Consider the following 69,767-nt stretch of genomic DNA (forward strand, 5'->3'; position numbering starts at 1 on the left):
CCAGAGCAGGAGTTCGAAGGCCCAGAGCACTCAGGGAGAAGGCACAGGCTGCCTGGGTCTTTGGGGCCTCAGCTCTCCTCTCAGGCTCCCAGGACGGGGGTCGCCACTGCTCAGCCCTCAGTACCTTCCACTTAACTCATTTCTTTCCCCAGACTCCGGTCCTGCCTCAGCCCTGCCCCACATTCCAGCTTAAAACAGTCTCCCAAACAGGACACACAGGAGTTTCTAGCCTACTTGGGGGCCTACAGCCAGAGCGGCCTAAGTTCTTGCTCCCCTGCTTCAGCATTGGGAGGGACCACCTCCACACACGGGACTGAATTCCAGGCCCGGAAAGGTACGGGGTAGGGGACCTCTTGCATGGCTCTGCCCCTACTCGGCTCACACACATTCCAGGTATCCGGGTGCAAACACCTCAGCCCCCTGGGCCTTGAGGGAAGGTGGGGCAACTTGTGGAATTTTCCCAAGTCATAAATGGAAAACATTTTAATGTCCCGAGCTCAGCAGCCAGGTTCCCATGCAGGCTGTGGGGCACTTAGGGAAGTGCCCACTCTCTCCTCGGCCTCTCCATCTGCAGAAAGGACAGAGCAAAGTTGACCCTTCGCTGATTTCCTGCAAAAGGAGATGGTATAATCTACTACCCTCTTTTAGCTCCTGAGAAAAGAGGATTGATCACACAGGCCCTTTAATGACAGGGGAGAGAGAGCCCCTGCTGTCTTTCTGTAAGTCAGTGTCAGGGAGGCTAGTGGTGGCCAGACCACGTCCTAGGTGAACTAAGGGAGCCACGTCGACTCATACCTAGGACGGGAGAGGACAGACGACCCAGCTCTCAAACTACCCACCCCATCACCAGCGGCCCATCTGGGATACTCTGGCATCCCTGGCTTAGTTTGTTTCCTTCCATTTCTTCTTTGGCAGAGGAAACTAGACACAAGGTGGTACATTCAGACCACAGACCATTCTGGAGATTTTCCTTCTCTTCTCTTTTCCTCCTTTCTTTTCCTCTCTCTCTCTCTCTCTCTCTCTCTCTCTCTCTCCCTCTCATGTAATAGATTTCTTACAATATTCCAGGCACAGTATTACATTCTAGAAACAAAGCACTGATCAGAACAAGTGGATCCCTGTCTTCCCGTAGTATGTATTTTTTAAATTTTTGTTGAAATATACCCCCCCCCCCCCCCCCCCCCGCCTTCTCATAAGCCTATGGCATCATCACAACAACCATTTTCAAGGAGGGCTGATTCTGTTTGCTAAACATTTTGATCCTATCATGAAGCATTAACCTGAAAGTGACTCACAGGGGGTTCTGCAGAAGTAATTTCTCTGTGTGTTCATCATCTGTCACCCGTCTCTTGGTTTCCCACATCCTTGAGAGCATTAGTAGGCCCATCTCAGGGTGCCTCTCCCTGTCTGCTGCCAGTTCTGTCCTTGGACCGGAAACAGTCCTAGTCATGAGATGGTAGTCCGGGTAGTGGCAGGCGACCATGCTAAGCGCTGGCTGCGTCCCCGCCAGGAAGTGCCCGAGTCTGTGCCTGAGGACTGTGGCTGAACCACGGGGTATGTTGCTCTGCTCCGTGCTCTGTCCTATTTTCCTAGTGTCAGTTTCCAAACAGAGCTACCTCATGTTCAAGGAAGACAAACAAGGCAGCTAAGACACACGGGAATCCTGCCAGCTTGATTGTTTTGTATTTACTCATGCTGTGGTTTAGGCTAGAATGAGCCACACGCATGACCCTTCTCAGATGGGGCACAATCAGAGAATGAGTTGGCGCACAGACATGGTAAAAAAAAAACATCGTTCATTGGGTTCCTACTCTGTTCCAAACTTCTGTCAGGCATTTTATAGGCATTACTTCTAATCCTCACAAAGACCCATAGTGGGAGGCATTGTTACCCTTGATGTGTAGGTGAGGAAACTGAGGCTCAAAAGGGTTAGATATTTGCCCAAAGCCGCCCAACAGCAAGTGGCGGAGCCAGGATCAGACCCAAGGTCCCCAAAGCCCGAACTGGGCATTCAGTATACTTTGTCCCCTCCTGGCTGGTCAGGATGGGGTGGGAGAGAAAGCGCGTATCCCATTTGCTTCAGCTTCTATGGGGGCAGTCAGTTTGAGCTGATCTGGGGAGAGCAGTTAAGTATAAGGGAGATTAGGGAGGTCTATTCCTTGCGGTACAGTTCTTGGAAAGGGGGTGAACATGAAGACCCACAGACTGGTTTCCCCCAGAACCCCTCCCCAGTGATGGACAACAAGCATGCTGTTATCTTTTTGGACTTGGTCCTGTTTCTGCCTCTAAAGCCCAGGCTTATGGTCTAGGTTTTCTTAGTGATAGAAAGATCAACTTTATCCCTGTATGTGACAACTTCTCCTGACACCCATCCTTGGCCTCTGTATCATTAGAGATTGGCTCGTGGATATGAAAAGAATAAAGTCATCGGCCGCTAGGAGCACTGCTGAGCTCGTGAAGCAACTGGGAGTCGGCGGCTGTGCTTCCATCAGTCGGGAGCACCTCACCCCACCCCACCCGCCAGATTAAAGCAAGGCAGAGAACAAGCAGGCACTACCCAAGATATGGGGGTACAGCCTTGTCCGTGAGTGTCTCACCTGCTGGTTCTCACGCCAGCCTCGTTGCAAACCCACAGGACTCTTTCTCTCTGTCTAGCTGGCCTTGACCTCTTGCTGACCCAGACTTGAAGTACCGGCCAGGCCCTCCCATTTTGCAGCTTCTGGTCCTGGCTTCTGCCCAGCATGATGCGCTCTATTCGGTGGGTGGGGAGGATCATGGAATCCTGGGTCAGAAGGTGCCAGAGCTTGAACCTCTCATTCCAGTGATTTGACAAAGATCTAATTAGTAACAGAGCCAGGACTGGAGCCTGGATCTCCCGGTTCCTATTCAAGGCTCTTCAGAGGAGGTGAGATGATGCTTACAAGAATCTAGAAGGCTCTCCTCTGACCATCAGGGCCGCTTCACCGCCATCATTAGTGGCATCATTTCTTCTTTCCTTCCAGAGCTGGGAGTGCCAGGGAGGCCTCATTCCAGCTGTCACTCAGATGTGCTGGTGCTGGGCCTGGAAATACCCTGCAGCATCTTCTAGATGGTGAGTCTTAAAAATGTCCATAGGATAAGAGTGCAAACTCTGCAGGACAAGCCACGGTGGAGAGGAGCGTGACCGGGTGACAAGAGTTCACACCTGCGTGCAGTGTCCTGGGCTTCTTAAACAAACCAGCAAGCCGGGCCTGTAATCAGGCCCACCCTCAATGTTTGAGAGGTCCAAAGCCAACACATAAATGGAGGCCCACGCGCCATGTGTCCAAATATTTGAGAGTTGTAAACCAAGCTAACGAACTGTTAGACGATGTTTGTTCTTTCCTCTTGCCTGGACAAACATATCTTTATAACAACCTCAAAGGCAGGTTTCAATTCCAAATCCTTGGACTCCTGGAACGCCAGGGGCAGGGAGGTGAGGTCTCAGCCCCACCCGTGGCCTTCGCTCTTTCCTTTCTGACCTGAGGGCCCTTGCACTTATGCAGGAGAAGCCCCATCCTGAGGGTCCAACCTTCACCCACACTCCGGAGACCAGGAAACGGGCCTGCACAGGCCCAGATGCTGGCCATTTGGGCAGGAAATTCCTGGATCCTGGATGCCTAGAACACAGAATAAGGAAGGAATGGATTTGGAGTGGGCACGTTCTCTGGCCTCATGGCCCCCTTACCTGGAGGAGACCCAGAGCAGGGCTCTCTAAAGCGTGGGGTCCAAGGCAGGCCCTCTTGCCTATGTATAAGGCTAGTACTACTAAAATGAGTTCCATTGTACAGATGAAGTAACTATAACTAAAACTTGAGTGCCGCCATACAGGCACACGCCAGTCACAGAAGAGCCAGGACTTCAGCCTGAGCCTGCCGGCCTACAGATCCCCTGCTGTGCCCCTTCCCCCAACACCCCGCGGTCCAGCATCCCCTGGGAAACGCAGTGAGCCACTCCCTGCCAGACTCTCCACACTTCTTGCCGCTAGTAAGATGGAAACAATCTCCTTATTGGTCTCCTTTCCTCCTGTCTTGTCCCGTCATCCATCCAGGTTTTCTAAGACACAAAAGCCGTGATACTCATCCTTCTTAACCCCCTGCCTTCAGGGTCATGTTCAAAGACCTCACCTTGGCCCATCATGCCCTCTTGCACCCTTCCTCTCAGCCACGGTCAAGCCCCTTTTGGCCTGAACACACTCTTGCAAATGCTGTTCCTCTCCTGCCATGCTCCTTGTCAGGCCTCCCCGCTGCCTCTCCTAGCCAGCTCCCTCATCTTCCTCAGCTGGGCTTAGACGGCATCTGACACCTGCCCAACTCCAGTTCTAAGGTGGATGCTCTTTGTTAATTACTTCCTACACCAATAAACGGCAGGCACTGCACCCGATACTTAGCACCGGCTGGTACAGAGCGAGCCGCCCATAAATGCTCATTGACCCCCCCTGGGCTCCCTACGGGATGGCAAGCTGGTCCCCCACCTCCCTTCAGTGCTTCTGCCTGAGTCAACCTCTTCTGAGAGATAAGGGCAGCAAAGAGCCATTATCCTTGCCAACATCAATGCCTCCAAATGACAAACACTTCCTGGATCCTCTTAAAATGCTGGACCCATGATGGAAATGTCCCTCCCAAAGGCAGATGGTAGAAACTAGAGGACTCTGGCCGGGGACTGCGAGTTCTAATTGGGGACGGTGTCATCACCCTCCTTGTCTTCCGGAAATAGAGCCAAACAGAAATTTCTTCTTTCCTTCCTTCTCTCGTCCAATGAATGGGGACCAAATTTTCATCACCAGGAGGGATACACAGGAGACTTAGACAAAGGAGTTTGTCCGTGAGTAGCTTAAAAAGGCTGGTGGGAACAGGTAAGACTAGTTTAGATTTTGGGCTGTGAGAGCTGAAGACAGCAGAGACCCATCCCAGGTGTGCATTCTTTGCATTCCCTGGGGGAAAGGCGAGTCCTTACAATGGTCTGCCAGGTCCATGGGATCTGCCAGCACCCCTGCCCTGTCACCTCCCTGGCATCATCTCCCACAACTCTCGTCACCCACCCCTCACCCCTGCACTGCACTCCCGCGTGAGGCACCCCTGCGCAGGCACGTGTGCCCACAAGGTGCCTTTGCATTGGCTGTTCCCTCTGCCTGGAACACCCTTCCTCCCCTCACCTCCTGACCAACTCCCTCATCTCCTTCAAATCTCTGCTCACAAGTCACCTTATACACGAGTTCACCCCTGGCCATTGCCCGTGGATCAAGGGCATTGTGGTTGCTGAGGCTGCCTTGTCCATTGCTTGGAGGGACTACGGGGTCAGTGCAGTGCAGAACAAAGTGCCCTAGATTCGGGGTCAGACCAGCTGGGTGACTTTGGGTAAGCCCCCTAACCTCTCCAAGTTTGGTGTCCTCACAGGTAAGGTAGGGAGAATAGTTGTTGAGTGCCCTGTTTCACAGGACTTCTGTAGGATCAAAAGATGCCTCACTCATCTTGCCTCTTGAAAACTAAATTGGATCCATAGGACGGATCCAAAAGGCAACTTTAGAATCAGTGTGCTGTCACCAAGTCCAGACTTACTCTCCCAGGCTCGGCCCATAGTTCCCTGATCCAAAGGGCCACTGGAGGGGGAGGGGAAGAGCTCCCAGGTGGCCCGGCTGCTCTGGGCTCCAGCCCAGCCTCACAGCACCTCCTATAAAAGACAGCTCCACTCAGAGCAGGAGACATCAGGTATGTACCCCAAACACGGGGCCATCTTCTCTTTGTCATAGTGTCTCTTGACATTGCTAATTACAAAAACTATTCGCTGCAGAAAATGTAAAAAATTAATACAAGTCTGTAGAAGAAATGTAAAATCCTCTGTTAATCGCACCATCCAGAGAAAAACCACAGCTAATATTTGCATATACCCTCCCAATCTTTTTTCTACACGTATAAGAGAATTAGATATTATTAGAATTAAAGCTTTCATCATGTCTTATTTACTTTGACATTGGATGTTCCAGTCTTATTTATTTAGCATGAGATCATTAGCATTCTCCCATGTCATCAAAATTTTTTTGAGAATGTTATTTGGATGGCTACATGCTATCCTGTGCTAGAGCGCGAACTATAGCTCAGTTGACCCCGTCATATGGTTAGGCGGTAGACTCGAGACTGTTCCAGCCGAGATCGGGCTCTTCCTCCTCGTCTTGCTCCTCTCTGCCTTGCTGACTCTCCTGGATGAGGATCCAGGCCTGTATGTACCAGGCAGAATGGGAAGCAGGGGGCAGAGACCCTGCCTGCCCTGGACAGGCTGCCTGTCTGTGTGAAGACAGAAGACAATGTACTCACAAGAAGCAGGAGCTCCATGCCGAATGAGGGGCTGGGAGGGTGAAGATGGGAGAGAACATTTCCAGATGGGGTGGGACGGCTCCACTAAGGAGACACCGGAGCATTTGCCACATGCTGGGGCTGGAATACACTGGTGAGCAGTGGTGCAAACACTGAGTATTCAGCCAGGGTCCTGTGGCCAAGGACAGCCAGCCCAGGAGGATGCCGAGTTCCTGAGCGGGACCACGCCTTCTGCCTGCAGACATGATTCCTGCCCCTCAAAGCCTACAGCCTCGGAGGGAGACAGATACTAATCAAATAGCCTCACAAATAAAGATAAAATGACAACTGGCCCAGGAAGGAGAGGATCACCTAGGTTCCCTCAGGAGGCAAATGTGTGGCCCGCCCCCTGCCGGAGGAGCAGGTGTAAAGAGCATCGGTCTGGAGAGCAGAGCGTCAAGCTAGGCCAGGCCCAAGAGGTAGGCAGAGCCAGACCACACAGGCCCAGTGGCCATGCTGGGTTTTGATCCTGGAAGGGATGGGAGCTGTTGGGGGTCTGTAAGCAGAGAGAAGCCAGGGTCGGCTTTCCATTCTGCGTTTGCTCTGGCTGTGGAGGAAGAGCTGGCTCAGGGGAAGAGGTCGGGGGCCAAGAGTGGGTGCAGGGCCGTGAGCAAGGGGCTGGTGCTGGAGCTGCGGCGAGCTGACGTGAGCCAGGGCAGTGGCACAGGGGACGGGAGGAAGTGGAAGAATTGGATCCATATTTAGGAGCTAGAGTCAAGAGGTTGGGTCAATGCTGTGACTCTCCAGAGAACCCCTGTTCGAGCACACTTGCTGCTTTAGCACCGCCAGCCCGTTCGCGTGACGAGGTGCTCCCGTTAGTGGGATGTCTCCTTAGACAAAGTCCTTAGCGGATGTCCTAGAGAAGAGGGAAGGTAGGAAGTGGGACAGGGCCCAGATGGGGAGTTGCAGTGAAGGACCCAGGCACCAGGGGACAGCACAAGTGTCTCAGGCACGGTGGGGGCCGAGTCCCACAGAAAACGAGGCCAGCCACCTTGGGTCGAGTCACTTTGCAGTGTGTACCCTGGAATTAACGATGCCTGCCCTGCACTCCCAGTGCTGTTGTGAGCATGGCAGATGAGATAACTTTGAAGGACCCTGCAAACCCCAAGAGTCTGGGAAAAGCACTTGGCCGTGTCTAGGCTGCCGCAAGAGTAAGGCAAACTTCCAGTAGTCAGCCCTGGGGGACAGAGGTCCCAGGAGGAAGCAGAACACCCCCTCACCCCCTCCCTCCCTTACCCCCATCTGAACTGGAGTCCCCTGTCTGCCGTCAGAACTGATCCTAAAGGCCAAGCTGTGGTTAGTGGGGAAAACACACGGTCTGGGGCAGGCCCCCCGGGCTACGTCCATCTGGTCTGGGAGACAGATCTGGAAGAACGTCTGTTTCTACTTCTCTCTGAGCCTCAGTTTCCTCATCTGTAAGCTGGGGATGCCCACATCTGCCCCACCGAGTGGATGTGACGGTGTTGTGACACGTGCTAGGCACTCAGTATGGGCCTTGCTGCTGGCAGCTGGAACTCAAGCCGCTGGTGGGTGGAGTGTAGGCTCTCAGCCTGCCGATACCGCTGGAAGGGGGTTCTCCTGCCCCTCCACTCAGGCAAACTGCTGACAGTGGCGAAGCCACGTGGCCACGCTTGGAGGAAAACTGCCTTGGTTCCGGTTTTCTGTGTTTTCGTTTTGTTTTGTTTTTTGTTTTTTTAAAGTCTACTTGGGTTTGGTTTCGTCTAGGGTTTGGCCGTCGCGTGTGCTTTGCTTCTACGTGCGGCAGGGCAGCTGCGCGGTTCGGGTCCTGGCCGGGAACGCGCCTCTGGAAGGGCTTTAGGACCCGGCGCGCGCCTTCTGGCCTGGCGCCTCCCCGTCCCCGGAGCCGCGGGCGGAGAGGCTTGAAAGGGAGGCTGGAGGGGATCGCGACTGAACGGCTCGCGGTGGAATAGCTCCGCCGTCGCCAGGCAACCGCCCTGACGCAGCGCAAAAAAAAAAAAAAAAGAAAAGAAAAAATCCCTTAAAAAGAGAATAGTGCTGAGAATTCCCAGGAGCAAGAGAGAAAGGGTGGCAGAAGCCGGCTCAGCCTCGAAGCGGGGGCCTTGGGCTGCGGACGAGCGGGGAGCCCGCGTCGAAAGGAGGAGGCGGGGACCTCGGTGACACCCCTGGAATGGGCCTCGGAGCGCCCGGGAAGGTGGGTTTGTGGCAGGGCGGGGACGCTCCCAGGTCTGGGGGCCGGACTGGGGGTGATGTGTCTGTGTTCGGTGGCACTGCCAGGGGAGTGCACTTGCCCAGTCGGGGCGCCTCAGGTCCTCAGAGCTGGCAGTGGCGGGGAGCAGCCCAGTCCGGGGCTGGGGGAGCCCGGAACCCAGTGCGCCCTGGAGCGGGCACCGCCCCCCCAACACCAGCCCGCAGGAGATGAGGTCCTGCCTCACCCGCTTCCGGGGGCTCGCTCCCCTCAGGGGGAGCGGGACAGCTCGGCTGGGCTCCATCTCCCATATCCTGGCTGGCCCCTTCCAGGGATAAGATCTGTGTGGAGATGTGAGGTTTGAGGTCTGAAAGGGAGGAGCCCCACTCAGTCTCTCCGGGTCTACTCCCAGACGGCTGGTCACCTCCAAGCCCACCTGGTCCCCTCTGCCTACTTCAGGCTCAGCGATGTGGTTATTCCTGCCCCAAGGATGCAATCCCTAAATCAGGAGAAGTGACCCAGGGCACTTGGGCCCGAGGGTGCTCTGAAAGGCTGAGGCCAGTGCGATCAGAGGGAACTGTACAGCCAGCAGGGCCCCTGGGAATGAGAGGGTCATTCCCTGCGGCTGGGCACGCAGGTCACTGGGAGAAGGTGGGAAGGTGAATCCCAGGTGGAATGAGCCCAGGTCCCACCAATAGGGCAATCCCCAAAGTGCCCGAGGGAGGCGTGGCTCTAAAGCAGCTTCCTTTCTGATGCCCCAGAGACAGTCCTGCCGCCCACCAGGCGGGATGGAGAGTGGAGAGCTGGGCAATGTCCAGGGAGAGCAGAGGTGGCCTGACCACATCTGCTGGGTGGGAGCTTCTGCTAGCGGATTTTTAAGGGGCCTGGCAAAGCAGCCACAAGCTGTACTCAGAGTGCATAAGGATGACGGCTTCTTTCCTGAGTGCACTTGCCAGCCAGGCACTGCTTGAGAACCCTTCACACCCACTGGTTGTTTGACCCTCACAATCACCCTTCTAGGGAACATTATACCCCCATTTTGCCAATGGGTCTCCGAGAGATTCAGTAACTTGGTGCGGCTCATAGGGCTGGTGAAAAGAGCAGAGAGATTCAGCCAACGTGCTGACTCCTAAGACAGTGCTCTCAAAGGAAGGCTGCTTTTGGACATCTGATCAGAGAGGCCAGAGAGGGGGAAGAAACCAGTCAGACCCAGACCAAAAGAGAGCTGTGGGGCGGGGCTTGTCCTGTGACCTGGGAAATCCCTGGCACCTCGAGGGCCCTGTGGAGCCAGGAAAGCAGCCAGGCTCTGCATTCGACCTGGCTGGCTTCAACCTGCTCCCCTGAAGCCGGGAGACAGAAGGGTCCTCCCTCACCCCCCTTTTCCTCCTTGCCCCCTTGAAGACCCCCAACTTCTCATGCACTCGCTCCTGTCTTGTCCTCCCAATTACATGCATGGATTTCCACTAAATTAACAGTCCCACCTCCATGTCTACCCGCTTGGTCTCCTTCCAATATGGACCCTGGCAGGGAAGTAAATTAAGGCAGTGCCTAACTATTGCTGAGAGACATCCACCAAGCCCCAGGCCAATGAGGAAGAAACTGCTTGTCAGGCTGTTCACTCACACACGCAGGCTGCTTTCTTTAGGTAAATTTTGCCCATGGACAGCTCCCTCAGCCCTACAGGAGCGTCTGGAATTCCCAGCACCCTCTGGGAGCTGCGCTCTCCCCAGCAATCGCTCTTTGCCTGCCTGGGGCATAGAGCTATTTGTAAAGGTGGAAGATGAATGATAATCGGAGCAGCTTGCTCCCTGGTTTGTAGTCTAGGCGGGACAGAGTTCTCACTCACGAATCAATCGGAGACCCTCTGGGATTCACCAGGATGGCTCTTAATATGCGCGTGTGCCCTGGGATTTGGACTGGGGCGAGGAGAAAGGAAGGAAAGGCAAATCCTGGAGAAGGCCTCGAAGCAGCGAGCACGGGCTAAATGGAGGGCAGCGGGCATGCGGACCCGGAAGGATCTGGAGGTGGGCAAGGGAGCTTTGCCATCAGCCTGTAGAGTCTGAGCCGCCACAGGGGGTCAAGTTGCCAACAAGAGTTAGGAAGACTGCAAATGTCAGCTTCTACGCGGCCAGGACAGCTGCCCTGGCGCATGAAAGCCCGGTGCTTCCACACTCTGCCCCCCAGCCCCTCCACGCTTGTCTCTGGAGAGGTGTGGGAGCGGAAGGAGACGCGAGGACAGAGAAATGGGGAGGAGCAGTTATGAGTGTGTGCTGCCTCGCCCCCGGCTCCTTTCCTCCTGAATGCTACCTGACGGTCCCCCCCGGCCCCCCAGCTATGCTCGCCCATGAAAAACTCCTTAAGACCAGAGCACAGCAGCTGGTCTCCCTGTGGGCACACCCATCCAGGAAGGTAGGGGGGCAGTGAGCTGCCCAGCATCAGGGGCCGCTTCATTCCTGGCCCCTGCCCAGCAGCCTTTGCAGAGCCCTGGGGAGGGCTGGGGTTCAGCCTCTCCCGGGGCACAGACTGAGCTCCCACTTCTTCAAGGCCGTCTCTCCAGGATGGCCAGAAATTCCCCTCAGGTATCCTGATCCAGATGTGGGAGCTGCTCATGGGTTCCCAGAGACTTTGTCACAGGGCTCGTCCCTTTGGACCTGGAAGGCCCAGCCCAGAGCCGATTTCCAGGTACATAACGGGCCCAGATGGTGACCTCCACGGAGGCCACAGCTCAGGGCCCACTGAAGGCTGAGCTGTGTTTCCTCATTCCAGGAAGCCAGCAGGGCCTGAGTGTGAGGCAGGCACTTCAGCCCCAGAAGGCCAGCTGAGGTGGTCCAGGGGGATGAGTATGCAGGAAGTTTCTAAATCTGGATCCTTGAGCGGGAGGCCACTTGGGGCCCTGCTCGCCCCTGTCCATCATCAAGTTAAAGTGACACGACCTCCCTCGTCCTGTGAGCATTTCCATGTGCCTCACCCTGGGGACACCGCCTTACTGTACACTGTCCTACTAGTTTGGTCCAAATTCTCAGGTTCTGTTGTGTTGTTGTTTGTTTACTTGTTTGATGGCAGACACTGACAACTTTGAGGAAGGCGAGAGCAAACCTCCCTATCAGGCCGGATGGAAATAAGCCTCAGACTGAATTCTGCCACACACCTAGACATTTTTTGAACACTGGTTATTTGCCAGCGGGTCCAGCAGAGTTCAGACGGCCTGCTCTGCGGGCTCAGTGAGGTCACAGCCATCTGTCTCTCTAGGAGCCCCGACCATACCTCCCCCTGAGGTCTCACCAGATGCTTTCACTCTGCTCCTTCAAGAGTCAAGAGTGTCTCAAAATTCGTTTGGCCCGCATGTCTTGAATACCTCTGTTTTCACCTAGGAGAATGCGCTTCTGTTTACCCCACGAGTTCTCACATGTCTGGTGCTGAGCGGTAAGAAAGACAGCCAAGCGCTTGCCAGAGCCCCCTCTGCAGAGGGGACCCTACACCAGGCTGCCAATGCCAGCCGGGGTTGGGGTGTCCCTCGTTGAATGCGGCTGGTTGCAGCTGGCCTGGTGATACCACACAGAACATCTCATGTCTGTGAAGGGTTTTAAGATCAATCATTGACATCCCACCAAGGAAGCAGGACAATGGCCCTGTCCTCAAGGAGGTGCAGTGTCTGATCAGAGCTGCCGACGAGAAAAGACCACTCGTGCAGCCCAGAGTCCTGGGCAGACAACAGAGTGATGTCCTGCGCGTTCTGGAGTGCACAGAAACGTGTGGGCTAACTTTAGTGGTTCTGCAGCCAAGGAGAGGTCCAGCCAAGTGCTGATCGTGGGCGGGAGGTGACCGTCCCGTTAGAGGCATAACTAAGAATTCACATACACTCTATCTCATCGGATCCTTCCAAGTCTTTGCAGTTGAATCCACTATGATCCCAAGGTCATAGAATTAGTAAGTGTCCAGGCTGGGCTATCAACCCACGTCCACCAACACGCTGCCCTGTCCCATCCCTATAACCTGCTGCATCTCTTTGTCCAGCTCCCGATTCCTGCCCTCTGTGAAGTGTGAACTCAGGCAGCTCAGCAGCCCAGCTACGTTCAGCTCAACTGACCTGAGAAGGGAGCAGGGGCACACACCCTACTTTCTGTTCTCCGTGGGCCCCGGAGGGGGCGCAGGGCTGCACTTTGGATGAGCTGCCGACAGAGCTGAAATGGCCCCTCACTCCCACATCCTTACGACAGGCCCTGCCCAAACACAGGGCAACTCTGAGGGCCCTCCAACTCCCGAGAGGTCAGCACGCCCAAACAGACTATGCAGGTGAGGTGCCCTACATAAGCGAGTGAAACTTCTTAGGAAGGCCCTGCCAAACCACTGGGCTCTGGAACTTTCGATGCAGAGTAAAACAGAAAGCCAATCGTCCCAACACTCTCCCATTTGAGCCGGAGCTGGTTGCTTCTGCACTTTTGAAGCTGGAGCCCGTTATTCTGTGGACTCGGACAGTCCTAACTCTGCCTTGGATGGGGGCCGGGACAAATGCCAATTAGGAGATACTTTGGTGGGGCGGACGTACCCCACGGGGGAGGATGTATAGCCCCAGCGTCTTTAGCTGTGAAATGGTGCCTGAGTTTCGCTCAGCTGTGAAATATTCCCTGTTCTTAGAGCCAGAGCACCCGCCCGAACTGTCTTCTACTGTGATCTCTGCAAATTGCTTTAAAGGCCACTCGGTGTCTGCTTTCTCCCCGCTAATCCCCGTTGCCATGGCCTTTGGCCAGAAGAGTCCTGCAGTCACATGCAGCAGTTGGCCGGGCGGCGACAGGCTGCCTCACCCCTCCTGAGCATCTCTGCCTCGTCAGGGTTCTCACAGAGGAGAATCTCCGCTTCGGACTCTGCATTTCCCACGGCTAATCCCCCCACTCCCCCCGTGGGACACTCCGATTCTCAGGCACCTTTCTCCCGGCCTGTTGGGGTGGAGCAGCCCTTTCCCAGGGCCTTGCGGCCTTGGAAGGGACATGGCGGCGACGCCGGGTGACCCGGCAGGCCCCCCGCTCCTTTCAGCGAGGCAGTAAATTAGATCTGTGGCTCCTGGGAGCCAGGGCCTCTTCCCGACCCACAGGGATGCACAACTCTTTCTTGGCAGTTTTCTCAGCCACCTCTTTCACTGGGCAAAAACGATAGGGAAGTTCCGCCTATCCCCAGCCTTGCGGCAGGAGGCCTGTGCGCTGTTCTCTGCGGCAGGGGGCAGGGCCCATCAATTATTCAGCGTGGACCGAGCACTTTGTACAGAGGCCTTAACAAGTATTTTTATAGACTCTTGTCTCACGAGGTCCCAGAGAGACAGAGCAAGGTTTCTAGACAATGGAAGGTGCACTTGGAGTCCGAAGACGCGGGTCTAAGCCCAGCCAGCTCCCCGAACAGAGCTGTGTGACCCCAGGCAAGTCCTGAAACGTCTCTGGTTTGTGATTTCTCTGGGGTCTAACTCTCAGGAAGGCCGCTCCAGCCCAGGCCATCGAAAGTGGGGAAAACGTTTGTAAACTGCAGTGTGATTTCCTAATGTTTGTGATTGCTCCTGTGATTCCAGGTGTGGACGCGGGAGCTCTGAGTGATAAGCTGAGCCGTGGCCATTAGCACAGGACGTTGCAAACCGAACTTCACTGGGCGGAACGCCTGAGAGAACACTGGTGAGTGGGTCCCTGTGCCCGCTGCGGGTGCGATTTCATGACGTGGTGACAACCCCACTGGGTGCCATGGTCTGGGCTCTGTGCTTGTTGGTGAGGAAGCCGTTCCACCCAAACCATGCATTTGGCAGGGGAGAAGCTGAGCCCTGAGGGGAAGTGAGTGGCCGCAGTCACTCGGGCTGGGGGTGGGCATAGGGTCCCTGGAGCTGACACCCCGGGGGACTCCTGTTTCCCACCCGGGTTGGGCCTGTCCAAAACGGTGGCCCCATTCCCCTTCCCTAGCAGCAGTGCTGGGACTCCTGGAGCAGGCAGTGAGGGAGTGAGGATTGCAGCCCACCGGGCCTCTCACCCCCGGTATAGAGGACTGTAGAATAAGGTGGTGTTTGAACTAGGCTCAGAGACTCATCAAATTCCAACCTGAGCCTATGGGGAAAGGCCAAAACGTCAAGTTGAGACCAGTCTCCCAAACCCACCCCGGCCCCCCCAACTCAGACGCTCTAGAAACATTCTGACCTTGAAGCTGCAGGAGGTCTTCTACTGGGCAGGAAACCATCTGGAGGTGTGAATTTGTTCACTAGCTCACAGCACTGCCGTCCTCAGCATTTATTGAACGTCTGCTGTTTGCAGAGCCCTGTGCTCAGGACACAGAAGAGAAAGGAATGCCCTTCCCATCGAGGAGCTAGACAGTGGTCAGGGAGCCAGACACTCCCACGGTTCAAGGTCATACAGGCCAGGGCGCCGTGCGCGTGACAGAGGCCAATGCTGGAAGCAGTCAGAGAATGGCCTGGAAGGTGGGGTATCCTGGAGGGTTTTGGCCAGCCCTCAGATGAGCTTCAAAGCAGAGCTGTAGACCCAGTGAGAAGGGAGTTCCCTGAAGGGCCTGTGATGGACAAAGGGATAAAACCGACTGCCCAGAAAGTCCTCCTTCTTTCATTCATCCAATCACTCATTCACTCATCCAACAAGTTTATTGAGCACCTACTATGTGCCAGGCACTGTTCTGAGTGCTAGGATCACAGCAGTGAACAAGAGAAAGTCACTGCCCTCAGGGGACTTATATTCAATGTGTAACATCCTAGTTCTGTGAGTGAGGAGAGCTATGAAGAAAAAGGAAGCAGGGACATCTCAGTGGGCTGGTCAGAGCTGGTCTCTGTGGAGGTGATGTGTGAACGGTGCGTGAGATCAGGGGAAAGTCAGTTGATGGCTCAAGGCATAAGGGCAGGAGCACAGCCTCAGGCTCTTAGAGGAAATGGCTGGAGTCTCACAATGGTTTGTGGCAGGAGGAGTGATCCAGGCAGCAAACTGGTGGCTTCCAGGAAGTGGAAAGTGGAGGGCTCTCCTGGTGGCAGCTCGCAGCCCCTGTGGGCGTGCCCTCCCCTGAGGGGTACATCACCGGTGCATGGGAGGAACCCAGGTACCACTCCACTTCCCTCACTAGCATCCCAGAGCACACATGCAACAATAAAGCCCCCCCTCACACCCCCCACACACACACTCCGTCCCAGCTCAGTTTGCCCCCGCCATGCACACACAGTTTGTACCCAGGGTCCTGTCTCTGCACCATGTCTTCCCCCCCATCTCTGGCACTCCCAACACCAGCTCTGACCAAGACCTGGAATAAAGATGAGCTGGGAAAGATGATCTGTAAAGGGCCAGACCAGCGGGTGTCCCCTCCTGCTTCGGTCACCATGGCAACCTCAGAGGAGGCAAGAAAACCCGTTCTCTGGCAGCTCCTGGAAGCGCCCTGGTGACCGCGGGCCGCGGGGCTGTGTCCCCCAGCCTCTCAACCCTGGTCGTTAGGGCTCCCTGAGTCTACAGAACACAGACGGGATTTCACAGCCTCCATCGGCCACCGGAGGTCAGTCCTGAGGCCCCAGCCCTGCGCGTTCAGTTTAAGATAAACATCGGGGTTTTATGATTAAACCTAAAAAAGCCTGCCTCGTCCCAGCTGCACTTCCTTGTCCCAGACCTACCGACCTGTCACCCACCTGGAACGAAAAGGGACTCGCTGCTTTAGAAAAGGAAAGAAAAAGGTTCAGGTGTGAGCCATGGCCTGAGCCACACTGAAAGCTTATAAAACGCAGTGCAGACGCTGGAGCCCTTTCCCCCCACCCTGTCCTCAGCCAGGCGGTGGCTGCAGGGTGGATGCTGCAACACCTCATTTCAAAAGAGGGGCCGGCTGAGACCCAGACAGGCAAGGCGAGGTGACTCCCCAAGTCTCAGAGCTCCTGCTGGAGAAGGGCTCCGGTCCCAGAGGACAGACCCGCAGCCCGGGAAGCAGGGGTCCCCTTTGTCCTCAGCCCTGGCAGCCCCTGACCCACTCTCAGGTCACGGCCTGTGGGTAGAAGGTGGGGATGTGTGGCCCTGCCGAGAGCTGGCAGGCAGGCCTGGCCCGGCTAAAGCCAGAGTGGGTGCCGTCCCTCCCTTCCTGCAGCCCCTGCTCCCAAGACGCTGGGCGGCCCCTGAGCCCTGGGCCCGAGTCCCTCCAATGAGCGTTTTAGGCCTGGTGACACATGTAACACACCCACAGGGTGGCTCTCTTTGGGGGACTGATGGGTCGGGCTCATCAGTCAGGGGCCTGAGGCCCACAGAGGTAGAAGGTGGATGAGCGGAGGCAGCACCAAGCACGGCAGTGGACACAGAGCCAGCGGCCCTGCCCTCACACCCCCACCCCGGTGAGCGGGCCCCGCTGCTGGGTCTGTGTCCTGCGGGGCCACTTCTGCAGTGAAGAATCGGCGACGCTGTGGCTGAGGCCCTCACAGGATCTGAATTTCCTCAGCAAGGCAGGTCTGGCAGAGATGGGGTGTCTTAAGGGTCCGTTCCTGCCTTTACCAACCCCGCCCACAAGCCCTGTGTGTTACCCACCGCTCTGCTGCTGGGGCCCAGGGCCGGCCTGCACGCGTGTGCAAGAGAGTCTGCGCTGCGTGTGTCACCAAGCCTAAACCCAGAGTGTGTCAGCTTATGCACGAGGACCCACGGGTGGCACTTCTGCTGGAAGGAGCAGCATACGTGTCAGTTTATCCCTGTGGAAAACTGTTATTACATCCTCATCAAGTGCTGCCTGTAGTAGATGGTAAATTAAGAAACATATCAGGGACTTCCCCGGTGGTCCAGTGGTAAAGAATCTGCCTTCCAATGCAGGGGACGTGGGTTCCATCCCTGGTCGGGGAACTAAGATCCCACCTGCCGTGGGGCAACTAAGCCCACACGCCACAACTACTGAGCCCACGCACCACAACTAGAGAGAGAAAACCCCCATGCCACAACTAGAGAGAAGCCCACGCGCCGCAACAAAGATCACGCGTGCTGCAATTAAGACCCAATTCAGCCAAAAATAAATAAATAATTTTTTTTAAAAAAAAAAACGACAAGAAACATATCAACTATGAATGCGGAGGGACTCTTGGTAAAAGCTTCTTTGAGTCCACAATGGTCATCCGCTCTCTGGTTCTCAGCTGGAGGTGGCACCCTCTAAGGGACATGTGGAAATGGGGGGAGGGAGCCTCTCTTGGTATTCAGGTTGTTTTATGACACTGCTTAGCTGTCAGTCATGTGCTTTGCCTCCCCAAATGAACTATATGTTCCCCCTCATTTCAGTCAGTGCTCTAGGTTATAAGCAACAGAAAGCAGTGTTATCGTAAGGTGTACACAGAACTGGCAGGAGGTAGAGACCCAAGAGAAAAAACAGGCAGAATAGGGGCAGCTCAGAAAACCGAGAGGCGAGAGGGCCCGTAGTGATCTGTCTGAGACCCACTCATCGGGGCACTAGGTTTTTTTTCACACAAACACCCCCGCCCGGAACACTTCTGACACCAGATGTGTGAGTTTCCCACCCCAAACAACCCTCCAGTTCTCTGCAGACACCAACTGGGTGTTCTACGATTTAACTCAATTTTGACACTATCCACCTAAGGGTAGTGTCAGATCCCACAAGTTAAGGGCTCAGTCCCACAAGCCTGTCCCCCACTTCACACACCAATTGCAAGTCCCAGGTTGTCACCTGAACTTCTGACCAACTGGCTGTAAACCAGGAATTGCCCACAACCCCTTCCTCAGATTCAGTCATCTGCTTAAATAGCTCACAAAACTCAGGGAAGCATTTAGTACTTGTATTTACCATCCAAGTGAAGAGGTCCATGGGGGGGGGGGCGGTGCAGAGCTCCCATGCCCCCTCCAGGTGTGCCATCCCCCCAGCACCTCGGCGTGCTCACCAACATGGGAGCTCTCAGAACCCCTTCAGTTGGGTTTTATGGAGGCCTCATTGTATAGGCATGATTGAGTAAATCATTGGTGGTTGGTGATTAGGTCAACCTCCAACCTCTCTCTCCTCCCCAGAGGTCAGGGATGGGGCTGAAAGTTCCAACCCTCTCATCTCAGGGTTGGTTCCCCTGGCAACCAGCCCCCATCCTGAGTGGTTTCCAACAGTCACCTCATTAACATAAACTCAGGTGTGGTAGAATGGGGCTTCTTATTAATAACAGATGACCCTCTTTGCACCTGAATGCCCTGGAGCTGTTTCAAGAAGTGGGAACAAAACTGAGATACTCTAACAAAAAATACTCTTACTGCTTTCATCATGTAGAAAATTACAAGAGTTTTAAGAGCTCTGTGTCAGGAACCAGGGATGGAGACCAAATACATATTTCTTATTATATTACAATATTACCCTCCCACAGTCCTTCAGTAAGCATGGTTTGGCTAAGATGATGCCACATCCCCTGCACTTGACATCTTCCTCCAAGGTTCAGCGTCCCTCCATCCTGGCCTCACATGCCCCAGACTCAGAATCCTGGGCCTGAGCAACTGATTGGCCAAGCTCAAGCCTCATGCTCAACTGTCAACAAACATCCACTGAGTCATTTTATGTCCTTTGTCCAACACACGCTTATGTTGGTTCCAAGTGTCAGGAACCCGGTTCAAAGTAGGAGGATATATAAAGGCTCTAGAATCAAGGTCAGGTGGAACTGCTCCCCACAGGGCCCAGTTGAGGGCCTCAAGCTATCTCATCTGCTTGGCTTCGTTTGCTAGGCAGACCCTCTCCCTGTGGTGAGCAGCGGAGCCACGGCCGGCTTCTGGGTGGTTCTGACACAGCCACCCAGGGGGGCTCTGATGGGCCAGTTTGAGTCATGTGGCCACCCTGAGGCGAGAGCTGTGACTTCCTTCCAGGAAACAGAAATGCTCTTTCCAGGGGAGGTAGGGGACACTGGGCAGGAGTCCCCTCACCTCACGATGCTGGGCCTGACAGCCTGTGTCCAGGCGCCCGAGGTCAGGGCAGGTCTTGCGAGGGCAGGTGGTGGAGCCCAGATCCCCTCTGCTTCTCTGAGCCCATCCAGATGTGGGGGGAGAGGCGTCCGTGCTCTTTGCTTGTTCATTCACAAACATTTAAAGAGAGCAGCTTGGCCCTAAGGGCTGGGGGTTCCAGGGTGCAGAGCCTGGTCCTTGCCCTCCTGAAGCTCAGAGTCCGACAGAGGAGACCATGCAGAAAGTTCCTGGTACAAATGCTGTGGCCCGAGAGGGCCGCTGAGCCCAGTGTTATGAGCCAGCCTGGAGCCGGACTGCAGGGTTCCGAATCCCACCTTCGCACTTAGTTCTGCGACCCCGGGCAAGCTACTCAACCTCTCTGTGCCTCTGTTTCCTCATCTGGGTCATGGAGACAAGAATAATATTGCCTCCTGGGGGTATTGTGAGGATTAAATGTGTTCGTGCACATTAGCTCTTAGAACAATGCCTGGAATGACCTGCACTGTGTAAGCGTCAGCTAATGTTGTCGGGATGACATAATTGTTTGCCCGATGTGGTCTCGTTGTACCCCCGGGGGCACACACAGCTTGGGTAAGTCAAGAAAAACTTGAAGGGGAAAATCCCTGAGAACTGAGGCAGAGGAGGGAGGGAAGGGCATTCTAGGCCGAGAGAACAGCTTGTGCAAAGTCACGGGGGCCGTGACAGGGCCTGGTACTCAGTGCTGGAAGGATTGCGTATGATGGAGAAGAAATGAGAACCCCGTAGTGGAAGGAGCAGGCCCGAGCCTGGGGATCCAGGCAGGGAGAGAGTGGCTTCGAGTTTCTTAGGAAAACGTGGGGCAAGAGGGAGGGAGTGAGTGAGTGTCCCTTGAGAGAGGGACGGAGAGACAGAGAGAGTGAGAGAATGGGTCAGCGCATCCTTCCCTGCCCTCAGAGCCCATCTAGGAAGTGGGTTTGGAAGTTGTCCAAGTGGACAGACTAGGTCATGAAGAGATGGGGTGTTGGCCGAATGACAGGGCTGCGCGCACCTGGCTCCCCCAGCAGCTGGGGGAATTAGCTCATGGCTGGCACAGCAATCTTCGTGGCAGCAACCGTGCGCCCAGAGCGAGCCAGGAGCGTGTTTGAACAGCAGTCCTTGTGTGCTGCGTGGGTCCCGAGCGCTGGCACGTTGCTGCTGCAGGAAGGCTGACGTGCCCCCGGGGGGTTGTCTTCTGCTTCAGGAATTTCGTGTTCCCCTGCAGCACCGGTGGCCTGCCTGGCGGGGCATGCCTGGGCCTGGTCCATTACCATCTGGCCCTGTTTTTCCAGATGCCTCAGGCCCCAGGTCTGGCAGCATCCTGTGGCTTCCCTCCTCGGGCTCTCTGCCTTTGCCACGTCCCCAGTGAGTGTCACTTTGTCTAGGGCTTACTGTAGACCAGGCACTGTTAAGGACTCGATACTTGTCACCTTATGTAATATTCAAAATGACCTGTGAGGTTGATGTTATTACCCTGGGCTGCGGCTTCGTGAGCCAGGGACCTGGGCAGCCCAGAGGGCCCTTGAAAATCTTTTTTTTTTTAAATTAATTAATTTTATTTATTTATTTATGGCTGCCTTGGGTCTTTGTTGCTGCGCACGGGCTTTCTCTAGTTGCAGCGAATGGGGGCTGCTCTTTGTTGCGGTACCCGGGCTTCTCATTGCAGTGGCTTCTCTTGTTGCGGAGCACGGGCTCTAGGCACGTGAGCTTCAGTAGCTGTGGCTCGCGGGCTCAGTAGTTGTGGCACACGGCTCAGTAGTTGTGGCACACAGCTCAGTAGTTGTGGTGCACGGGCTTAGTTGCTCCGCGGCATGTGGGATCTTCCCAGACCAGGGCTTGAACCCGTGTCCCCTGCACTGGCAGGCGGATTCTTAACTACTGTGCCACCAGGGAAGCCGGAAAATCTTTTTAGTTAGTACTTTTTAATGAGGCGCCCTGATTGCATTTTGCACCAGCCCCAGCAAATTACATAGCTGGTCCTGGTTCTTCCCACTTGTCAGGAGAAGACACAGAAGCACAGAGTGGTCATGAAGCCACATGCCCAAGATCACAGAACTGGGACCCTGGCTGACTGACCCCAAGGCCTATGCCCCCTGGAGTAGAAAGAGGCTGACCCGAGTCCCTCAACCTTCCCAGCCTCGATTTTGCCATTCTCGAAATGGGGTGACCCCTCCTGCTTCTTGGGGCAGCTCTGAGGCTGGAGAGAGAGGACATGCACACTCCCTAGAGCTCAGCTGATCAAGGATCAGCACCGCTGATTCTCAGCGCACTGGTGTTCCCGTCAGTGTTTCCAAGCCATCCTGACACCTTTGTGCAGGTCTTCTCTGAACTGATTTAGAAACCACTAATTAAAATAAGCTCCCCCACCCCCTGCCCCCTGCCCAGGAGGCAGCTACAAGAAGGCAGTCGTAGCTGTCCCCTCCACACCGCCCCCTACCCCGCGGCGCCGAAGGAAGACCCTTCCCAACAGGTCCTCCCTCTGCAGGCAGGGTGCAGGTGGCGGAAAGGGGGAGGGAGACAGACGTCCCAGAAGCTTCTGCTCACAAATCTCAGGGCTCATCTGCAACTAGATCCTCTCCAAAAAGCTTCGCTGCAAATAACCAGCGCTCCTGGTCAGTGGAGGACGCCCTGTAGGTTAACACCACCCCGGCACACTCCAAACAGACTCTGGCACCTCAGCAAAGAGGCAGGCGGCGCCTGGGAGGGGCCCCAGACTGCGGCTAATAGGTCTTTAGATTTGGAGAGATTCTTAAGAAGCCTGTGGGACGGTGAGGCTGCACAGAAGACCCCCATGAGAATACCCCAGATTTTCAGGGCATGCTAAGCCTGCAGAGGGTACATACAAACCTTAGTTGTGCCACTCCCCCAAACCTAGGAGGTTGGTATTATCACCCCCATTTTACAGGTGAGAAAACTGAGGCTCAGCAAGCCTGGCAGCACCTACGGCCGGACCATCTGATCCCAAGTCTAGTGTTTCTGTCTCAAGACCAGCGGTTCTCAACCCTGGTCATCTCAGGTCACTTGGGGAGCTTTAAAATATGCTAATGCCTAAGTCCGGCCACGGACTTACTGAATCAGGACCCCTGGGATGGCCATGGGAGTTGTGTTTGTGGAGGTTCCTCAGGGGATTCTCATGTGTGTGGCTGGAGACCAAGAGCTAGGTTTCTCTGCTGTTGGTTGGGGTGGAAGATTTCTTCTCATTACTGGGGCCAGGCTCAGAGCATCCCTCTGGTCAGATGCCACTGCAGGAAGGGGTTGTAGGAACCATCCGGAAAGACAGCAAGCTCAGCTCTTCTTGAGTAGCTCCAAGCCTCAGTGAGAGAGGAGCCCACAGTCTCCCTGGTGGCCCAGCCTGCCCACCATCGCCCCATGCTTGGTCCCCATCACCCCAGACAAGCAATCACAACTCTCAGTTTCAGCTTTTCTCCTCAGGCACACACAAATCAATAAAAATCTCTTCCTTCCCCGCCTTTTCCACACCAAGGGCGGCATCCTCTCCAGGCTGCGAATATATATTTTGTTTCATGTACGCTTTATCTTGGACATTGTTCCAGACTGATTCAGTCTTTTTCACGGCGGCACGCCCTCAGCACAGATTTTTAAAGCTCCCCCTGATAAGCCAAGGGCTCCTCTCCTTGGCCCGAGTCAAGTGTCTCCTACTCTGATGGCCCATCTCCACCTGCCAGACACCGTGGGATATGGAGGCTGGGAGCCCGGGGCCTAATTCTGGCTCAGAGCTACTCCTCTGCCTTGTGACTCCAAATTATGGGGCAAGGGCCTGGCTCACACCTCCTCCCTGGGGGTGGGAAGGCCAAAGCAGATCAGCAGACTGCAGCCCCCGCCGGGGAGGCGCTGCTGTGTGGGCCTTTTAGGTGAATGTGAGAACCGTCTTTTTAGAAGGTGAGTCACAGCCTCGCTCCATTTAACAATCTCCCTCAGCTGCTGCAGGTTTACTTGCTTCCTTCTCTGATGAGGTGAGAGATAAGGTGCTGTTCTTGGGGAAGGAAGCTGAGAGTGTGCAGGAGGACTTGCCCCAAAGGGCTGGAGCCTAGGACGGGGTTGTGGTGGATGGGGCGGGTCGGGCTCAGGGGGTGCCTGGACCCAAGGCTCACCTGCGTCTGCATGGGGACCCCCTCCGCCCCTCCAGACAGCCTGCGCTTAGAGAGGCCTGAGACCGGCTCTGTCCTTGCTAATCAGTGGGAGCTCTTGGGTGAGTCATTTAACCTCTGAGACTCAGGCTCCTCGTGTGTAAAATGGGGACAAAAAGAAGTAATTACAGACTTGCAGTGAGGAGTAAATGAGGTAATAGGGGTGGAAACGTTTCATACATGGCGAGACACTGCACCAAGTCCACACTTTTACGATTAACTTTTTTGCATGGACTTCGGCCATTGAAGTGGCCTCTCTTCCAGCCCTGAACTAGCAGTCAGCAGCCCCGTGCCTGAGCCGCTCTCAGCCTCAGTGTCGCCTTCTGAGGCCGCATCAAGGGGAGGGGTCAGCACTGACATCGTTCCAATCCCTCCTGCAGGCCTCACACCAGCCAGCAGCTTCTCCCCGCCTGCCCTTCCCTGTCCTGCATCCCCTCCAGTCTTCGATCTGCCTTCACCTCCAGCACTGACAGATATTCTTGGCAAAGCTGCCTCCAAAGATTCCTGCTAACGCTTGTCTGTTCCTGCCTCTTGCAAAGCGTGGCGCCCACGGCATCTTAAACCCAGATTGTCTGCAGCTGCTCCGGTGGACACTGCAGCTTCGCCGTCCTCCCTCTGGACTCCGGGAGCTGCGCCCGTCCTAGCGATGCCCTCGGGACCCTCGGCCCCAGCTGGGTGAGACCCTTCCAGAGCAGGACCCGACCTTGCCATCCACCAAGACTCCCACGGTGCCCTCCGCCACCTCCCATGTCTGGCTGCCCAGGCAGGTTCTAGAATGTCTGTGCCCCAGACCCGAGGAGACGCGGCCAGTGGGGAAGAAGGGCCGGCAGGCGCAGCCCCGCCTCCCGATGACCACCTCCGGACCCTGAAGGCCCTCACGGAGAAACTGAGGCTGGAGACCCGCAGGCCCTCCTACCTGGAATGGCAGGCCGGGCTGGAGGAGCAGATGTGGCCCCTCCCGAGGCCAGTGGCCGGGCAGCGGGGCCGCGTGGGAGAGGGGCCCTCGCGCCCCCCAGGAGCGCCCAGGCGGCACCCTCAGTCTCATGGGATGGCCAGCCAGGACGATGGGGCCCCATGCACTGGCAGGTTGGAGGGCTTCGAGAGCATCGACGAAGCTATAGCCTGGCTCAGGAAGGAACTGGTGAGTAAGTGGCTGTCCCTCCAGGAAGCCCCAGAAAAGATGCCATTCTCTCTCTGTCTCTGTCTCCACCCCTCTGTCCCTCCCCCATCTCTCCCCCTCCCAACGGCACATTTTCCTGTTTAGTCAAGGGTGGGCCTCATTACTGTGTGGATATATGTGGTCCATGTGCCCATCAGCCCCCAACCACAGGTCCTTGTGGAGAGCCTGAGCCTGTGTTTTTTATTTTTAGTCTTTTGGCCACGCTTTGCAGCATGTGGGATCTTAGTACCCCGACCAGGGATGGAAGCCTCACTCCCTGCATTGGAAGTGTGGAGTCTTAACCACTGGACTGCCAGGGAAGTCCCCCTGAGCCTGTGTTTTGAAGGTGTCCCCAGCACCACTCCTGGCATCAGAGTCCCATACACTCCTTCCTGGATTGTGACTGCCCCTCTTCCTCTCTGAATCCCTGTCACCCTGCCACCTGCCCAAGCTGCTGGCCGCTCCTGTGGCCCTTTATTCAGCAGCCACCCCCTGCCCCACGGCGCTGCTCTGGGCAGCGGGGCCGCGTGAGGCAAGCACAGGGCAGCGCGGGCGCTGCTGTAAGTAGCTCGGGCTCAGCCCAGCAGCACTCTGCCCACATTGACGGGTGTACAGGGAGCTGCCCAGGGGCAGCGTGGCTGATCAGGCCTGGCGGGGGTGAAGGCTTTGGGCTGAGGCTCGGAGGCTGAGTAGGAAACTGCCCAGAGGTCAGAGCTGGGAGGGCATCCAGGTGGAGTAAGTGTGAGCATTGGGCGTGCGTTGGGAGCTGGGGCCAGCAGCTCGACCTTTTTTCTGCCCACGGGCGAGGCAGGTTCCCATCAGGGGCGTCGCTCAGCACATGAGAAGGGGGTTGGCGTGCAGAGCTGTGCGCCCGTCGCCCAGGGGAGAAACACTGGTCCTGGGCATGGTGGTGTCTCAGCAGAGCCAGGTGTGATGCTAATCGTGTGCTTTCAACTCCTGCCCCACCCAGCCCCATCACCTGCGGCCCAGGTCACAGCTGCCCAGTCGGGCCACTCTGGCCACAGGTGAGCCAGGAACCAAGGGCCAACCGCCTTCCAGAGCCTCCAGTAACTCCTGGTCCCACAGGGTAGGCAGAGGCCTGCCTGGTTTGCTGGGCAGAAGCCTGAAAAATAAATCCCCTTTGGGGCCTGGAATTCCTTGTGAGTTAAGGTAAAGAACTGGGGCCAGGAGGGCTCAGGGACTCAAGTATCTGATTAATCAGACATCTTTTTTGGTTTTAATCTTTGATGTTGAGACTGTTTCTCAAAACACGTCTCCACTGTGTCTGTCCTGGTAACTGGAGTGTTAGTTGCTTGCAGAGAAGACGTGGCCGCTGGGGATTCGCACTGCGTCTCCAGACTCCCCATCACCACTGGGTGGTCTCCAGACTCCCCATCGCCACTGGGTGCTCTCGGGGCATGTAAGAGGTGAGGACGGATGGACACGAAGCTGCTCTTTAAATCCTTGAGGCTGCACTGCTTTGATTTGTTTTCATAAAGAGGAACAAAAAAATAGTCCCATCAATCAAGGATTCAATTTGTTGGCTTTGGGTTCATTTGAGGTTTGATTGCTTCTGGGAGTGGAGGCTTTTACTTTCTAAGTAAGTTAGCATCCCGCATGGGTCCCTGTTGGGGGTGGAAATCAGAGAAGGGGTTTCCTGGGTGTGAACCAGTAGGGCATTCTCTCAAGTTGTCCCCTAGGTCCGCTGGATGAGAGCCGCCTCTCAACCCTGGCTTATGTTACACTTACCTGGGAAGCCTTGAAACCCCCAAATCCTAGACCACACCCCAGACCAGTCAAACCAACATCTGGGGGTGGGCCCTGGGCGTCAGTAGTTTTTCAAGCTATTCTCAAAGTACAGCCTGGGTTGAGAACCACTGCCATAGACCTACAGGCCATGCTCATTTTTCTTGCCAAGCCCATTGCAAGCCAAGCAGCACAACGTGCCCCAGCCGGAGTGCACTGGCTGAGGGGAGGAAGGTGGACCAGGCCAAGGGCATCCAGGGGTGACATATGGAGTCATACTCCACAGGCAGGGAGAGGAGCGTTAATCGTTAGGACTAATGTGGCTGTCTAAGGCTGTTGTAGATAAGTACAGTGAACATCGGCATTATTAATAATGCTTTATATTTGCGTATTTTCCCCCTTTCCATGCCACTTCTCTGTGCTACCAAAGGTGGGTAATAAGCATAATAATAATAATATCAAGATTTGTTACCAATTGAGTGACTACTGTGTGCCAGGTGTTTCACATGCATGACTTACCTCTTCTGAGTGTCACATCACCTTCCTGTTGCCCCATTTTACAGAAGAGGAAACTGAGGCTCAGAGGGGAATGTAGCAATAATTGAGAGCGTAGAAATTTGACCAGTGGCCTGTCTGGTTGCCTCGCCCAGGCTCTTCTTAGCCACTGTACTACATAGTGTCTTCCAAAGGCAGTTGATTTTGTTCCGTGACTTCACAAAGATGTTGGCAGTCAATAGGTGGGGCAGAGGGAGAAACAAAATTGAGAGTCCAGCCCTCACGCTGTGGTCTCTTTTGTTCCTACAGCAGACCTGTGCGATTGCTGTTATGTCTCCATTATACAGATGAGTAAACTGAGGCTCGTAGAGTCAGACGACCTGCCTAGAATTATATGACTAGTAAGTGGTGAACTCAGCCTTCACCAGTGAGAGTAGAGCTTTGGGGAGAGAGGTAGGTGGTGAGAGGTGTCCCTCCCACAGGGCCCCATCGGGCAGGCCTCCTCCAGCTGCAGGTAGAGAAACTCTCAGAGCAAAGACTCTCCAACTCTAATGGGAAGATTCTGATCTTGTTAAAATGAAGATTCTGATCCTACAGGTCTGGGATGGGGTCCATGATTCCAAATTTCCAACAAGCGCCAAGGTAGTGCTTGCTGTACTGCTGGTCCACAGACCACACTTTGAGAATCAAGGACTGAAAGGCAGGCAAGACTGGGGTCAGAGAACCAAGAAGGGACCTCAGAGGGAACCCCCAAGTGTCGCCAAGCCTGTGCCCTAAACCCTGTCCCTGCTGTAACCGTCCTTTGGGCTTGGGCTCAGCCAGTGGGCTCCGGGGATGAAGCCACATCATCCCACACCGAATGGTCCAAGAGCTGAATTAGTTCAGAAGACTTTAAGTCTGAGGTCAGAGCAGCCCAAATGCAGACCAGCAGGCAGGCCAACTGAAATGTGCAGTTCTGCCCGCTTCTGAGATTAAAGAGTAACAAAGGCAACCTATAAAATCCTTTGACTGACTTGAAAACAGAGTTGAACATTTGATCAACACGCCCACGCTCCTGTTTTAACTCTCAGTCAAAACATTAAACTTCACGTCATTGTTTTCCCTAATTCATCACCTGTTAACTCATTGAAGGTGTCGTTAAAAATTAACCTGTTTTTTTAAAAATAGTGATTTCAAAAGTGGTTTCAAATAACCTTTGTTTTATTTTAAGCCCAGAGTCAAGTTTTCTCTATACCCGGGCAGGCTCTCTCTATTGATTTATCAGACCCGTGTGCAAATTTGTCTTTTCTCTTGATGTGGCCAAGGAAACATGAAAAATCTGTAATTCAGTCAGCTGTGTAGCTGTTTGCCCCACATGATGCCAAACTCAATTGGCTGGGAGTTCGGGCTCAGTCGTGGGTTTGTGCCCTGAACGGGTCTCTGACCATCAAGAGCTTATACCGGAGCAGTTGATGAAACCAGCGAGGTTCTTGTTGTCAATGCTGACCCTCCTAGAGGCAGGCGATGTCGGGTCTGGAAGCATGGGTGGTCCAACCCTATCTCCTAGGAGGTTAGCTCAAAGGCAGAGAGCGACTGCCTGAATCTTGGCTTATTCCCAAGGCCAGAGAAGGTCCTAGCAGCTCCCTCAGGGTCCAGCCTTCCTCTCAGCTTTCACTGCACGGAAAGTGCATTCGCTCCTGACACCCCCAGGGACCTGCAAGTAGAGGGTTTTCCTTCAGAGTGACATGTTGGGGGTACAAGGAAGGTGGGAATCCTTAAGCCCTGTTGTCACTGCTCCTCCAGCCAGGAAGGCTTGACCTTCAGCTCCCTGTGTATTCAGGAAAGGTGTCACCATCCGGCTATGGCAGGCAGGGCTGCCGCCTCTGTGCCTGGCAGCTTCGGGCCACCTGACTCCCCAGGCTGAAACCCAGCATCGTTTACTGGGGAGACCGACTCAGAGCCTAGTGAAGTGGCCCTCTGCAACTCTGCTTGATCCAGGCTGCTCCCGCTGCCAGAGGCCACAGCCTCCAGCTTTCTACCTTCATGGTGGCCTCACTAGGTCCAAGTGGCCTGGAGTGGGGCTGGGGCAATGCTTCAGGAAGGGGTGAGCTAGAAAGGACGTGGCCCTGAAGCTGTGGGTCTCAGCCTTCTATCTGAGCCTGAAATTCAGAACATGTCACAAACCTCTGATTGCGTTTGGCCCCAGAGCTTGCAGCCCAAGAGGAAAAGGGACACTCCCTTCTGCCTCTCTCTTTAGTCCTGCTAAAATGCTCCCGTTGCCAACCTGAAGGATAAAGAAAAGGGAGAAATCATCTACTTGGCCTGTGCGGTGCCAAAACTAAAACCAAAACAAAACAGTCCAGCTTCCTAAGGCGTTGTCTTTGTGGCGAGAATCCCTGGGCGTCAACAGATATTTTTCTTTTAGCCTCATGCAGGTGTTTGATCCCCACAGACAGAGCCCCCCACCAAAAAGGTGTTTATGGTTGTTAGAAAAAGGGTAAGGAAACCTGACAAGTTTTAATTATTCTAAGGCCTGCCATAACAGGAGGCCCGTAGCCCTGGACCCAGCTGGCCTCTCCGGGTTAACCCTCTCTTGCCTGTACTGCCCACTTGACAAGCACGTGACTGGTGTGTCCAAGCACAGCCCTCTGAGGCCAGTGTTATCCACTGCTACTGAATGATAGTGGCCAGATGACAGTTCAAGCTCACTGAGCATCTTCTGATGGGGATAGAGGTGAGAGGCGTGAAGGTGATAGCCATGTTAACCCCGCCCATCTGGGGGAGCATTTTATGGTCCTCAAGGCACGTTTACATACAGTATCTGAGTGAGATGGCTTGGAGGTATTTGCTATTCCCGTTTTACAGATGAGAAAACTGAGGCTCAGAAAGATGCTGAGCCTGAGAGTCAGAGAGGTTAAGTGACTTGCCCAAGGTCACATGTAAGGGTGTGGCTAAGCCAAGACACAGACCTGCCTCTCCTGGCTCTGTACCCAGATCTCTTTCCTTTGTACTGGGTACAGGTGCTCACATCAGATGTTCAAGTCAGTGGGCCCACGAGTTGTCAAAAAGCCTGCATTTGAAACTGCTGATTTCAGAATGGGGGCACTTCCCTGGTGGTCCAGTGGTTAAGACTCCTACCCTCCAATGCAGGGGGCGCAAGTTCAATCCCTGGTTGGGGATCTAAGATCGTGGCGCGGCCGGAAAAAAACAAAAAATCAGGCCTTGATTTTAGAACGGGACACATGTAAGGGGTCACAGAGAGTTATTAGCAACGCCTCATAACAACCCTATGGCAGGGATGGGGGCAGCCATGCCCCGTCCATAATGAGGATAATACCTTGCTCAGAGCTACCCAGGGGGCTGCTGGCTGAGCTGGGGTTTGATGCACAGGAGTTTCTAGCCCAGGTGTCACTTTGCCCGAGCCTAGGTCTCTGTGTAGCAGGGGCTTTCCACCCATCCACTCCTGCAGGAGGAAGCCTATCTCGTTAATCTGGCCAGATACCGCCCTTTAGCGGTTACTAAAGAATTGCTAAACAAAGGGGCCTACAAAGGAAATACTCCAAAACATCAATGATCTTTATTTCTGGGAGCTGATATTATCCTTTGGACTTTTCTGTAGTTTCTGAAATTTCTAAAATAGAAATATATATGATTAGGGAGAGAAAAAGATTATAAAAGTAAAAGACAAAAGACGGGAAAGAACTAAGCTCCACTTCTTGCCAGTGTAATTGGCACACATGCCTCCCCTCATAACTTCCAGGTTAAATAAGGCATCGGATCTCCTAGAAAAAGATAAAAAATGAGATCTGCGATCGCCAGACGTCCCCCACTCGGCATTAGGTGGGAACTGTTGACCAGTGGGATGAAGGTGGCTCCAAGTCAGGAGATCCTGCCTGCTTTCCATCTCTTGGCCACCTTGCAATGCAGAGAAGAGGGTGCGAGAGGGAAGGAAAAGAGACCTGATGGCCGCACTTAACCAGAAGAACAGCGTGAGGTGGTCCTGGGGCTGTAAGAGGCAGGCGGGCGTCCTTCGATCCAATTTGTTCGTTCAGTACGAGCAGTGTTGACCGAATGCCTGGGCTTAGGTGCTGGTGCCGGTGGGGACAGGGCCCTTGTCTTTATGGGGCCCCCCCTTTGTGGATGAGACAAACATGTAAACAGTGACACCGTGAGACAAGAGCTATGCTAGAGGAACAGTAAATATAGTCCCCAGATGCTTTGGGGTGTGAGACCCATGTTGAGCAATCACCGAGTGCCAGGCACGGTGGACTTTGAAATTAACCAAAGGGAAGTACACATCCCTAACTTCCTTAGCAACCAAATCCACGTCTCCAAGGCTTGACATCAGCCTTCTCCTTATTCCCGTTCCCATCATCCTGTAATAATTAAAACCCAGCTCCTTGGAGGGGCACCCTCCCAGCTGTGGTAACTACCCTCCAGGCTAGTGTGTAGTGACTGCTGGATCAGGCACCCAGTGCTTTGGGTAAAACCAAGGATCCCTCCCAGCCCTCCGTGGAAATTCAGATGCCATAAGGCTGGGACTTCACATGTGCCTGCAGGTGATTCTAATGTGACAGGGCCAGTAAGCAGTCACAGGTGGAATCAGCAAAGCATGCAGTTTGTAACTAGATTAGACGTCCCGTCAAGTCCTACCTCATCCTAGCTGTGTGAGTTTAGGAAACCCCGTTAGCCTGGCCCTGGGTTTTGTCATCGTAAAGCGGAGATTATACATACTACCCGGTAGGGGGTTGTGATGGGACAGTGAGGCGGGCACAGAGGGCAGAGGGCACCTGCTGGGCTCCTGAGGTGGGCAGGCACTATGCACGCACATCCATGTGCCTCTTCTATGGTGGCACTAATACTACCCCCATTTTATGGGTGAGGAAACTGAGGTAAAGTGACTTGCCTGTGATCAACCAGCAGAGCAGGGATTGGAGCCCAGATCTGCCGGTTCAGAACCCCTGCTGCCCAGCCAGGGGCTCCCGAGGTCAGAAGAGGTGAAGGCGCATCGTGGTTCACGAGGCTTTGGGCCGTCAAAACCTCAGACGTAGTTCATGAGTTGAGCAGTCAACATGCTGTCTCAACTCCTGGAACTCTGGGCTGTCGTTCTCCAAAGCTTCCCGATTCTGCACTCTTTCAGGCACTCTCCTGCCTCTGAGAAGGACACTCTATCCTGACACAGAGGGTGGCACACAGAGTCTTGGGACTGTTCACGGCCGAGGTGCCCCTGGGCTGGACTGTCGTTTCTGAGCGGTGTGTTATTTTACAGGCTCTGGACCCACCCTTGCCCCGGGGCTCCTCCAGGGTCTGAAAAGCTGGCACTGCCCTGAGGTGTTGGCCGCGTCCCCAGGCTCAGGCGTGAGCCAGACTCAGCCAGCAAGCTGACAAAAGCCAGGGAAAGGCCACCGAGGCTCCCTCCAGGTGGCTAAGCCCTTGGCAGCAGGGAGATGGTTTCCAGAGCTGCACCGAGGGTCTGGCACTTGGGGGGCACCGCTCCTGGCCGCTGGCAGGGCCAGGCCAGGCCCCGAGGTGCCCAGGAGCCAGGGAGGGGCCCGGATGGCAGGCGGTTTGGCTTCTCTACCTCCCACGTGGCTCCCCCAAGGGCGGGCGCCCTCACCCCACCCCCCGGCACAGGGACTGAGGAGGACAAAGCTTCCCCCTGCCAGAGCAACTGCTTTGTGCAGTGCTGGTTACAACTATGGACGGAGCCATCGGTGCTCGAGCAGGAAGAAACCCAAGGGGTGGTGAGCCTTCATTTTTCAGCCAGAGAGGGAGATGGGTGGAGAGGTCCTGAGAGTGTCCACTAGCAGCTGCTGCTCGTGGGCTCCCCCTGCCCTCTCTGGCCTCTCCCACGCTCCGGCCGGTGGCCCCACGTCGGTGCTGGACACACTGCATGGGGCTCAGCAGTCCCTGAGGTTTCCTGAGCACCCAGGGTGTGCTCGGACTCACCCCCTAACTCTGGCACGTGAAGGGGAGACAGGTCACGGACGCCCCACAGGCACAGCAGACACCCTCCTGAGATGGGCTCTGAGTCCAGCCCAGCACTGAGGCTGCTGTGAGGCCCCTCCCGGGGTGAAGCCCAAACCATCATTCCCTCTAAGGAGGCAGGTTCCAGTGTAGCCGAGCGTGAAATAACTTGGGAGAGCTAATGGCCTTGCTCACACTTGCAGAGAACAGATTTGCTTCACTTCCTTTGGAAGGCACAGGTGGGAATCTATATATAGAAACTGCAGGTGCAGGGGCACCTTAATCACTCATAGGAGACCTAGCTCCACAGGGCTCGCTTCCTGACTCTTGGGCAGCGAGGGTTCCTGGCTGGTTCCTGGGCTCAATCGGTGTCAGAGGTGAAACTCCCAGCCCATCTGTTTCCAAGCCGGGGAGCCCAGAACCCAAGAAAAGTCTAGAAGTCCCAACACAGGTGCTCCAGGGGTCTTCTGGGGGCTCCCTAAGGATGCCAGGCACCTCAGCCCTGTTCCATCACATTTGACAATGGCCCTGGCTAGAGCTGATCTCCACGCAATCCCTTAATGGAGCGCTACTCCTGCCTGTGCTGGTGGGCGCTCCCTGCAGGTGGAAGTTCAGAAGGCAACCCAAGGAGGTCACGGCGGAGCAGGAAGTGCCGGGGGGGTCTCGTCTCTGTCTACTCTCTCGCCTAGACACACCCTAGCAGGAGAGGCGGGGGGCCAGCCCTCCCTGCAGTCTTGCTTGGGGCTCAGGGGGAAGAGCTGTGCTGTGGACCCCACTCCAGCAGCCTGGCACAGCGGGGCACCATCCCAGGGCTAGCTGTTGCCCAGCAAGGCCCCCACTTGCTGTCCAGGGCAGTGGCAGGGAAGTTGGGGAAGTCCCTGGCCCACCCTGCGGACCTGAACCCATCGTGTCCAAGCTGAGGACACCCCTGCCTGGGAGATGCCTCCACGGCAAATGCTGAGGTGCTTCGGCGTTACTGGCTCTGTGACTCTGGACAGACCACTTGGTGACGAGATGCCGGTACTGCCCTACCAGACCAGCCGGCCGTACTTGGTATTGATAACAATGTGTCAGGTGTGAGCAATCACCCCCAAAGTGTGTGGGAAGCATGGGTTGGTGACTAGCTCTGCTCCAGGCAGTTGGGGAACAAAGGAGAATCACACTGTCCTCCAGAACTCCTAAACCTAGTAGGAGAGATAAGAATGTCATATGGAAAAAAAAAAAAAAACTGACGGCTGAGCTCTATGAAGAATGGATAAAGTGGAACTAATATTTGTGGAACCCCATGTCCCGGACCAAGTGTCTTATATATGTTTTATTTATTTAATTCTCAGAACAGGCAGGCATTATTATTGTACCCATTTCACAGATGAGGAAATTGAGGCTCAGGCAGCTTGAGCAACTTGCCCAGAGGGGCACCTCCCGTGAGTGGTGGTGAAGGACTTTGGACCCACAAGCCGACGCTCTGTTCCTTCTACTCGAGGCCTCTCCCCAGGCCTAGAGGGCAGCCTGGGTGGGAAAGTCAGGGATGGTGTTCTAGGATTGTCCCACCTGTGTAAAATCAAGACCTGGCTCTAGGAGAATTGAATTCATTCATTCATTCATTCGACCAATGCCTTTTTTTTTTTTTTAACTTAAAAAATATATTACTTTATTCCAACTTGTGTTTCCACCTCAGCCAATGCCTTTTGAGCACCAGGCCTGATCTCTCCTGCATGTTTTACTGTCTGGTGAGGAGACAGGCAATGCTGTGTGTGGGTGTTGCTGTAAGAGGTACCTGTGGCTGGGGTGTCACCCATCCTGCAGGGTTGGGGGACAAGGGCTGAGCTGGGTATGTGGATGATGGCTTGGGAAGGCGTGGTTCTGGGGGAGGGGACACAGACCCAGCGTGGCTGCCACAAGGCGCCAGGGGCTCAGAATGGGAGTTCAAGGCTGGAGAGAGCAAGGGCGCCAGGAGGGCCAGTTGTACCTTTGAAAGGTTTGAAGAAGGGGAGAAACCTGGCTGCTGGCCTCTTGACTGCAGGGCTGAGTGCAGAGAGTGGGAGGGGGGCAGGGAGGTGTGAAAGGATGCTGAGGTGCAGGCTGACAAGTGAATGTGGGTGTGCTCATCTGGGCCTGTCTTTCCCGTCTCTCTCCTCTCACAGAATTCCTTTCTTGGGTGTACGGCTTCTAGGGCTCCCTCATGTCCAGGATGCAACCTTATGAGGTGTGGGGAGGTGACGAGCATCCTCTTTCCACAAAGGGGTCACATCTCCTGCCCCGGGCCACTCATCTCCTTATAGGCTGGACTGGGACTGTCTTCATCCATTCAGGCTGCTGCAGCAAACCGTCTCCGACTGGGTGGCTGATAAACCACAGACATTCAATTATCACAGTTCTGGAGGCTAGAAGTCTGGGATCAGGGTCCCAGCATGGTCAGGGGAGGGTCGTCTTCCGAGTTAAAGACTTCTCGCTGTGTCCTCACGTGATGGAAAGGGACGAGGGGACTCTCTGGGGTCTCTTTTATAAGAATAGTAATCCTATCATGAGGGCTCTACCCGCATGACTGCATCACCTCCCAGAGGCCCACCTCCTGATACCAACACATTGGGCTTTAGGGTTTCAACATATGAATTTGAGGGGGACACAAAGATTCAGACCAAAGCAGACTAGAACCCAGAGCCTCTGGGGACAGACCTGGGGGCCTTCAGAATGCACCACCCGTCCTTCCCAAAGGTCAGCCTCACCTGTGCAGGTGGCAGTTTGGCCTGGGACCTTCCAAGTTTGGAAACCGAAGACTTTATCATATAGTATGTAGAGCTTGACTCTTGCCATTGGGGACGGAGAGTCCCTGCTGGGGCCTGAAGCACCCCCTGCTCTCTGTCCTGGCTCTGGGGCTCGCTCCGACTTTCCCTCCCGGCAGACAATGGCTCCAGGGGCATCAGGAGAACCCAGATTCAGCCTGTACCTTCCCAGCGCCAAGATTGGGGCTGCAGGGCAAGCGGAGGCCGAAAAGCATGTTCCAGCCTCTGCCTGAGTCAACAGCATCCCCTGGAAATCAATTCACAAACCCAGTTTGGTTTCTAGGGGGTATTTGAAAAAAAAAATTAATTTTTCCCAGCATCTGAGGTTGTCATCCAGCAGCACACCTCAGTGACAACCCTCACGTTCTTTCCTCACAGCATGTCTCTGGCTCTTTCTGAGGCCAAACCCAAGATCAAATAATGAATCATGTTTTATCCAGGCTTCTATTTCTACACAATGCTGATTAAAACAATAACTGGACGTTTAGTTGAGCTAAGTCATGAGACAGGTTATGAAAACTCTTTCCATGGTTCAAGATTAAGTCTCATAGAGAAGGGAGCATGTTCCGAGAAAATGGCCTCTCTTCAGCATCAATCAGAGCCTAATTGTGGCTGTTGGGCTGGGATAGCTTAGATTCCAGCCTCAGAAATCGGGATTGAACAAAATGCCCTTGATCACCTTGGGATTCTTGTTTTCCTGTCTGCCTGGATACTGTCCATTCCAAGAGCTGTAAGAAGCAAATAGATCATAAGTAATGCACCATATAAACTGAACAATATTGGCCAAAGAAAAGTAAGAGGGCTTCCCTGGTGGTGCAGTGGTTGAGAGTCTGCCTGCCGATGCAGGGGACACGGGTTCGTGCCCCGGTCCGGTAAGATCCCACATGCCGCGGAGCGGCTGCGCCCGTGAGCCATGCCTGCTGAGCCTGCGCGTCCGGAGCCTGGGCTCCGCAACGGGAGAGGCCACAACAATGAGAGGCCCGCGTACCACAAAAAAAAAAAAAAAAAAAAAAAAAAAAAAAACAAAGAAAAGAAAAGTAAGAATTTCACCATGTAGGTCCTTTCTCTGCAGGCCTAGGTGCAGAATGTTGAAATGGGGCAGGGCCTCCCAGTTTTGAGCCTTTATTAAAAAGACTTAGACGCTGGCCCTAAAACCTGGCCCTGGTGACTCAACTATCAACATGAGTTTAATGCTTTCCCTGGCAAAGGCTTAGCTGTGGGATATGCCGATTTCAATCCCCCCTCCCATGGTGGCCTGTTGCCTCTGCAGGGTAAAGTTACTTGTAGGATTCTCAGAGGCGCTGCCTGTAACTCCAGCAATCCTCTAATTACGGTATAGTATTTGGTGAAAGGGTGTGTTCCCGCGGGGTGAGAAAGCACACACACCACGGGGGTGGCAGCTGACCCGTAGCCCTGTTGCAATAGCTGTGCTGTGGTCAGTGCTTGGCTGTAGCCAACACATGTTCGATTCCCTGAGTCAGATAAGAATGGCTCTTAGGAGAGGCTGGTTGTTTCTAAGGTGGAAGGTGAAACCCCAAGGGAGGGAAGAATAACTAAAGGCGGTAATCAAGCTGCTCTGCAAGAGGAAGAGGGAGATTTCTTGGGTTTTGCTTGAAGGGATAAGGGGGCGTGAGGGGCGGTGAGGCTCTGAGAGTGGGGAGGGGCTGGAAAGGGGTCATCAGGGAGGGTGGTGGTCGGGGAACTCAGGACAGAAGAATCTAAGTGTGTAAGTGGTTTGCTGTGATGTCTCTTTATCCGAGTCCCATGGATCACTAGTGATTTCCCGGAGAATTAAAAGAGGGGCTGACTCCTGCCTCTGGACTAGCTGGAATAAAAACATTTACTGGCTGCAGTAAAATGGTGCAGAGAACAGTATGGCGGTTCCTCAAAAAACTCAACATAGTATTAGCATAGGATCCAGCAATTCCACTTCTGGGTATCCTTCCAAAAGAAGCAAAAGCAGGGACTTGAACACGTACTGTGCACCTGTGTTCATAGCAGCATTATTCACAAGAGCCAAGAGGTGGAAGCAGACCAGGCATCCATCCATGCATGAAAGGGTAAGCCAAATTCGATGTATACGTTCCATGGAATATAATTCAGGCCTAGAAAGGAAATTCTAAGATGTGCTACAACGTGGAAGAACCTTGAGGCCATTGTGCTGAGTGAAGTATGGCAGTCACGAAACGCTAAATACTGTCCTGATTTCACTTACACAAGGTAATTGGATAGTCAAATTCACAGAGACAGGGGCTTCCCTGGTGGCGCGGTGGTTGAGAGTCCGCCTGCCGATGCAGGGGACACGGGTTCGTGCCCCGGTCCAGGAAGATCCCACATGCCACGGAGCGGCTGGGCCTGTGAGCCATGGCCGCCGAGCCTGCGCATCCGGAGCCTGTGCTCTGCAACGGGAGAGGCTACAACAGTGAGAGGCCCGCGTACCTCAAAAAAAAAAAAAAAAAATTCACAGAGACAGAAAGGAGAATAGTGACTACCAGGGGCTGAGGGGAGGGAAAATGGTGAGTTATTATTTAATGGAGACAGAGTTCCAATTTTGCAAGGAAAAAAAGAGTTCTGCAGATGGTTGGTGGTGACAGCTGCACAACAATGTAAAAGTACTTAATGCCACTGAACTGTACACTTCAAAATGGTTAAGATGGTAAAATTTTATGTTCTGTGTACTTTAACACAATTGAAAAAATCCTGGGGGAAGAAAGCCTCTTAGCCCTGTACATTTTGCTCAGGTTTCTTCAGGGGCTGAGAAAACTCATTTCTTTATGGATTTGGCTTGATTACAGTGGAGTTACCTCTTAAGCGGGGACTCAGTTTAGGGTTTAAGTGTGGAGTCCCCCTTGGAAAATTCCTGTGTGGCCCACAGAGTAGGTGGGAAGGGGGCCAACACTGCTGCTTTTCCTTGTAGCCCTGGAACAAACACTGTGTCTTTGAGCATCAGGTGCAATGTGGATTTACATTCATGAGTCATAATGAAAGACGTCTTGCAAGCCAGTCCTAGGGTGGGCTGCTCACGCTGTGATGGGCCCTCAGGACCTAGCTTACTGAGAAAACAGAATGATCAGCCTCTTCTGGTGTTGGGCTCCAACAAGTGGAGGCATATGCATCACCTTCCCCACTGGAAGCCGGTTCCTTCCCCTCATGCAGAGGCGAACGCCTCCAAGCTCAATGGGTGTGTGAGGTGTCTCCACCGAGGTGGCCTTTGTCCAGCCCAAGGAACCTGGACAGATGCCTTACTATCAACGCCCCCACCCCCACCCACCTTTCAGCTGACTCTGATGGGTTTTCAACACTAAATTGCTCTCTGACCTTGGACCAGACCTATTGGCCATAGAAAAATGGCCCCTTCCCCCCACCAGGCCTCCCTGCTGACCACATCTCGCAGGCACTTCCAGACACCTGCTCAAAACTGAAATTCCCCAACTTACAAGGATCTTTTCAGATTGAAGATGCAATCCCTGAGGCCAATTCCGTGGTTCATATCTGAGCCATAGGGTTCCTAGCTTTCAAAGAGATCTATCTTCAAATTACAGGATACCCCAAAGAGAAGTGGTTCAAGCCAAACTCACAGAAGACGCAGTGGTGTGAGCCGGCACTGACTTTCAGACAAATTGGGCCCCCATCTCCTTCAGAAGGGCTTAGGCGGCACCTATAGCCCAGTTCTAGGCATGGCTGGAGACTCCAAATAAGTGAATGAATGACCAGCTGCCCTCTGGTGAGCCCGCCAGCATTGATTTGGCACTATTCTAGATCAATACAATTTCTGATTGGCAATACATTTGGGTTGTGATGCCCAAGGATTGAGAAGTAAACTAATGAACAGGACGCTATGAATTTTAACCCCGTTTTGCCATTAAATACTTTGCTGATCCCCAGGCAAGACTTTCTGTCTTGGTTTTTCTCACCTATAAACTCTGTATAAAAGAGATCTGTAGAAGTGCATCAAAACATGGAAGAGAGAAAACAGAGCAATGAAATGCTTATTGGTGAAGCCGCTAATTTTTCTACCCCGAAATGCGCTTGGTTCCAAGGCCGAATTCTTAAATGTTTAAAATGCATTTAAGACAGACATTCTTAAGAATGCAGACATTCTTAAATGTTTAAAAGATAAGGTGACGGCATACCCACCACCCAACATAAGATACAAAACATCATCAATAGAGTTGAAGCCCCTGAATACCTTCCCCAATTTCAGTCCCTGCTTCCTGCCCAAAGGCAACCGTGCTCCTGAATCTGGACAAACTTGATAACCACTGCGCTACAGAAATGACGCCTGAATTTGGTATTTATCATTCCCATGCAATTCTTTATACCCTTACTCCATTTATGTATGTATGTAAACAGTGGGACAGCTGGAAATACTTTTAAGTCAGGACTGACACGCATGTCTTCCAGAAGGATTTTGACACAGTATCTATCTTAGCACAAAGGATTGTTTGGCAAGCACATCCTTATTTGTCACCTCACTCTCTGTGTCTTTTCACCTCCCTGAGCTGGGAACGGGCTACTCTCTCTAGGTGGACCCCAAATGGTGATGCGAGCCCTTCATTAGGTCTCCTGTTAACGGGCCTGGGCCCGTCCAGGACTATGGAGCTGAAGCACCGACCCCCCACCCCTCTCCCCGGCCCAGCTCGGCGCTGATGCCTCCCCCGTCTTCCCTTGCAGACGGAGATGCGGCTCCAGGACCAGCAGCTGGCCCGGCAGCTCATGCGCCTGCGCAGTGACATCCACAAGCTGAAGATCGAGCACACCTGCGACCTCCACCGGCGGATGCTCAACGACGCCACCTACGAGCTGGAGGAGCGGGACGAGCTGTCCGACCTCTTCTGCGACGCCCCGCTCGCCTCCTCCTTCAGTCTCTCTGCGCCACTCAAGCTCATTGGGGTCACCAAGATGAACATCAACTCCCGCAGGTTTTCTCTGTGCTGAGAAGCCCTAGACGGGGCGGTGGAGCCGGAATGAGGGTTTGGGAGGTGGACGGTGGGGGGCGGCGGGAGGGGGGCGTGGGAAGGAAGCTGAGGCCCAGCTACCCGAGCGGGTCTCCCCGGAGGCAGGGCGTCCCCAGGACCTGTGACACGTGCTCTCAGGGCCCAGCTGTGGAGCTCAGTGTCCCCATGCCTGGCCCTGGTTTAATACCCAAAGAGTCCTGCAGAAGGGCTGCCGCATCCCCTGTTCAGTGAGACCTGGGTCCCCAGGGCACATGTCTCATCCTCCCCTTAGTGACCCACATTCCTGTTTCCGGAATCACTGGTGCTATGACCTGGGAACCCAAAGGGGGACCAAAGCTGTGATTCTTGCAGAAGGCTTCCCCAGGGGCACCGACCCCCAGGGGGAGGTGATTAGATGTCAGCTGCGCCCATGTCACTGTTGCTGTCCTCTAAGTACTGGCTCAAATTCACCCTAAGTGGGTGACTCAGCAGCCTCGACAGGGACCCACCAGCAAAGGAAGACCAAAAGGAATAACACATGGAGCTTGGGGAAGCAGGCCCCAGAGCCGCAGCCAGTGCCCCGGATGAGGTCTTCGACCTCGGCCCTACAAGTGCGGGGTACACTGTTTCCAGTGTGTGGTCCCACCAGTGTAGCTGGGGGGGGAGCAGGCACACCCGCCCTCTGCTGCCTGCTCTGGCCACATACACCAGTCCCAACCTCCAAAGAGCCCCTTTGCTGCCACGCCACAACCCTGGGGAGCGCCTAGGAGTGGATTTCCCTTGGGGGGGGGGGGTGCAGCAGAGGCCTCTGGGTGGATTCCGACGGTGTCACCTCCGTCACCTTCGTACCCTCCCCAGAAGCTCGCCCTGAGCCTCCACTGAGATTCTGTGCCTGACTTAAACAACTAATTTTAATTGAATCAGACTGTTACTAACCTGTGGCTAACTTGTCAATAACTGTTTGATTTTTGTCCAAATGACGAAGCCAGTGGGTGGGTCAAGTACAGAGGTTCAGGGTTTGATTTTAGAAGATTCTCCCTCAGGACAAGTGGGAGGATCGGTAAGGTAAGGACGGAGACCTCAGCAAGTTAGGAAGTTACCCCAGTAGAACGCCCTGTGCGGGGGGGTGGGGTGGGGGGTGGGGGGGGGTGGGCTGACCTTTGACCCATCTAGCCGAGCCCTCTGCTTCATAAGGGAGTGAGGCCAGGGGAAGGGAGTGGTCTCCCTCAGGCTCCACGGCTCTTTAGCGGCTGTAGAATATTGATGTGTTAATAATAATCATCATTAATTATGCGACATAGATCACGTATCCATGAACTTGAACTCCAAAGATGGTACTAATGCTTTGCCAAACCCACGAACTGCCAACTGCCACTCTCCACTCAGCCCTGTCACCCCCAGAGTTACGATTCCTACTGCCGTCTGGGTTCCATTGTCGATGTGAGGCATCTTGTTGCTCTGTCTTTCATGCTTTGTCTTCCTGTAGAATTTCAGTGGGGCCCAGGCACACTCACACACACACACACACACCATGACCCACACTGGGGAGCGGTTGTTTTTCTCTTGTGGGCCAGCAGTGGGAGTTTGTGGATGATTGGTCCCTAGTTAGAAAAGAATTTGGTGTTTTCTTGTGGCTTCCAAGAGCCGGAGGGTTTACGCTTCCTTCAAAGACGGTATTACCACGTAGCCAAGATCTGTTTTTCCTTCGGCTCTGAGCAGTGGCAGAAGTCTGAGGCTCAGAGCATTTGTCCATGAAGCCCTCAGTGGAAGGCTAGGCCTCCTCAGGCCGGCTCCTCCCCAGGCAGGAAGGAGGGAGGTTTTCTCTAGCTAGTTGATGCCTCTCCTCAGGGGTTCTGTCTGAGGGCTGCCAAGTCCTACAGAGGCGTGCCCGCCAGGCGTCCTCCAGAACGGCCCTTGAGGTCTTGGGGTGGCCGGCCAGCCTGCACACATGCTCTTCAGAGACGTGCACATACACACACTTGAACCCACACAGGCAAGCGCATTCCACAACTGAAAAAAAGGCCAAACTGATTAGTTTTCTTTCTAGGAACCAGTCATTACAGTAACTAAAAAAGCTGGGTCCAGCCACAGCTGAGTGATTTACCTGAATTTCGTCAACCCAGTTGAGTTGAGTCAACTGGGCAATTTAGTTGCTCAGTTGACCTAATGATTCTTTGAGATCAAGAACACTTGATGGAATAGGTTTTGCAATAGGCGCACTTTTTGGAATAGGTTAGATGTCTCAGCTGTTGTGCTTAGTTCATGCCAAGGGAATTTTATTTTGGGATAAGAGGGGAGAAGTCAGGAAGAGAAGTGCGGGGAAAAGACAGGTGTGTTTTCTTACTCGCTGTCCAGTGTCTGTTAGCGTCCTTATTTCCACGGCGAACACAGACAACTAACCAAGTCAGTTCGGCTTTGTGAAGTCCCTGCCTCCTGTGGGTCAGGAGACGCCTGAGTCAGTCGCAGCCTAACCTGCGTGCCCAGCTCCCCAGGGCAGCCTTCCGGATTTACCACGCGTATACGATACTGTTGCAGTTTTACTCATTATCTACCCGTCTCCCTGCCATCCCTCAAGGACCCCTGGGTGTAAAACTCGAAGTCTCCATGACACTGCCTAGCAGGGTGATGTCTGACGCCTTCGTGGGCTCAGCAGTGATCACAGGCCTGGGGAGCCCGGGCAAGCTTGAGATGACCTGACCCAGCCTCAGGCCTCCTCCCTGTAGCAATACCAAGTGCTATTATGTAATCGATGGACAATTTATAATTTTATTTTTTATGATTGTTTGTTTCTATATTGCTGTTAGAAAAAGTGAAATTAAAATATTTCAAAAGAATATATTTATAAAGAGGAGAAATGTGCTTCCTTTTACCTTGTTCCTGTTACAGCACACACAGGGCCAAGCACTAAATTGAAAGAGAAGGAAGTGGGAGGAGGGAGGGAGGGAGGCCTGGAGGGAGGAACAGTCACCTGAGTCACTTTCCTTCCTTTATGGCACCTTCCCCCAAGGAGGGCTGCTTGGTGGTGTCGCCATCAGGAGCTTCCCGGTGCGGGCTCTGTGAGCTCAAGATGTGAAACTGAGAGATGCAGGCATTCATTATTCCTGAATTTGACCAAGGCCAGAGCCAAAGCAAATCCACCCTCTCTTACATTAGCCACTTCCAAAGGTGACTCTGATTGGATTCAGAACATATGGGTCAAACTCAGAGCACTGCTGGATAGCGGACCCACAGGACATGTATTTCAAATCACAGTCTATCATCCAAGTACGGGGCTTAGCCTTACTGTCCTGTGTGGAGAACTCGTGTCAGACTTTTTCAGCATCTTAAGTGGCAGTGCTCAAAATGAAGCCTGCATGAGGATCACCTGGGGCACCTGCTGCAAATGCACATTCCCAGGAAATTCCTGGGCTCCACTCAGAGGTTCTGGTGTGCAGCTCTGGCACTGGGCCTAGGAATCTGTTTTTAACAAACACTCCAGGAGACTGACACAGGTGGTCTACAGACACTTGGAGAAACCTTTAAAGGGACAAAGCAGACAGGGAAGGCATGTCTTGAATGGCTCCTGTCGCTCATTCCCGGGAGAAGTCCATGTCTGCAGGTCAGAGCAGGTGTTAGGAATCCCATTCTGTAGAAGGAACAGCTGGAGAGAAGCACTCTAGCCGTCCCTTGAGATCATATCACCTGCTTACACCAAGCGGATGAGTGACTGGGATCTATTTCCTGCAGAGAGCTCCCAGTATGAATTGACTGCATGGAGCACAGGTCATGAGCTGAAGGACGGATGGGCACCTGGAGATCTGCCAGCACCATCGGCCATGTAGTTCAAAGGGCACTCGAGAAGCCACTGGGCCTTTCCACCCCTGCAGACGGGACTGTACACTTTTTCAGCCCAAAGGGAAATGACTCTAATTTGGCCTCCAAACAAGTTAAATACTTTTAAGTGCCACAGAGAAGGTAAAAGGTGACAGCAGTGTCCTGCCTTGTGTGGGAGAGGGCTGCTTTTACCACGTGGTCAGGGAAGGCTTCTCTGAGAAGGTGCTATTTCAGCTGAAACTGCAGCCATGCAAAGATCAGGAAAAAGAGTGTTCTGGAGAGAAAAACAAGGACCCAGATTCTGAGGCGGGAGGGAGTGTGGTGGGCAGTGTGGCTCGAGTGGGGTCAGCCTCGTAGGTCAGAGTAAGGAGTCTGGGTTTTACTGGGATTGTGCCAGAAGTGTTTTGAGGTCTTCGAACAGGGGAGTGATGTATGATCTGATTTAAGTGTTAGCAAGATCTACGTAGAAAGTATGGGGGAAGTGGGGCAGACGTGGTATCCACTGGAGGTCAAATACAGTGGACGCGAGTGACTTGGACGCCCGTGGCAGCTATGGACAGGGTGACACACGGTCTGATTTGGGATTTACTTTGGGACCTAGCGTGGGATGTATTTTGGATACTTTGGAGGTAAAGCCAACAGGGTCCACTGGTAGCTTGGATGTGGAGTGTGCAGGAAATAGAGACTAAGGATAGCCCTCTGGCCAGCAGCTGGATTGGGGGGCGGGGGGTTTACTGAGATGAGAAAGTTTGAGGGGAGCATGAGTCGGGGAGACGGGTAGCATTAACAGTTCAGTCTCAGCCGTGTTATATTTAAATGTCTATCAAACATTCAAGCAGGAAGTGAGTAGGTGGTTGGCTATAAGGACCCGGACTTCAGGAAAAGGCCAATGTCAGAGGCATAAATTTAGGAGTGTAGATTTGGGTGTTCGGATGATATTAAAAAGCATCATACCTGGATAAACTCCTCTAGGAAGAAAGCGTAGACATAGAAGAGGGGGCTAAGTACAGCATCGTGGGGACTCCAGCATCTAGGGGTCTGAGAGAGAAATAAGAACAGTCACAGGAGACTTAGAAAGACCAGCTGATAAAGTACAAGGAAAACCAGATGAAGGGGGCATTGGGGAGCCTTAAGGAAGAAAATGTTTCAAGGAGACGGTCGTCAATATCAAATGCAGCTGAGAAATCGAGGAAGAGGTGGACGGAGAGATAAACAGTGTTTTCAAGCAAGATGGAGATCATCTGTCTTTTATTCCAACGGTAATAGCCCTTTCAGTCCAGCGGTAGGGACAGAAGTCCAGCTGTGTGGGTTGAGGAGAATATGGAAAGTGAAGAAATTGACTCAAGTCAGTTTGCTGTAAAGTGAGCAGAGAAATAGGAGCTGGACAAAGTCATAAAGTCAGGGAAACAATTTTTGGCTTCCTGGAAACAGTGTATAACAAAATAAATACATAATAGAGTGCACTGTATATTAACAATGTATCAAATCATAATACAAATGTATAATAAAGGTGCCAGCATCTAAGACATGCAAATGGAAACAAGCTATTAGGAAGGGAGAAACTGATGGTGCATCAGAGAACAGAAAGTAAGTGTAGGGGCTTCCCTGGTGGTGCGGTGGTTGGGAGTCCGCCTGCCGATGCAGGGGACACGGGTTCGTGCCCCGGTCCGGGAAGATCCCGCGTGCCGCGGAGCGGCTGGGCCCGTGAGCCATGGCCGCTGAGCCTGCGCGTCCGGAGCCTGTGCTCCGCGATGGGAGAGGCCACAACAGTGAGAGGCCCGCGTACTGCAAAAAAAAAAAGTAATTGTAGCAGTGAAGTTCTTGAGGAGGAGAGAGGGGGCTGGGAGGGGAGTAAAGACACCTCTTCCACTGTAGCGAGAGGGAAGGCTGAAGATGAGTGGGTTAGGGAATCTCTGGTGGGAAGAGGCGGGTCCCATTGGATCCTTCCTATTTTCTCTGTGAAACAGGAGAGTGACTTGGAGGTGGTGGAATGTTGGAGGTTTGGGAAGAAAGAAGTTTTGAAATAATTATCTCAGCGAATGGGCATGTTCATTTATTAGGAAGGGTAGTCAAGTCACCCAGGAGTGCTGGCTGCCCATTTGAGGCTTGTGGTCGTTCAGCGTGATGCAAATCCAGTTAATGTGGTTGCGTGTTTTTTTTTGTTTTTTGTTTTTCCCTCCAGCAATGGTTAGATGCCACAGTGCACACACAGAGCAGGCAGACGGTGGCAAGGGGATGTGTCAGGCAGGTACACGGGAGGACAAGGAAGCGGAAGTTAAAGTGTTTTGCAAAGGAGCAACCGTAGTGTTGAACCAAGGAATCCAAACCCAGTGAGGAGGGGAGAGGGGACGTGGGGACACGGGGGCGCGGGTGACAGCAGTGCTAGAGCGGTGGGGTCCATGGTTGGCGGTCTCGGTGCCAGCTGGGACTCGCTGAGTGACAGGGCTGGTGGGGAAAAGCTGAACAGAAGGTGATGATCAGAGTATGGGGACAGCAGAAGTGACATTTCAGGGATGGTGCAGCTTATTCCTTCAGAGGCACAGCCTGATGCTACATTAGCTGCCTGGAGGCCTCAGTAAGTGTGTACCTCATGCACTGGTGACATCAGTCAAGACTGAGACTGCCCCGGCCCCTGCAGATCTCACCCGTCTTACTTAGAAAGGGGTTTTTACGCTCTGTCGACAGCATTCTCTCTGGCTTCTTGGCAAGAGCAGAGCATCTCCCGCTTCCGAATGCTCTCTGTCAGAGCCCCGAGTCTGCAGTTGAGAAGAGACTGGAGGAGGACGGTAGCGCGGCCCTGCCAGGACACACAGGCCAAGTACAACCGTGGGCCGATCTGATGGGAACCGCTCAGGCACACTGAAGCTTTCAGATAAGGCTATTTTAAAATACCCTGTTCGCAGGCTCAAAGCAAATAGCGGTGGAGACAGCTAGGCAGTCACCGAGGGAAGGGAAACCGACTCAGGAAGAGAGACCGCAAACGTTGGGGGGCTCTGGACAGCAGTCACCCACACTCACTGCGAGGAGATAAGTCCGCCGGGGACATTTCCTGACTGGCAGGGACGGGTGCCGGAGTGGGTGGAAATTCCCCGGGAGATAACCCGGTAAGGCGTGGTTCAGCTCTGCAGGACTGGAGTGTATTTATTTCCTAAACCATATTCTGTCAAACAGGGAATCCCTCAATCCAGTCGCTTCTTCCTCCTGCCCCCTCCTCCACGTGGGGACAACTGGAACCTGAGAAAGGACCACTTGTCGGAGGACATCCAGGGTCCCAAGGGACTCTGCCTCCTTCCAGTAAACTCCCCTCCCGGGGGGGGGGCAGCCTGGACATCACCCACTGCCCCGAGAGCCTCCCCTGGATTGGACGCCCCTTCGGGGCAGCACAGGGCTGGGGGGCAGCACAAGGGCTCTCTGCGCTGTCCCATTGCACCAGGCGGGGTGGACGGGAAGTGGAATTGTTCCAGCATCCCAAGCAGGGGAGGACCTGACCCAGGGCATCCAGGCTTACGAACCACTGGAAGAGTCAGGGAACGTGATTCTCGGAGTGTGCTGGATTTCCAGCAAGCTCAGCAGGCGTCGTTTGGGGCTTCTGGCAGCACCTGAGCAGGTATTCCCAAGAGGTCTTCTGTCTGCCTGTCTGCCTTCCGCCACCACTGGGTTTTTACTCACATCCCCGCCCGGAACACTTCTGACACCCAGATGTGTGAGTTTCCCACCCCAAACGATCCTGCAGTTCTCGGCAGACACCAGCTGGGTGTTCTACGATTTAACTCAGTTTGACTCAATCCACACACAAAATGTCGTCTCCTGTGTCCCCCATCCCCACCCACAGTGACCTCTGAGCTGGGCTCCCTGTACCCCTCTCTAGGAAAGAGAAGACTGAATGAGCCATCATAAAGATGCAGCATGGTGCCCAGGAGGTAAAAAGCGATGCTCTGAAAGCAAGTTTCTGTTAAAAGTTTCCAGCCACTTCTATTTCTAGCAGAGGAGACAGTGAGTCTCCCTGAGAAAAACCGTAGGAGTGGTTCCTTTCAGGGAAGTGGATGAGGGGGTCAGCCACCATGCCCCTGGGGGAAGGGAGCCAGAGGGATGGGCAAGCTGCATCCGTGCCAGAAGCCTTCCCAAGAAAACGACCTCGACTCCTTTACAGATTCAAAAGCACCTCTAAGGCCCAACGCCTTACTTCTTCAGGGGATCACAGACGTGCGGGTGAGAACGCGTATCCTAGGGGCTGGGACACAGGGAGGAGGTGATGGCACCCACTTTAAGGGACAAAGCAGAGGTAAAGAGCAGCCTCTGGGAGTGATGAGTCTCAGGGAAGAAGGGAGAGGAGAGAGATTCACCCTGATGAAATGGGGCTGGAATTAAATCATATCAAATAACAGAGGAACATGGCTTTTTATGGACCCCAAGCTGCAGGTGGGACACAGTGTATGCTGTCAGAGTCGGGTGGCTTTATCACTCAGAGTACGATTTTTTTTTTTTTTTCCTGTTGTGAACAAAGAAGCAGGTCCAGGAGCTGGAGTGGCTGACCACGGTCACCGTCCGGTTGGTGCAGAGCTGGGACTGCACTGTGGTCTCCTAACTCCTTATCCTGGCTCTTCCCAACGCCCTCTCCTGCCTGGAGCCCTCCCACCTCCGAGCTCTCCCTTCCAACTACACAGAGAAGGAGGTCTGAGAAAACAAATCTGAGAAGTTCTTCCCCCTGTAAACAAAAGGTTTTTTTCAGACTTTATAATGCAGGCCTATTGAGTTAAGGAAAGCCTAAAGTGCCCCCTCCTGGACAAACAGAGGAATCTACTCACATGTGGCTTGTCTTCCAGATGCTGTAGTAGCGCCAACAACTTACACCTTGATATTTGCTTGTTTTCTTGGCATTTGTGATTGTCATCACTTTCCATGTTTGCTGGAAAATTCAAAGTTCAAATGCTATTTCCACCACTCAAAAACTGAGAACTCTAGCAGGAGTACCCTGTCACAATTTAATTAAATTCTACAAATACTTTTTAATATTTACTATGTGCCAAGCACTGTGCCAATTCTAGAAAAGCAAGGTGACTAGAAGCTGAAGGTTTATACAGCACTTTGGTTTCATTCATGCCATCTCAACTGAAATTCATGTTTTATGTCAGTCGTGGCACGCAATCCTTTATAAAGAAAATAAAATGGCCATTAACTTGAAAATAGCCAATAAAATGGCCAATAACTTGATATGTTTTCAAATCTATTGTTTAATGTGGTGTTTTCATTCTCATTTTTTGGGGGTTTTTTTTGCGGTACGCGGGCCTCTCACTGTTGTGGCCTCTCCCGTTGCGGAGCACGGGCTCCGCACGCGCAGGCTCAGCGGCCATGGCTCACGGGCCCAGCCGCTCCGCGGCATGTGGGATCTTCCCGGACCGGGGCACGAACCCGCGTCCCCTGCATCGGCAGGCGGACTCTCAACCACTGCGCCACCAGGGAAGCCCCCAACCTACTTTTTTTAGTGGGCAAAAAATTTGAACACACCCTTCACAGAAAAAAAATACAAATGGCCAATAAGCACATGAAAAGATGCTTAACATCATCAGTAATCAGGGAAGTGAAAACTAAAACCACAGTGGAACACCACTTCACACCCATGAGAATGACTAAAAGTAAAACGACTAAGTAACACCAAGTATTGATGATGTGGAGCAAACTCATATATTGCTGATGGAATTGTAAATGGTACAGTCACTTTGGAAAACATTTTGGGAATTTCTTATATGGTTGAATATATACTTACCATAGGACCTAGCAATTCTAAGGTATTTATCCAAGAGAAATGGAAATAGATGTACACACACAGACTCGTATATGGATGTTTACAGCAGCTTTATTCATAATAGTCAAAACCTGGGGAAAAACCTAAAATGTCCTTTAGTAGGTGAATGGATACAAAAATTGTGGTATATTTATACAATAGCATAAATATTCCTACTCAGCATAAAAAGGAATGAACTACTGATACATACAATAACATAGATGGATCTTGAAAATACCGAGCAAAATACGTGAAAAACAAAAGAATAGGTGTACAATTCCATTTACATAAAGCTAGACAGAAGTCTTATTTAATTCACGGTGACAGAAAGCAGATCAGTTGTTATCTGAGGCAGGAGCGGGGATTGACTGGGGGTGAGGCCTAGGGAACTTTTGGGGGTAATAAGGAATATTCTGTGTCTTGAATGTGGTTGTATGAATATGTAAATTTGTCAAAGCTCATCAGAATGGGTTTTGGATGCATAATAAATTATACCTGAGTAAATTACACCTCAATAAAGTTGATTAAAAAAACACCTAAGCAATCTGGGAAAAAATAAGGCTTAGAAAACACTAACATAACAGATGAAAAGGAAAATCACGACTTTATGGAGTCCTAGAGATGGGGACCAGAAGACACAAGAGGTAAAGCAAGTGAGATTCTGTGAAACACCTTTCCCTCTCCTGGCCTCAGTTACACCCATGGTACAGTGGACAGGATCCTGTGCGCTGTCCCCTGTAAGTTCAGTTGGTTATTTCTCTGAATCAATTGCCGGCCGTGCCTACACACAGTTATAATCATCATTACAGAGAGCCTTTCGTATCCGCACTGGATTTTATGGTCTGTGGCCAGACCTCTTCACAACCCTCACAGCCACTCTTGACTTAGATACTAGTGTGGTCTCCATTACTACAGAAAAGGAGACTGAGGCTCGGAAAAACCAGTGATTTTTTTTAAGATCACACGGAAAATGATAGACCTGCGATTCAAGTCCAAGTGCCAAGGAACTCTGTTTTCCAATTTTCCAAACTCTCTCACCTCCCTATCCTCTTGTCCCCCAGGAAAAGTAATTCAGTTATTATGTAATTAATTGAAATCACCATGAACAATAACGTATCAATAACAACAGTACCAGAGCTAAGAAGCAGAACTAGGATGTAACATTCATTTTCTGGCTCAGACCAGTCCACATGTGTTTCTCAAAAGATGGAATGACTATAACGGCTGACTGTTGTGTTTAATGGTGCTTTGCTTATTAGTATCTCAATTCAACAAATACTCTGTGGGGAAGGCATTGTTAGGAGCAGGGCATTCAGAAAGGATTAAGGCATAGTCCTGGCCTCTGCAGAACTTAAAAGCCAGTGTTACACCCTGTTCAGCTCGGGACTGTTTTCTCCCGTGTGTGGTCCGAACACCGACAGTTACCTCCTACCGAAATCCCATCAGCTCCCACGGTGACTCACAGAATGGGCGCCAGATGGGGGCACCATGTCCAGATTGTCTGTTTTCCAAGAAGTATTAACTGCATTTTCCAAAGTCAAATGGAGGGATCTGACAAGGGCACTGGAGCCCACAGTAGGAAAGAGGAATTTAAATCAGACCTAGCTTGCGGAATCTATAACACAGCACTGTTCTGAATAGGGCTGTAAGCCTCCAGCCTAATAGACCCAAGCTACTTGAGCTGGTAAAGTTATTTTAGAGTTTTCAGATGCTTTTTAACATAACTGTCAAATATGGTAAGTCAAGCAAACATAGGTTTTTTTTTTTTGTCTTTCCTTGCATATTTTAAAACGGCTCTTTTACGTATTATAGCAAATACCTCAAATTATAAACATTTCTCTGGGAAAGAGGTGGTATAGGGTGGGGCACTTTTGTGATAAGCACCATTCCCTTTATTTATGTCCTGCCTTTTGAGGGCAGTGGAAGGAAAGCAGAGATTGTTATTCCTGTTTTCCATGATGAGAAACTCCACTGTGAATGAAGCACCCCTTGGTTTTGTGCATCTCAATCCTTTTTAAAGTTTTGACACATGCATGCTTCCTTCTCTGATGCCCCATTACACACATTCATTTGAAAAATTAAAGTGAACTACACCTAACTTTTTCATATCGTAACATGTAAAATGAATAACTTTCACTGCATTTTCTGTAATGTGGAACACATAAGGAGCAGAAAGGCTGACACAAACCTGATTTTTGGCTTCCTCAGACACCTGTTGGACCCCTATGGGATGCATCCTTGTTCATGGCACACAGAATAACCCTAGCCTGCGTCTCACGGTCAAGTGCAGCAAACATCAACCCGTAAAATACTTTCTCCAGTATGTCAACCTGGTCAGGACTGGGGTGTCCCGTGGTGGTAGGGATTTGTATAAGTTTTATTTTATTTTATTTTGGCCACACTGTGCAGGATGTGGGATCTTAGCTCCCCAATCAGGGATCAAACCACTTCTTACTACCCCTGAAGTGGAAGCACGGAGTCTTAACCTTCCCTGGACTACCAGGGAAGTCCCTGTATAACTTTTAAACACAAAATTGTTCAATTTTTAAAAACTTTTATTGAAGTAGAGTCGATTTACAATGTTGTGTTCATTTCTGTTGTGCAGCAAAGTGACTCAGTTGTACACAAATATATTCTTTCTCATATTCTTTTTTTTTTTTTTTTTTTTTTTTTTTGCGGTACGCGGGCCCCTCACTGTTGTGGCCTCTCCCGTTGCGGAGCACAGGCTCCGGACGCGCAAGCTCAGCGGCCATGGCTCACGGGCCCAGCCGCTCCGCGGCATATGGGATCCTCCCGGACCGGGGCACGAGCCCGCGTCCCCCTCATCGGCAGGCGGACTCTCAACCACTGCGCCACCAGGGAAGCCCCTTTCTCATATTCTTAAAAAAAAAAAATCCCTCTGTACGTGAACGTTGTCCTCAGTGATGTAAGATACATGAAAGGCAGGGTCTTTATCTTTTTAGCTCCCTGCTTTATTCCTAGCAGTTAAGACAGTGCCTGGCACACGGGTGTCCTCTAAATATTTGTTGAATGAATGACGAGTAAGCTTTCCCTGTCCACATGTGACTGTCCAATGAGCCCCTGTATCAGTTCTTTCACGTGTCCCTGCTCATGTTTATGGGCTGAAGCCCCCTCCCAACTTATCAACTGAAACTCAGCTGCAGCCTCCCCTCCATGAAATGAGCTCCCCGTGCAGCTGTGATCTGAAAATAGTGAACAGCAGGAAGGATCATGTAAATCAAATGCAAATCAAATCAGCAAAAATACAGTCTATTTCATATTGAAATAAACTAAATTACAGAGCTACTACCATGGCTTATCAAGGGATATAAATGATTGAGAAAATAAATCAATAAACCATTTTAGCAGTTTCCAAATCTTTTGCCAAGGTTTTTTTTTTTTGTTTGTTTTTTTGGGCTGGCTAGTTATCACCTGCTAGATGAAACCATAACTGCCTGAACCATAATTTGACTTAGAGAATCACATCTGGCTCTCAACAACCTTCCACATTCGGTTGATATTTGGCAGGTGACTTTTGTCTTAAGTAAATGTCTCTTAGCATCAATGCTTTAGTTTTTGGTGCTGAATCTTCTACTGAACTAAGGAATTTCACTAAAGAGTTTCTTAGCCCTTATAGTCCTGTTTGATATTTCTATTTATTTAATATTTCTGTTACCAACTAAGTCATAAAAATGTTCATTGAAATGTCCTATTAAAGAACTGGTTTAGGGGCTTCCCTGGTGGCGCAGTGGTTGAGAGTCCTCCTGCCAATGCAGGGGACACGGGTTCGTGCCCCGGTCTGGGAAGATCCCACATGCCGCGGAGCGGCTGGACCCGAGAGCCATGGCCGCTGAGACCGCACGTCCGGAGCCTGTGCTCCACAACGGGAGAGGCCACAGCAGTGAGAGGCCCGCGTACCGCAAAAACAAAACAAAACAAAACAAAACAAAACAAAAAAGAACTGGTTTAATTTTATCAGCTTATGTTCACCTGCAACCCATGAAGCTTTGTGAACATCAATCAGCCATATGGAAGGAACTTAAAATCCGCTATGGTTTTTACTTTTCTCATCAAACATGCATCTATAGATAAGTTATTTAAAAATTAATAATTTGTCTCTTGTACTTGATATTTTATTTTAAATTCTTTATTTTTCTCATATATTTATATAGGATATATATCTTATTTCCTCATTCTCAATATCTTCTGCTTCTTTCTTATTTTCTGTATTTAGATTTATAAGTGTAATGACTATCACTCATCAGAATAATCTATCAGCTTTAATAACTGAAATATTTCTTTCCTGTAAAACAAAACAAAGTTTTGAGGTCTGTTAGAATATTATTTACTTAAGCCAAGTCTCTAATTTAAACATTTTTTTCTGGGACTTCCCTGGCAGTCCAGTGGTTAAGACTCCACACTCCCAATGCAAGGGGCCCAGGTTCGATCCCTTGTCAGGGAACTAGATCCCGCATGCCACAACTAAAGACCCCCGCATGCCACAACTAACGATTCCGCATGCCTGAGCTAAAAGATCCCACATGCTGCAACTATAGATTCCTTATGCCTCAACTAAAAAAGATCCTGCCTGCCGCAACGAAGATGTCGCAGCAGCAACTAAGACCCAGTTCAGCCAAATAAATAAATAAATATTAAAAAAATAAAAAGACTCCACCCATCCAATGCAGGGGGCACGGTTCAATCCCTGGTCGGGGAAGTAAGATCCCACAAGCCACGCGGTGCAGCCAAAAAAAAGAATTTTTTTCCCAAACATTTATCTATTCCCATTTCAGTTTCCTGCTCTATAGGAATTGGGTAATTTTCACATTTAGATCTAAAGCCCTCAACTATTTATGCCCCAAACTCCTTTCCCTCTGTAGATAGTCTAATCACCAAGCAATATTCAGAATCACAGAGCCAGGCCATCTGTACCCATGGCCCTTGCTATGGGCACTGTGATAATGGACCAGTGCTAGGTGCCCAGCACCTGGATGTGCCAGCCCTGGGCCTGGTTGCCCTCAGATCTGTTCCTCATCCTTTCCCTGCTCTGCTGTATGTTGAAGGGGCAGCCTGCAGCCTGCAAGCCCCTTCTCAGTGAGGTCTCCAATGGGAGGCACTGGTGGGGACGGAAAGGCAGGAGGAGAGAAGACAGGGTATCCCTCTCATCCCTCTCATCCCTCTCTCCCTCCGCCAGCATCTCCAACAGCATCTCCATCTTGTCTGCAGTTCCAGCACTGCCGTACGGGGGCACTCTGTGGCCCAGGTTCTCCCAGGGGACCCCAGCCCCTGGCTCTGGTACTCACCATCGCCTCCTTCTCTCTTTCAGCCCAGGGACGGAGGGCCTTCTCACCGCTCCTGGACTTGCATTGTCCCTGGTTGATTCCTGAGCCTCTCCATCCCCTGGGGAACCAATTTCCGGCATTAAATCTCCTTTGCTATCTAGATATGTTTTCCTGGTTAACCGCTGGCTGATGTGTTGCAGTTTCAATGCCTGGGAATAACATCCCATGCGGAGGCTCTGCCCCTTCCCCCAGTGGCCTTGGGTTCTCCTTTCAACACCTCCCAACGCTTGGGTCTGCCCGTTGCCAGCTCTTCCCAGCTCTGCTTTCAGCAACATCTTGTTTGTGGCTTGAAATCTTGTGTGGAGGTAGCATTTAGTCATGGAAATCTGCAAACACTACAAATCCTGCTCACCCTGCCCATCCCCACTCCACTAAGGGCCAGCTGTTGAACATTCACCAGCACGCCACTGGTGGAGATCTGGGTGAGATCCGCAATGGACACTTGTACATTAACTGCTGGCAGAGCAGGGGGCTTCTCTGCAGAGGTGGGTTTCCAGCTCACCCCACCTCGCCTAAGAGGAGAACTGGCCCCCGCATGAAGACAGCTGTACGTCCCCAGAGAGCCTGGCTAACTGCTGTCTCAGGGCTGGCACTAGGGTGATGGGGGGAGGGACTCACCTCGGGTACAAAATCTTAGGGGGCATCGGGGAAACTCAGTAATCAAGACAACCAGTATTTTCAATGCAATATTTTTAAAGATCAAAATTAATGCCTCCCACCAAGCCCCATGATGAACAAAATATCAAAATTTTAAGGAAGGACAGGGTTGGACAAGGCTGAGATCACGGTGAGATGAGGAAGGTAAGTCATGCAAGATTCATCTTGGTTAGATTTTGATGGTTTGTTCACATGGATTTTTTTTTTTTGCATTAATTTTGATTTTTTAAAAGGTTCATGACTGCATTTGGCAATGATTTCTTGGCTATGACACCAAAAACACAGACAACAAAAGAAAAATAGATAAATTAGAGGTCATCAAAACTGAAAATTTTGTGTGTCCAAGGACACTATCAACAGATTAAAAAGGCAAGCAGAATGGGAGAAAATATTTGCGAATTACATATTTGATAAGGGATTAATATCCAGAATATTTAAAGAGCTCCTAAAACTCAACAACAAAAAACCCAATTTAAAAATGAGCAAATGAGCAACTATACTGCAATAAAAATTAATCAAAAATAATAAAAAATAGGGGCTTCCCTGGTGGCGCAGTGGTTGAGGGTCCGCCTGCTGATGCAAGGGACACGGGTTCATGCCCCAGTCCAGGAGGATCCCACATGCTGCGGAGCGGCTGGGCCCGTGAGCAATGGCCGCTGGGCCTGCGTGTCCGGAGCCTGTGCTCCGCAACGGGAGAGGCCGCGGCAGTGAGAGGCCAGCGTACCGCAAAAAAAAAAAATAATAATAATAATAATAAAAATAAGCAAAGGACTTGAATGGATTTTTCTGCAAGAAGATATACAAATGGCCAATAAGCACACGAAAAGATGCTCAACATCACTAATCATTAGAAAAATGCAAATGAAAACTGCAGTGAGCTACCACCTCACACCCATGAGGATGACTATTATTAAAAAAAAAAAAGAAATAACAAGTGTTGGAGAGGATGTGGAGAAATTGGGACCCATGCATTACTAGTGAGAACGTAACATAGTACAGCTTCTGTAGAAAACAGTATGGCGGTTCCTCACAAATTTTAAAAAGAACTACCATATGATCCAGCAATTGCACTTCTGCATATATAACTAAAAGAATTTAAAGCAGGAACTCAAAAAGATATTTGTATACTCAGCATTATTTATAAGGGCTACAATGAGAAGTAAGCCAGGTGTGTCCATTGATGGATGAACAGATAAACAAAATGTGGTCTATCCATACAATGAATATTATTCAGCCTTAAAAAAGGAAAGAAATTTTAGCACAGGCTACAACATGGATGAACCTTGAAGAAAGTATACTAGGTGAAATAAGCCAGACACAAAAGGACAAATACTGTGTGATTCCACTTTTGTGAGGTACCTAGAAGAGTCAAATTCATAGATACACAAAGTAGAATGGGGGTTGCCAGGGGCTGGGAGGAGGAAAGAATGGGGGATTATAGTTCAGTGGAGAGAGTTTCAGTTTTGCAAGATGAAAAAAACCTGGAAATGGATGGTGGTGACAGTTGCACAACAATGTGAATGTACCTAATGCCAATGAGCTGTACGCTTAAAAATGGTTAAGATGGAGAATTTCATGTTATGTGTTTTCTACCAAAAATTTTTTTTAATTAGGGGAAAAAGCAAGGTGCAAAGCAGTATGCAATCAGTTACTTTTACGGTAAAAAGTGTGGGGGGTTAGACTCTAGTACTTTATTTGCTTGGATATGCATTTTTAAAGCTCTGGAAAGATGCATAAGAAACTAAAAATAAATTTTACCTTGGAGGGGTGGGGTGGGAACTGGGCAGATAGAGGGCAAGGGTTGGTGTGACATTTGTCATGTATCTTTTCTAAGAATTTCTAATTTTATACAAACAGGTCTCAGAAATTCCCAGCTGCTTATGGGAAAGCAGAAATCAGATTCGAGTGTTGCCTAATGGCCATGTGGCCGCCTCTGAATGATAATTCTTTCTGGCGGGGTTTACCTTGACCAGCCATTGATTGGTGTCTTGTTATTTGTCTTATCTCACCTGAAACCCAGCATGAACCCTCAGACCAACCAGCAGAGCATCTTCCTCTAGAAACAGTCCAGCTCCCTTGAGAGCAGCGGACCCTGAGGGCACCGGGACCCTTCCCTCTGGGGGCAGGTCCATCTTTCTGCTGGGCTTTCTGTCACCTTCATGGATATTCTTTCGTTGGTGATCCTGCACTGGCCAGACCTGCTTGCCAAGCTCTCTCTCTAGCAGGAAGACTCAAGGGCGCCTCCTGCTAGCTTTACTGAGGGGTGACCACTCTGGGCACAGTTGGGGGACCTGAGGACTGACACCTGCGAGGTGGACTCCCCCTTCGCCCTTCACCTCTCCTCTATCCTCCCCTGCTCAGGGAGCCCTGTCCCCGAATCTATTCCCCCCCCCCGCTGCCCACCTGCCCTGGGCCTGCCCCTCCAGTCCTGCCCCCCACCCCCACCCCCATGCAGGAGCCCTGCCCCTTAGCCCCATCCTGCAGTCAGACACACATAGGTTTGAATTCTGGCTCTGCTGCTTACGAGCTGTGTGACCCTGGGGAAGGTAGTTAACCTACCTGAGCCTCGGTATCCTCCTGGGTAAAATAGGGACACGAAGAAAGACATAGGGACACGTGCGGTCTCCTGCTGGGAGGCCATGGTCCACACCGGCTTCTGGTGTCGGCGTGGTTCTCCCTCTTGAGCTGGTTTATAATTATTTATTAAACTGTACATTTTTATTTTATGCACTTTCGTATATATATGTTCTATCATACAGTTTCCAAAAAAAAAAAAAGCTTTTTAAAAAAGTAAACCTATAGAAAACATATCAGGGGCTAAATAAAGGCTAGTTTAGTTATCCCCCAGTCCCCACTGCCAATACCATTTCAGTTCTCTCCTTTCTCAAAAATCCTTTCGATTCTCAGTTATCACAAACCCCTTTCCCTTCCCAGCCAAGCTCCTAAAATGACTGCTCTGAACCTGTCCCTCCACTTCTCTCTCTCCGTGTCCTTCCCATGAGCCACCATGGGTGTCGGGCTGTGCCCTGACAGATCTGATCACCCACCACGTTTCTGAGGGGCTGGACCATTGCTAGCTGCCAGGGCCATGGGCAGCGTCTCCTTCCCCACTGCAGGGAGCCTCACCTCCCAACACTAGTCAGCCTCGTCCTGGCGCACAAGGGCAGGCCCCAGGTACAATCCCAGGTGTGAGGTTCTGTAAATGGCCCAAAGCAGTGTCACCTGCCCTTGCACTGGAATTACCTGGGAGTAATTCACCCACTTGAGGAAAGACACCCCTTCCTCTGCCCCAACCCTGAAGAATCTGCCAGGAAGAAAGCTCCAGAAAGAGAATCCTTATCCACGAAGCATCTACTACACGCCAGGCACTTCTCATACACCTATGTATGTAATTCGTCTCCCAGTCCTATGAAGCTGGTGCTGTGATGGTCCTGAGGAAACTGAGGCACAGAGGAGGTGACTAACTTGCAGTGGGTCACATGGGCAGGACGGTGGAGACAGGATTTGAAACCACGACTGTGGGGCTCCCTTGGCCATGCCTTTCCTGAGACCACTCTTTTCCATATGTTGCTTAGTTTCTGGTAGTTTCTCCAAAATGTTCATGTGCACGCAAATTACCTGGGCTCTTGTTAATTCTGACTCGCAGGTCTGGGGTGGGGCCTGAGACTCTGCATTTCTATCAAGTAGGTCCTCAGCCTGGAGGTCCCCTCACCATATTGCCCAATCAGACACAAAGCCCAGACCTCTGCCTACTTATCACAAGGACTTGGGACCTTATCATTTATATTTGTGATGGTGACCTGTGATCAGTGATCTTTGATGATATTACTACTATGACTCATTGACGGCTCAGGTGATGGTTAGCATTTTTTAGCAATAAAGTTTCTTTTAATCAAGGTATGTAAATTGTTTTTTAGATATGATGCTATTGCACACTAAATAGACTACAATATAGTATAAACATAACTTTTCTATGTACTGGGAAACCAAAAAATTCGTGTGACTCTCTTTACTGCGATAATCGCTCTACTGTGGTGGCCTGGACCAGAAGCCGCAACATCTCTGAGGCCACCTGTATCAGTGTCTCCCCACCTTTTCACCTGTGGCATACAGAGAAGGTGATAGAACTCGTGCCCCGTGCTGGAGCACAGGAGACGGTGCTGCCCCTGGGGCAAAGCCCTCGCCCGAGGGTCCCCATGGGCCAAGGGCATCAGGTTCTCTGCACACTTGTGTTGTATCCACAGCACCCAGAGAGAAGCCCTGGGTGCAGATTCTTAGACTCCCCTTCAGGACGCTCGTTTCCCACACATTCTATTGATGCTCTGCTCATGTGTTTTGTTCACAGTCACATTTGCATATTAGTTCAGGGTTCAGGCTGTTCTCTGACCAGAGGTGGGTACCCGGTGACCCCTGCTCCCTGGGACTTGGCCTGTTCGACCTGACCCCAAGTTGCTGGGTCGTATCCACTGCACCTGCCCCCATCCTGTCAGAACGGGTGCTACCCTTTCTGACCTGGTCTCATTTCCCAATAACAACCAGAGTGGCCTCCTTCCCTCCCTCTTGTGAAATGAGTTGCGCAAAGAATGAGAAGTTGGGGCCTTTCATGTCTCTAAGTTCCTTAGGTATGATTTTTGCTGCACATCACTCCTGCAAACTGGCCCAGCCAGCCTGACACGCTTTCCAGAATGCAGTCTACACTTCTCGGCAGATGCCTTTCGAGTCTTAACCGTGTGAAGAACTTGCTTATAAATCTCCATAGTATGACATGGAGCTGGCGCAGAGCTGGAGGCCTTGGCAGCTTTGACGGCGTATAGAATTCCTGAGCCTGCACACTCTCAGCTGACCGCCATCGCTGCTCCACCTGTGCAGCCTGCCCCGTCACGAGCCAGGGACATTTGCCAAGCGCAGGTTCAGAGCTTCCTGCCCAGGGATGTGACGCTGTACCCCTACACACGGCTCTGGTTTCTGGAAGCACAGGCCCTGCCAGGGTTCCCGCCAGTGAGAATGAAATGTCCATGGGGCCGAGATTTGAAGAACAGTGGATCTTACTTGACAACAGACCCCAGAGGACCCTAGACAGGAAAGAGTTGCTGCCCTTGGATCCACTGACCCAAATAAGTACTGCGGGGCCTCGGGAGGAGGGGGGATAAGAGACGTCAAAGGGGCCGGTTGAGATGAGGCCAAACACACCTGGCACCTCAGCGACAAGGTGGCATCCAACCCCCTTTCCAGGAGCACTGCCAGCTTCACGTGCCCCGGCAGTGTTGACTCTGGAAGGAGGGGAGGATGCTATCAGCTCACAAGGTCTGAACCAAAGGGGCCTGTCAAGATTGAGGGCCAAACACACCTGCTGCCTCAGCGACAATGTGGCATCCAACCCCCTCTCCAGGAGCACTGCCAGCTTCACGTGCCCCGGCAGTGTTGACTCTGGCATGAGGGGAGGATGCTATCAGCTCACAAGGTCTGAGCTTCAAGGCAAGGGCAGAGCGGCTGATAAGCAAAGTAGAGCCTGAGAACCGCGCCAGGCACGGGCACACGACCTACCGTGCTATTCTCTGGCCGACCACAACTGGGGCAATGGAGGATTGCCCGGCTCAGGCCTGGTACCGCCGGCGGGGCCGGGGGGTGGGGCGAAGACAGCCAGCCCAGCCCCAAAATGTGCCCCCAAACGTGAGCTGTCTGCATTTTCCTCCAAACGTACACGTGAGGATCCCCTCACACCATGGTTCTTTACTCTTTTGGGGTAGAGGGGGACCCTTTGAGAACCTGATAAAAGCCAGCACCTTTTGCCCTGAAAAATGTAGCATCTAATGTAAGGCTGAGAGTTTGGTTTTCCATCCCTCTGAAACCTGGTTGATAGAAAGATGAGAGGATGGGAAAGCTACTTGGAGGGTGGGGAGAGAAGCTGCCTCTGAGGCCCCAGAGGAAGGGAGGGGAACAGGGAGAAGTGTTAGCTAAGGTTAAACCCTGAGGTGAAAGAAAAGACGGGAAGCATCGTCTCTCAGAGATGGCTGATGGAGTAAAGGATGCCAGATCCCAAATGGGTGGAGTCAGATGTTAGCAGAGCATCTTCAGTGGTCCCGACCTGATCACCTGGCCAGGCAGAAATCCAGCAGGAGCCCAAGAATGTAATTCATGGGAGGCTTTGGGAGTAAACTGCAAGTCTCTCCTCACCCTCGTGATATAACACATGATGATGATGAATTCAGGGTGCTGGACAACCGTCAAACTTGGTCATTGTGGCAGACTCACAGTCCCTGCCTCTTGGTGGTCACTCCTCTGGGGAAACCCTCCCCTTGGGTGTAAGCAAGACCTTGCCTCTAACCAACAGAATATGGCAAAGATGATGGGATGTCCCTTCCTTGGTTGGGTTATGTTACGTAAGGCTCTGTCCTGCTAGCAGATTCACTCTAGAAACTCTCCTTGCTGGCCGGATGAATTAAGTGACCATGATGGGAAAGCCCACGTGGCAAGAAACTTCCAGAAGCTTCTAGGAGCTAGGACTGACTTCTAGGAGCTGAGGGCGACTGACGGCCAACAGCCACAAAACACCAGGGCCCTCAGTAATATAACCACCGGAAAACGAATCCTGCCAGCCACCTGAGTGAGCTTAGAAGGAGTTCTTCCCCAGGAAAGCATCCAGATGAGAACCCAGCCCTGGACCACACCTTGATTCAGCCACATCCTAAACAGAATCCTGCTTAGGATCTCCTAGGATCATACCTGATCCACAGAAGCTATGAGATGCTCAATGTGTGTTGTTTTAAGCCACCCTGTTTTTTACACAGCAATAGATAGCTAACACAGCCATGGAGCGAGAAAGTAGCTCAACGGCTTTCTCAGCCTGTGCTGTGGTCAGGAGTGTCCGTGTTGGTAGACAGAAGCACAGCAGTTCCAGGACAGGGATAAATGGTTTCTCCATTTCATCTCAGGAATCACTGTGTTTGTTGTAAGTTTAGCTTTTATAAAGTCCTGCACGTTGTGCTGGAAGAGGTATTCCTTTTATTCTGTGAATTCATTTTATAGCTAAACCTTACCCCTGGAAACTGTTACTGTGAGCCATCACCTAGACTTCAGAAGACTCATATTTGCTTACTTATTTTTTTCGTTGGAGTATAGTTGCCTTATACTGCTGTGTCAGTTTCTGCTGTACAGCAGAGTGAATCAGCCATACGTATACATATATCCCCTCTTTTTTGGATTTCCTTCCCATTAGGTCACCACAGAACACCGAGTAGAGTTCCCTGTGCTATACAGTAGGTTCTCATTAGTTATCTATTTCATACATATATGTCAATCCCAGTCTCCCAATTCATCCCACACACACCCCTCCCCGCTTCCCCCTTGGTAACTGTACATTGTTCTCTATGTCTGTGTCTCTATTTCTGCTTTGCAAATAAGACCATCTATACTATTTGTCTAGACTCCACATATATGTGTTAATGTACGATATTTGTTTTTCTCTTTCTGACTTACTTCACTCTGTATGGCAGTCTCTAAGTCAATCCACGTCTCTGCAAATGACACAATTTCATTCCTTTTTATTGCTGAGTAATATTCTATTGTATATATGTGCCACATCTTCTTTATCCATTGCTCTATTGATGGACATTTAGGTTGCTTCCATGTCCTGGCTATTGTAAATAGTGCTGCAGTGAACATTGGGGTGCATGTATCTTTTTGAATTATGGTTTTCTCTGGGTATATGCCCAGGAGTGAGATTGCCAGGTCATATGGTAATTCTATTTTTAGTTTTTTAAGGGACCTCCATACTGTTCTCCATAGTGGCTGTATCAATTTACATTCCCACCAACAGTGTAAGAGGGTTCCCTTTTCTCCACACACTCTCCAGCATTTATTGTTTGCAGAATGTTTGATGATGGCCATTCTGACCGGTGTGAGGTGATACCTCGTTGTAGCTTTGACTTGCATTTCTCTTACAGTTAGTGACGAACATCTTTTCATTTGTTTCTTGGCCATCTGTATATCTTCTTTGGAGAAGTGCCTATTTAGGTCCTCTGCCCATTTTTTGATTGGTTTGTTTTTTTGATATTGAGCTGCATGAGCTGTTCATATATTTTGGAGTTAATCCTTTGTCAGTTGCTTCGTTTGCAAATATTTTCTCCCATTCTTTTTGGGTTGTCTTTTTGTCTTGTTTATGGTTTCCTTTGCTGTGCAAAAGCTTTTAAGTTTAATTAGGTCTCACATGTTTACTTTTGTTTTTATTTCCATTACTCTAGGAGGTGGGTCAAAAAAGATCTTGCCACAATGCATGTCAGAGTGTTCTGCCTGTGTTTTCCTCCAAGAGTTTTATAGTGTCCGGCCTTACATTTAGGTCTTTAATCCATTCTGAGTTTATTTTTGTGTATGGTGTTAGGAAGTGTTCTAATTTCATACTTTTACATGTAGCTGTCCAGTTTTCCCAGCAGCACTTATTGAAGAGACTGTCCTTCCTCCACTGTACATTCCTGCCTCCTTTATCAAAGATAAGGTGACCATAGGTGTGTGGGTTTATCTCTTGGCTTTCTATCCTGTTCCATTGATCTATATTTCTGTTTTTGTGCCAGTAGCCTACTGTCTTGATTACTGCAGCTTTGCAGTATAGTCTGAAGTCAGGGAGCCTGATGCCTCCAGCTTATTTTTTAAGTTATGAAGTCAGTCTGGGTTCCCTGATATTTGTTGTGAAAAACGATAGCAAAACAGCACTCACTAAAGTGAGTATTAAAATATAAAATAAAGGACATTATTTATTAGTGCAAAGGAATCTTCTCAGGGAGTTGTAAATTGTCTTTAAACAGAAGTGTTGAAAACAGTTTCTATACAATTATACAAACTACCGGATGACCAAAATTCAATATGAACAGGGACAGTTTTTTAATCTTTTACTAAAACAGAAAGATTCTAAAAAATAATTTCTCCCCTTCAAACAGAATCCCATCTGTTTCAAGACTGAATAAATATGTCCGCACAGCAGTTCATTTCCAGAGTTTAGTAAACATTGCAAACTTAGTATCAGAGCATATGGGAGATATTTAGCAAAAATCTTCCCCCCAAAACTCAATGACTTAAGGAGAAAACGAGAAATTTTCAAACTGTTGCCGTATATATATTCTACCTATTTCACTGACTGGAAATCCACACTTCAGCTTTATATATTCTTCAGCAAGACAACCAAATAATTTTGCTTTAATGTGAACGTGCTGAATAATTTTAAGGAAAGTATTTTTTAATTTAGGTATTCTGATAATGGTTTATTTAAAGGAGAAAAGGGAACAGAAATATTGATTCATCTTCCATTAGAACCTTAATGTCTCACCAGTGAAGTGAGGAAACAGACTGCCACATCCAGCTCTAACGAGCAAAACGGCACAAGGAAAATGTGGGGTGGGTGGGAAGGGGGCCCATGGGAATGGGCAGCTCCTGAGCACAATTGTGGGTTTGTGGCAGTTGGTTTTCTCTCTTTTTTTTTTTTTAATAATTTTTATTAGAGTCTAGTTGATTTACAATGTTTAGTTTCTGCTGTACAGCAAAGTGCATCAGTTATACATATACATCTATCCCCTCTTTTTTAGATTCTTTTCCCATAGAAGCCATTACAGAGCATTGAGTAGAGTTCCCTGTGCTCTACAGTAGGTCCTTATTACTTATCTATTTTATATATAGTCGTGTGTATGTCAATCCCAGTCTCCCAATTTATCCCTCCCCCCGTTTACCCCCCAGCTGGTTTTCTTATACTTCATAATTTACATGTTTACAGATATTCTTTCAAACGTACCCAACGTTACTTTTTCAGAAAACATTTAACTATGGGCACGCGTCTAGTCCCTCTATTAAAATCACAGCTTTGGAAGGCAGGGAGGCAGCAGCTCTGCAGGGCCAGGTTCACATTGTTTCTCACAGGTGAGGAAGTGTAGAGACCCAAGACAGGAAGTGACGTGGTCAAGATCCACAACCGGGGGGCAAAGCGACAGCCAGGATTCATTTCTCCTCCAGGTGCAAAGCTTCTTCCCCAAATCAAACCTCCCTCTAAAACCAGATTTTCTGGGACTTCCCTGGCGGTCCAGGGGTTAGGACTGTGCCCTTCCGATACAGGGGGCGTGGGTTCGATCCTTGCTTGGGGAACTAAGATCCCACATGCTGCGTGGCCAAAAAATAAAAATGAAATAAAAGCAGATTTTCACACTTTTGTACTTGTTTGGAAGATGTGTAGATTTCCAGCGTGCCAGACAGGCTCATGTTCAAATACAAAGTTGTCATCAAGGAACGAATGGGGATGACATTTAAAGCATCATTGGGTATTTGCTAGGCGGTTGGTCTCCTTTGGGTCGTTGGATCGTGATTCCTGGCAGATCTAGTGCTGTCTGCAGGCTTCAGTGCAGGGGGCGGGAGGGGCATAGACACCTCCCACCATAGACAAGTGAGTGTCTGTGAACAGCAACTGCCCTGGTAGAGTGATGCTGGGAACACAGGCCTCCCTCCTTCCATCTTCCACATGCATTTAAGTGTTTATTAATTATCAGTTCAACATGATACTTGATGACTTTGTGAAGAAATTGGTATAGTTGATCTGCATATCCTGATAATGCTGGATGATTTTTTTCAGATAATGAACGTTTCAAAATGAAAAAATTCAAGAGGATTATTCTGTCGTATTAATTTGGAATAGAATACAAGTCATGAACATCAACAATTAAAACCTAGTAATAGGGCTTCCCTGGTGGCGCAGTGGTTGAGAGTCCGTCTACCGATGCAAGGGGACACAGGTTCGTGCCCCGGTGCCGGAAGATCCCACATGCCCGCTGAGCCTGCGCGTCTGGAGCCCGTGCTCCGCAACGGGAGAGGCCGCAGCGGTGAGAGGCCTGCGTGCCGCAAAAAACAAAAACAAAAACAACCTAGTAATAAAGAAGTAAGGACCCAGAGGTGTGTTAGGGCGAGAGAGAGACATGGACATATATATACTAACAAACGTAAGGTAGATAGCCAGTGGGAAGCAGCCGCATGGCACAGGGAAACCGGCTCGGTTCTTTGTGGCTGTCTGGAGGGGTGGGATAGGGAGGGTGGGAGGGAGGGAGACAAAGAGGGAAGAGATATGGGAACATATATATATGTATAACTGACTCACTCTGTTATAAAGCAGAAACTAACACACCATTGTAAAGCAATTATACCCCAATAAAGATGTTAAAAAAAAAAAAAAAAAAGAAGTAAGGACCCAGAAAATGATGGTCGGTCCACTTCTAAAGCAGCTGCTCTGTCTTAGTAATCAGCCTCCCAATTGTAAACCCAATTGAAGAAACATGAGACATTTATTCTATGTAGCTTTGTTCATAAAAACATTTGGGTAAATACAATAGCATTATGTTCTGAGTTCATCGTATGATTCAATACATTTTTATTATGGTAGGAAAAAAAGTGATATTAAGGAACTTAGTTATTTGTATATAAATAAATTACAAATTTATTTTGTAATTCCCAAAAAGTGACTTTGGTTCTTTCAGACAATAAAAGTTTACCATACTTGCAGTGATGTCCTTTGCAGCACTGCTTGCAATAGTAAAAGACTGAAAAGAGTGTAAATGTCCATCATCAGAGAATCAGTTAAGTATATGTTTGTATATCCATACAATGCAAAGTAATGCAGCTTTTAAAATAAATGAGGAAAACTCAAATGAACCCACAGTTTAGTCTCATAGGTTGCTAATGAGAAAGGCATGACATACACACACGGTATATATATATATTGTTTTATTTTACATATATTTTATTATATATATATATATATACATATACATATATATATATATAAATCTGAATATGCAACTATGTAACCAGTCACGATCACCTCTAGAGAGGCCCACCGGGAGACATTACTTTCCACTGTTTACCCATTCATGCTGCTTGAATATTGTGAAGTGATCACCACAGTAAGCCTAGCTAACCTCTGAAGATTTTTAAAAACTAACTAAAAACTAAAAAAAAAAAAAAAAAAAATCCCTACCAGGAAATAATGCACACAAAATGAAGAATATTGCGCACATTGACGTAAAAGGTGAATTTGTTTCCAGAAAGCAGGAAATGTTCATTGTAAGACAGAGACACAGAGATACCCGTTGGCTTACATGATGTTTTGCCAGACCCGCGTTGCTTTCTATTTTTGTCTGTTCCTCTTCTTGAACTGCGGATGGCAGAACCTTTAATGAGGGGACCATTAGACCTGATGGAAATTTGATAAGTAGTTAATCCAGAATGGAGATTCACTTCTTCATTACACTTGGGAGAATAATTAAAATGAAGTAGACTGATGTTTCTGAGAGATGCAGTTCTGCCTTTCCCCGCTCGCCTTTACGTCAGTATTCTGCATCCAGTTACCTACTCAATGTATCTTCAAGGCTGTTGAATTCTGGGGACAAAAGTCGGTGAAGTCTAATTCTCCTCTCAGGTGTACTTCATTTTCTGTAACCGTTGTGTTGCTAAATGCTGGGTTATGGGAAAAGGCTTTTATCTTATTTATAAATCAATTCTTATTTTCACCATCTTTCTAAAAAAAAAAAAAAAAAAAAAAAAAGATAGATACCTAAAATGGAACCTCAACTTCTATGGTTATCAGCTAATACTGAAAAAAACTATGCAGTATATATGTTTTTTCTTGTTTGGAAAATTTCTGGTTTCATGTTGATACATAACCTGCTATAAAATAATTAGTGGATGACCAATTGTGAGTAAATTATTCTAAAAACAATGAAAGCTCCTTGTCTTCTTATGCCAGCCTCTTCCTTTTTAAATTTGGAAGGTGCTGGTGTCATCAAGGCCAGGCCTCCCACTGGCTGTCTCCCATTCTACTCACACCCTTGGTGGCTATTCCCAGCCCTTTGCAGTAGCCTCACCCTCCAAAATACCCAAATAGTTGCAACTTCATTAATGCGAAATTGAAATTTTACCTAACATTTTACGGAACAAAAGGCATGGGTCACCTCAGGGACCATAACCCTAATGTGACTTAACCCCCTGTTGGGCTGCCCCCCCGCAGGCCTACAAGGGCTGCATTTGCCCAGCTTCAAGATCAAAGAAAGAGCCCAGAGTTAGTAAGAGAGACATGAGTGGTTTAATGGATGGGGGAACTTACACGTCGGAAGCAAGGTCCTGGAGTGACACACCACTGTGTGCATCGGATGGGTGGGCAGGACATAGCGGCTCCTGCGGCAGGGCAGGGGTGGGGGGGTGGGAGATTGCCAGTTATAGGGGGATTGACGCCAGGTGGGCTCATTAGTTACCAGGGAAACTAGCAGAGGGGCATGCCCCTCACAGCCCCTTAGATAAGAACAATCACTAGCTGGGGCCTGGGGCAAGGACATAGGAAGGTCAGTCATGTGCGTAGGGTGTAGGTGAAGCAGGCATTGGTCGGGTAGGTGATGTACAGACAGCAGCATGACCACACAGCCCCCATTAGACAACCTGCTCTTTCCCCGAAGCTCTCTCCCGACGCTTCACATCCCCTCTCCTCCTCCGCAGGTGTACAC

General features: G+C 51.1%; 1 protein-coding gene across 1 annotated transcript; it reads left to right on the forward strand.

Moving 5' to 3' along the window:
• The first annotated feature begins 24,365 nt into the window (after positions 1-24,365).
• Positions 24,366-40,657, forward strand: FAM167A (family with sequence similarity 167 member A). The gene is made up of 2 exons (XM_007471123.1): positions 24,366-24,731; positions 40,394-40,657. Exons 1-2 carry the CDS (start codon positions 24,366-24,368, stop codon positions 40,655-40,657), a joined length of 630 nt encoding a protein of 209 aa, XP_007471185.1.
• The last annotated feature ends 29,110 nt before the right edge of the window (positions 40,658-69,767 follow it).

The sequence above is a fragment of the Lipotes vexillifer genome, unplaced genomic scaffold (assembly GCF_000442215.2).
Source record: "Lipotes vexillifer unplaced genomic scaffold, Lipotes_vexillifer_v1.1 scaffold770, whole genome shotgun sequence".
Classification (NCBI taxonomy): Eukaryota; Metazoa; Chordata; class Mammalia; order Artiodactyla; family Lipotidae; genus Lipotes; species Lipotes vexillifer.

Coding starts and splice junctions, on each gene's coding strand:
- FAM167A (XM_007471123.1), top strand. CDS start 24,366: ATGTCTGTGCCCCAGACCCGAGGAGACGCGGCCAGTGGGGAAGAAGGG. Junction 24,732..40,393: donor CCTGGCTCAGGAAGGAACTG/GTGAGTAAGTGG, acceptor CTTCCCTTGCAG/ACGGAGATGCGGCTCCAGGA.